Below are 72,089 nucleotides of genomic sequence, written 5' to 3'. Positions count from 1 at the left end.
CTGTATCACAACCGGCCGTGATTGGGAGTCCCGTACCATGGGGCGGTGCACAATTGGCCCAGTGTCGTTAGGGTTTGGCCGGGGTAGGCCGTCATTGTAAATAAGAATTTGTTCTTAACTGACTTGCCTAGTTAAAGGTTAAATAAAAAAATTAAAAAAATATTGAAGGAGTACCTTTGATTTGACAGCCTTCACATGCACAGTTCGATGCAAGATGACCCTTAGCCCTGATGACGTGTTTCTACGTATGAGCTTAGATAGCCAACGTCGCCTACAAATGTGATCGGGATTTCTAATGGAGAAGCAGTTTTAGCCTGTCTTCATATTGTACTGTTTTGATATAATCTTTTGTGCTCACAAATCTACAATAATATGTTACTCAACTATGATTAGCAGCCTTATTTGCTATCTAAATGCAAGGTGGGCCCCATATGTGATTTGTACATCCCCAGGTAGCTAGCTAGTAGCCACATTGCAACATAGAGGACTCCCCACAAGGCACCACTTCTTTAGGTAAGAAAGCTAGCTAATGTTATGTCAACGTTTTTTGATAATCTCATTTATGTAAACATTTGCCAGTGGGTAGCTGTAATGGTAGATTCAGTAATTCCAGTTTAGCTCTAAGCCTTTTTCTGATGTGATGTCATTCCTTTGGATTTCATCTCACTCAATTATCTAATGTCACACCTAGCTACATTCATCCTAGCTACTGTACTATTAACTGGCCTATATTAGGTAGCTGTAAATGCAAGAGGAAAACGTGTGTGTGTGTGTGTATAATCTTTATATTTATATATATATATATATATATATAAATATAAAGATTATAAAAAAGCCATTAGGTAGCTTGCTAGGTAAGTAGCTAGCTAGACTGAAACTGCTGGGGAAGAGCTACATAGTTCATCAATGTAGCTAATGATAGGTTTCTAAAAAATAACTATATATTTGCTAGTTAAATAAAAAAAAAAACATAACACCCGGACAGATATAGAACTCTAGGGACTCCCTGAGCACCAGGAAAATCTCGTTCTTATTCTGCAGTTTATTCAAGAAGGTGCAACATGTTAGATGAAAATACAGGTAACTGTATAATGGAAACAACTTGAGTAAATGAGGGATACAAAGCATTGTGAAAGCAGGTGTTTCCACACAGGTGTGGTTCCTGAGTTAAATAAGCAAATCAAATCCATCATGCTTAGGTTAATGTATAAAAACTACCATGTAGTGATCGGCATTCCGAGTTTTTTTGTTTGTCCCAAACGGCTCTTCGTTCAAAATACGTCAAAATCCACCTAGAACCATGAAACATTTTTGAATCTCCAATGTAGAGGCCAAAAGGGAGAATACCATTACGTCAAATTGTGAAATGTACATTCAAATATAAATTTTTAACTGGCCAAATTATCAGATGACTGCTCTGACATGCTCTCCCCACTATTTATTGTTTCTGCAGTGAGGATTCACCATCTTTAGATAACTTATATGCAGAAAAATGTTGTTTTGAGCTCTAAAAACAGCAGTTGTAGAAATATGCAAATCAGCGAGTCATATTAACAGCTCTTTCACCGATGGGATTAGGTTCCCGAACTTCACTAAAAACAGCCGTTCAAAAATAGCCTTTTGTTCGCAAATGACCCATCACTACTACCATGGCTACACGAGTGCCTGAACGGTTTGATGAGCATGAAAACTATGTAAACCATATGCCACGGCCGTCTCAGTCACCAGATAGCAACTGAATTGAACAGTTATGGGAGATTCTGGAGCGATGCCTGAGCCAGCGTTTTCCAACACCGTCAACAAAACACCAAAGGATGGAATGTATTGTGGAAGAATGGTGTCGTATCCCGCCAATAGCGTTCCAGACACTTGTAGAACAGGCCCGATGGGAGGACGGCTCATAGTAATGGCTGAAATCGAGTCAATATAATGTTATCAACCACATGGAAACTGTTTGATACCATTCCACTGACTCCATTCAAGACGTTATGAGCTGTCCTCTCCTCAGCAGCCTCCACTTTTGTAGAATCTATGCCAAGATGCATTGAAGCTGTTGAAGTGGTTGCCCAACACCCTATTAATTCACTTTATGTTGGTATTTCCTTTATTTCAGCAGTTACCTGTAGATCCATAAACGTTATTCTCTCTATCACGCAGAATTGTCATTTCATTGTAATTTAGGGAGCTCGTTCTATAATACAGATGTGGGTAATTTCTGTCTGGTAACTTTCCCAAAATTACCTGGTCTTCCAGAAAACTCTGTTGGAAGAATCCCAGAATCAGAAGGGAATAATCAGGAAATCTGGAATGTTGTTATGTTAATGGTCTTGCTTAAGGGCCCAACAGTAGGGGAATGTGTATAAGATGTGAACCCAGCAGCCCTCCAGTTTCCAGATCAATTCCCTCCTTTTTTTCCCAAAGTAGCCACCTTTTGGTTATATGTTCAACTCCTTACCGATACCATTTCAAGAACTAATACTCCACTCATATGAAGAGATGCACTAGATGTCTTAATTTAGAAGAGTTTTCCTATCGGTGAATTATCCCACTCTGTCTAAAAGACAATGTTTTGAAAAGCTATTTCTGAGGCCTACTTTACTTGTTCAGGTAGAAAAGTCGCTATAATCCACAATGAGTTGTCAAGTACGATCAAATGGAATTCGCCCCGGTTGGAAGTCTATACTGGTGAGGATGGAATGAGATGGGGAGGCTACTTAACTTTGGGAAGGGTTAACGTGCTTTACCCTTCCAGTATCCAAAAAGCAGAAGAGAATGTTGGCAGGCAGTGCTATTAGCTGAAATGTTGGAAATGAAATATGGAGAGGTACTTAGCTTTGAGAAGGGTGATGCATTTCCCCTCCCAATTTCCCAAAAGGCTTCCTCATCGTTCCTCCCGTTCACCGGCAGCCGTCAATCCGGTCCACAGTGGCTTGTTGATTCATCTTTTGTCCTCCCATCAGGTCACATGGCAGCTATAGGCTCAATCCACAGACACACTGGCATTGGGTGTAGTACGCAACACAGTAGAGAATGTCTCTATGTTATAGTTGGATATAGAAAGGTACTTAGCTTTTGGAAGGGTAACACGTTCACCCTCCCAATTCCCATAAAGGCCTTCTCTCAGTTTCATCACTGGTCCCAGTCTGCTCCAGCAACAGCACGCGTTCCGCTCAGTCGCCTCTGCTCCGGCTCTGCCACGCTGCTCCCAGCTCACATCAATCAAAGAACAGGTGCAAGCAACTGCCAGGTCCCAATCAGTGATGTGTCAATTAATTACTCCTGTGATCAACAAGGGAAGGAGTTTTCAGGGGAAAAAGAGGGGCGCGCCTTATATTTGTCTGGGTGAAACCAGTACCAGGTGATTTAGGTTCTGGGCATATAATGCAATGTATGGGGGCAGCTTCATGTAGATATATAATCACCTCCGTGACATCCCTTTCATCACCAAAGCTGTGTTAGCATGTACTGCTCATGTTGCTGAGCAATCCAACCCTTTTGTTAGTACCAATTATATAAATGAGCAATTGACACACTATTCCAGTTCATAAGCATTGACTGTAATACATCTGCAGTGCAACAATAGCTTTCTTCCTGATCGGTCAGCATACTCCTTTCTAGTAATCTTATGACCTCTCCACCTGAAATGCAATAACAACAAAAAGATAAATAACAATGTGCTTACTAACTAATGAAACACTAATGTATACATGTACATGTACAAGCCTATTCTTTATCAGCCAAATTGTACCAAAAAATTGCCACTGCTACTTTTTCATTGACCAATTCTTCAATAAACAGTCAGGGGAATGAACTCGTTTGACAAAAGGTGTTTAATAGTCAGTAGCAAGGCTTTAAAATATAGCTAGCAAATGTATCATTTTTCTTTTCTAAAATCATTAGCTAGCTACAGTAAATTGATGAACTCAGCTGATGGTGGGAGTTGGCTCTTCCCAAGCAGTTTCAACTTAGCTAGCTAGCTCATCCAACAGCTGCAGTGAAACAGACAATACCAGAGAGCATGACCTTAATAATGATCCTATTGCGTTTAAGCTAGCTAGCTAGCTACCTAATGACCTTTTTATCATCTTTATAGATTGTATAAATATTTGTTTTCCCCTCGCAACTAGAGCTGTGAAATATAGCAAGCTAGTTGATAGTACAATAGCTAGGATGATTGCAATGCGTGACATTGGTTGGTATAAGGGAGACCTTTCAGGGGTTGGCAATTCCAGTCCTCGAGGGCCTGATTGGTTTCACAGTTTTGCCCCAGCTAACACACCTGACTCCAATAATCACCTAGTCATGATCTTCAGTTTAGAGTGCAATTTGATTAATCAACTGTGTTTGCAAGGGATGGAGAAAAAGTGTGACACCAATCAGGCCCTCGAGGACCCGAGTTGCCCACCCCTGCGAAAAGTGAGATGAAATCCGAAGGAATGACATTACATCAGAAAAAGGTTTAACTAAACAGGAATTACTGAGTCTACGATTACATATATCCACTCATAAATCTTTACATAAATGAGATCATCAAAAACACGTTGAAATAGAATTAGGCTGAATTGGCTAAATAGCTTTCTTACCTAAAAGAAGTGCACTGCAGGGAGTCCTCCATGTTGCAATGTAGCTGCTGGTTAGCTACCTGGGGATGTAAGCATCATATTGTATGGGTCCTGCCTTCCATTTACCTAGTAGTGTACGTCGCTTGAGAACCTTTAGATGGAGTTGGCCAGTGCGAGTTCAGAGACAAAAGTGAAGAGGAAGAACCGGTGTTGATAGGTGTGGAGAAGGCTTCCGAGCCTCACCCCAATCAGCAGGAAAATGCCTGAGATGACTCTGGCCCAGTGGGGGAAGTGGAAGTGGAGTCATGTCTTTTGGCTGACCCTTTTCTGGTATCGGACTAGGTGGAGAAGAAGTTGGCTGTTAACATGGTCATAGTATACAGAAGTGGACTTATTTTGATTTTATGTATGTCTTTCGCCCAGAAGGAGCAGGCGTTTTGCCTCACTTGCGTCGGGACAAGAGCTGTGTCTTACTTTGCTATCCAGAGCGGAGCACCGCTGAAAACAGTGATTTTGGGCGTGGCTTTGAGTCTGTGATGCACAACGTTTGGCGAGATGCAGACCTGGTGGCGAGCACAAGAAAGAAGAGACCCTGTCTATTCTTTTGAGTTTTCATATTGAGTGTTTGACTGATAAAGTCATGCTAGGATATGTTATCCCGTGAGACCGTTTATTCCAAAGGTTATGGTCATGTAGCAGCAGTGTGTAGCATGAAGATGCCAAGGTGTGAGAAGTGTGCAGGAGGGCATGAGACCAAGGAGTGTGTAGTTTGCTGTGGATCAGGAATGTCCCATGCGAGTGAGACAGGTGGAAGTTGCTAGGGTTCGAACAGTGCAGAGCTTGTCATATGCTGAGGCAGTGAGGAAAGTAAAGGACGACCTGAAGAGTTTGTGTTTTAGCAAGGTTGGTTTCTTGGAGTTCATTGCTATGGTAATTAACTGTACAGCACAGATGGAAAGGAAGTCACAGAAACTAAAAGTAGTAGTAGCAGCAGCAGAAAAGTAATTGGGAGTGAAAGATTTTACGGCAGAAGAGTTGCAGGAGGTATTGAAGGAAGGAGGTCCCGTCCTCCCACGCCGGTGGCCAGGAATAGGAACGGTTAGGGCAAAGTAGTGGGATACGTAGGAGTTTTGGTTTTATAGTTGCAGGGGTATGGGTGGTGCAATTGAACATTTTTCCTGTTCCCTTTAAATGTTTTGTTTTGTCACAATGTGGAATGCACATTATGACCTGAGAAAGGCAGCAATATGCCAAAAAGTTTCTAGTCTGCCGGAAATTCACACAAAGAACAAGAGTAAATGTCATTCTAGATTTGCGAGCACACAGAGATATCGCGCAAGCACAGCTGCATTTCAAGAAAGCGCAGGCGGAGGGGAAGAGTAAGAGATGCCCAACTCCGCGAAAAGTCTGTGCCCCTACAGCAAGTGGTGCTTTTTCATTGTTTCGTATCCCAGGCAAGGAGTATTTATCAATGAGAGTTTGGTCAACAACCCAACAAATTCTAGGTTATTTGCTACGTTTATATGATGGAATAGAAGTTTCATAAGGCTTCAGTTATGAGTGTACTGATATACGTAAGTAGGACACGTTACATCCTGGCAAAAAAACACAAAACTTTATATCAGAGTTGTTTCGAGATGGCTATGCATATTCAGGGCATGAGGCTAGTAGCATAGCAACTCTCTCCTTGAATACAGGTGGTTCACGTTAACAATTCTCATCTAATAATGAGCTATATCCACCAATCCAAAGAAGGGATAGACGGGATTGTGTCGAGGCACAGATCTGGGGAAGGGTACCAAAAATTGTCAGCAGCATTGAAGGTCCCCAAGAACACAGTGGCCTCCACCATTCTTAAATGGAAGAATTTTGGAACCTCCAAGACTCTATCTAGAGCTGGCAGCCCAGCCAAACTGAGCAATCGGAGGAGAAGTGCCTTGATCAGGGAGGTGACCAAGAACCCGATGGTCACTCTGACAGAGCTCCAGAGTTCCTCTGTGGAGATGGGAGAAACTTTCAGAAGGACAACCATCTCTGCAGCACTCCACCAAGCAAGCCTTTATGGTAGAGTGGTCAGACGAAAGCCACTCCTCAGTAAAAGGCACATGATAGCCCACTTGAAGTTTGCCAAAAAGGCACCAAAAGGACTCTGACAATAAGAAACAAGATTCTCTGGTCTGACGAAACCAAAATTGAACTCTTTGACCTGAATGCCAAGCGTCACGTCTGGAGGAAACCTGGCCCCATCCCTATGGTGAAGCATGGTGCTGGCAGCATCATGCTGTGGGGAAGTTTTTCAGCAGCAGGGACTGGGAGACTAGTCAAGATCAAGGGACAGGTGAACAGAGTAAAGGACAGCGAGATCCTTGATAATGCACTGTATATACAGTTGAAGTTGGAAGTTTAAATAGACTTAGGTTGGAGTCATTAAAACTTGTTTTTTAACCACTCCACAAATTTCATGTTAACAAACTATAGTTTTGGCAGTTAGGACATCTACTAGTCAGTTAGGACATCTACTTTTTGCATGACACAAGTAATTTATCCAACAATTGTTTACAGACTATTATTTCACTTATAATTCACTGCATCACAATTCCAGTGGGTCAGAAGTTTACATACACTAAGTTGACTGTGCTTTAACTCTTACATCTAGACGTTCCGCTAGCGGAACACCTGCTCCAATAGCCAATGATGGGCGTGGCGCGAAATACAAACTCCTCTAAAATCCGAAAACTTCCATTTTTCAAACATATTACTATTTTGCACCATTTTAAAGACAAGACTCTCCTTTATCTAACCACACTGTCCGATTTCAAAAAGGCTTTACAACGAAAGCAAAACATTAGATTATGTCAGCAGAGTACCCAGCCAGAAATAATCAGACACCCATTTTTCAAGCTAGCATATAATGTCACAAAAAACAAAACCACAGCTAAATGCAGCACTAACCTTTGATGATTCTCATCAGATGACAACCCTAGGACATTATGTTATACAATGCATGCATGTTTTGTTCAATCAAGTTCATATTTATATCAAAAAACAGCTTTTTTACATTAGCATGTGACGTTCAGAACTAGCATACGCCCCGCAAACTTCCGGTGAATTTACTAAATTACTCACGATAAACGTTCACAAAAAACACAATTATTTTAAGAATTATAGATACAGAACTCCTCTATGCACTCGATATGTCCGATTTTAAAATAGCTTTTCGGTGAAAGCACATTTTGCAATATTCTCAGTAGAGAGCCCAGCTATCACGGCTAGCCATTTAGACACCGACCAAGTTTAGCCCTGACCAAAGTCAGATTTACTATAAGAAAAATGTTATTACCTTTGGTGTCTTCGTCAGAATGCACTCCCAGGACTTCTACTTCAATAACAAATGTCGGTTTGGTCCCAAATAATCCATAGTTATATCCAAACAGCGGCGTTTTGTTTGTGCGTTCAAGACACTATCCGAATGGTAAAGAAGGGTTGCGAGCACGACGCATTTCGTGACAAAAAATGTCTAAATATTCCATTACCGTACTTCGAAGCATGTCAACCGCTGTTTAAAATCAATTTTTATGCCATTTCTCTCGTAAAAAAGCGATAATATTCCGACCGGGAGTCGTTGTATCCGTTCAAAGACGATAGAATAAAAACATGGTGTCGTCTCGTGCACGAGCATGAGTCCCATTGTCCGCTGATAGACCACTTGCCAAAAGCGCAAATGTGTTTCAGCCTGGGGCTGCCTCGATATCATTCAGCTTTTTCCCGGGCTCTGAGAGCCTATGGGAGCCGTAGGAAGTGTCACGTTACAGCAAAGATCCTCAGTCTTTAATAAACAGAGACAAGAAGAACAAGATCTTGTCAGAGAGGGCACTTCCTGTAAGGAATCTTCTCAGGTTTTTGCCTGCCATATGAGTTCTGTTATACTCACAGACACCATTCAAACTGTTTTAAAAAAAGTGTTTTCTATCCAAAGCTAATAATTATATGCATATTCTAGTTTCTAGGCAGGAGTAATAATCAGATTAAATCGGGTACGTTTTTTATCCGGCCGTGAAAATACTGCCCCCTAGCCATAAGAGGTTAAACAGCTTGGAAAATTCCAGAAAATGATGTCATTGCTTTAGAAGCTTCTAATAGGCTAATTTACATAATTTGAGTCAATTGGAGGTGTACCTGTGGATGTATTTCAAGGCCTACCTTCAAACTCAGTGCCTCTTTGCTTGACATCATGGGAAAAAAAATAAAAAATCAGCCAAGACCTCGGAAAAAAATATTGTAGACCTCCACGTGTCTGGTTCATCCTTGGGGGAAATTTCCAAATGCCTGAAGGTACCACATTAATTTGTACAAACAATAGTATGCAAGTCACAGCCGTCATACCGCTCATGAAGGAGACGCGTTCTGTCTCCTAGAGATGAACGTACTTTGGTGCGAAAAGTGCAAATCAATCCCAGAACAACAGCAAAGGACCTTGTGAAGATGCTGGAGGACACAGGTACAAAAGTATCTATATCCACAGTAAAACGAGTTCGATATTGACATAACCTGAAAGGCCGCTCAGCAAGGAAGAAGCCACTGCTCCAAAACCACCATAAAAAAGCCAAAGTACAGTTTCCAACTGCACATGGGGACAAAGACCATACTTTTTGGAGAAATGTCCTCTGGTCTGATGAAAGAAAATAGAACTGTTTGGCCATAATGACCATTGTTATGTTTAGAGGAAAAAGGGGGAGGCTTGCATGCTGAAGAACACCATCCCAACCGGGAAGCACCATGTTGTGGGGGTGCTTTGCTGCAGGAGAGACTGGTGCCCTTCACAAAATAGATGGCATCATGAGGTAGGACAATTATATGGATATATTGAAGCAACATCTCAAGAAATCAGTCAAGAAGTTAAATCTTGGTTGCAAATGGGTCTTCCAAATGGACAATGACCCCAAGCATACTTACAAACTTGTGGCAAAATGGATTAAGGACAACAAAGTCAAGGTATTGGAGTGGCCATCACAAAGCCCTGACCTCAATCCTACAAAACATTTCTGGGCAGAACTGAAAAAGTGTGTGCAAGCAAGGAGGCCTACAAACATGACTCAGTTACAACAGCTCTGTCAGGAGGAATGGGCCAAAATTCACCCAACTTATTGTGGGAAGCTTGTGGAAGGCTACCTGAAAAGTTTGACCCAAGTTAAACAATTTAAAGGCAACGCTACCAAATACTAATTGAGTGTATGTAAACTTCTGACCCACTGCGAATGTGATGAAAGAAAGCTGGAAAAAAAGCATTCTGACATTTCACATTCTTAAAATAAAGTGGTGATCCTAACTGACCTAAGACAGGGAATTCTTACTAGTGTCATGCCCTGACCATAGAGAGCCCTTGTTTCTCTATGGTGTAGTAGGTCAGGGCGTGACTGGGGGGTATTCTAGTTTATTATTTCTATGTGGGGTTCTAGTTTATTATTTCTATGTTGGTGATTTGTATGATTCCCAATTAGAGGCAGCTGGGAATCATTGTCTCTAATTGGGGATAATATTTAGGTAGCCTTTTTCCCCACCGTGTTTGTGGGATATTGTTTTGAGTTAGTGCACGTAGCACCGCTTAGTTACGGTTCGTTGTTTGTTTCGTTCATTCTTTGTTGTTTTGTGCGTTTCTAATATTAAATATGTGGAAACCATAACGCACTGCACATTGGTCCAATTATTACAACGAACGTGACAACTAGGATTAAATGTCAGGAATTTTGAAAAACTGAGTTAAGATTTATTTGGCTAAGGTATATGTAAACTTCCGACTTCAACTATGTGTATATATACACACACAATTCAATATACACTGCTCAAAAAAATAAAGGGAACACTTAAACAACACAATGTAACTCCAAGTCAATCACACTTCTGTGAAATCAACCTGTCCACTTAGGAAGCAACACTGATTGACATACATTTCGCATGCTGTTGTGCAAATGGAATAGACAACAGGTGGAAATTATAGGCAATTAGCAAGACACCCCCAATAAAGGAGTGGTTCTGCAGGTGGGGACCACAGACCACTTCTCAGTTCCTATGCTTCCTGGCTGATGTTTTGGTCACTTTTGAATGCTGGCGGTGCTTTCACTCTAGTAGTAGCATGAGACAGAGTCTACAACCCACACAAGTGGCTCAGGTAGTGCAGCTCATCCAGGATGGCACATCAATGCGAGCTATGGCAAGAAGGTTTGCTGCGTCTGTCAGCGTAGTGTCCAGTGCATGGAGGCGCTACCAGGAGACAGGCCAGTACATCAGGAGACGTGGAGGAGGCCGTAGGAGGGCAACAACCCAGCAGCAGGACCGCTACCTCTGCCTTTGTGCATAGAGGAGCAGGAGGAGCACTGCCAGAGCCTTGCAAAATGACCTCCAGCAGGCCACAAATGTGCATGTGTCTGCTCAAACGGTCAGAAACAGACTCCATGAGGGTGGTATGAGGGCCCGACGTCCACAGGTGGGGGTTGTGCTTACAGCCCAACACCATGCAGGACGTTTGGCATTTGCCAGAGAACACCAAGATTGGCAAATTCGCCACTGGCGCCCTGTGCTCTTCACAGATGAAAGCAGGTTCACACTGAGCACGTGACAGACGTGACAGAGTCTGGAGATGCCGTGGAGAACGTTCTGCTGCCTGCAACATCCTCCAGCATGACCAGTTTGGCGGTGGGTCAGTCATGGTGTGGGGTGGCATTTCTTTGGGGGGCCGCACAGCCCTCCATGTGCTCGCCAGAGGTAGCCTGACTGCCATTAGGTACCGTGATGAGATCCTCAGACCCCTTGTGAGACCATATGCTGGTGCGGTTGGCCCTGGGTTCCTCCTAATGCAAGACAATGCTAGACCTCATGTGGCTGGAGTGTGTCAGCAGTTCCTGCAAGAGGAAGGCATTGATGCTATGGACTGGCCCGCCCGTTCCCCAGACCTGAATCCAATTGAGCACATCTGGGACATCATGTCTCGCTCCATCCACCAACGCCACGTTGCACCACAGACTGTCCAGGAGTTGGCGGATGCTTTAGTCCAGGTCTGGGAGGAGATCCCTCAGGAGACCATCCGCCACCTCATCAGGAGCATGCCCAGGCATTGTAGGGAGGTCGTACAGGCACGTGGAGGCCACACACACTACTGAGCCTCATTTTTACTTGTTTTAAGGACATTACATCAAAGTTGGATCAGCCTGTAATGTGGTTTTCCACTTTAATTTTGAGTGTGACTCCAAATCCAGACCTCCATGGGTTGATAAATTGGATTTCCATTGATTATTTTTGTGTGATTTTGTTGTCAGCACATTCAACTATGTAAAGAAAAAAGTATTTAATAAGATTATTTCTTTCATTCAGATCTAGGATGTGTTGTTTAAGTGTTCCCTTTATTTTTTTGAGCAGTATATATTATAACAGCCTCCACTCTTGTACAAAGGCTTTCCTCGAGATGTTGGAACATTACTGCAGGGACTTGCTTCCATTCAGCCACGAGCGTTAGTGAAGTCAGGCACTGATTTTGGGCGATTAGGCCAGGCTCGCAGCTGGCGTTCCAATTCATCCCAAAGGTTTTTTATGGGGTTGAGGTTAGGGCTCTGTGCAGGCCAGTCATGTTCTTCCACACCGATCTTGACAAACCATTTCTGTATGGATCTCTCTTTGTGCATGGGGCATTGTCATGCTGAAACAGGAAAGGGCCTTCCCCAAACAAGGTTGGAAGCACAGAATCATCTAGAATGTCATTGTATGCTGTAGCATTAAGATTTCCCTTCACTGGAACTACGGGGCCTTGCCCAAACCATGAAAAATAGCCCCAGAACATAATTCCTCCTCCACCAAACTTTACAGTTGGCACTATGTATTGGGGCAGGTAACGTTCTGCTGGCATCCTCCAAACTCAGATTCGTCCATCGGACTGCCAGATGGTGAAGCGTGATTCATCATTCTAGAGAATGCGTTTCCACTGCTCCAGAGTCCAATGGCGGCGAGCTCTAGACCACTCCAGGTGATGCCAGGCATTGCGCATGATGATCTTAGGCTTGTGTGCTGCTGCTCGGCCATAGAAAACAATTTCGTGAAGCTCCAGATGAACAGATCTTATGCTGATGTTGCTTCCAGAGGCAGTTTGAAACTTGATAGTGAGTGTTGCAACTGAGGACAGACCATTTTTAAACACTATGCTCTTCAGCACTCGGCAGTCCCATTCATTGCACTTGTGTGGCCTACCACTTTGCGGCCTACCACTTTGTTCCTAGACGTTTCCACTTCACAATAACAGAACTTACAGTTGACCGGGGCAGCTCTAACGAGACAGAAATGGAGATTGCATGGCTGTGTGCTCGATTTTATACACCTGTCACCAAAGGGTGTGGCTGAAATAGCTGAATCCACTAATTTGAAGGGGTATCCACATACTTGTAACCATTATTAAGGTGCAGGGTTGAGTTACGGGGTGGTAGCCGACTAGTGACGGTGACTAAGTTCAGGGCAGGGTACTAGGTGCAGGCCGGTTAGTGATGGCTATTTAAGTCTGATGGCCTTGAGATAGAAGCTGTTTTTCAGTATCTCGGTTCCAGCTTTGATGCACCTGTACTGACCTCGCCTTCTGGATGATAATGGGGTGAACAGGCCGTTGCTTGGGTGGCTGAGGTACTTACTTATATTTTTGACCGGGTGCTGTAGATGCCTTGGAGGGCAGGCAGTGTGCAGACCGCACCACATTCTGGAGTGCCCTGAGGTTGAGGGCGGTGCAATTGCCATACCAGGCGGTGATACAGCCCGATAGGATGCTCTCAATGGTGCATCTGTAAAAGTTTGTGAGGATCTTATGGGCCAAGCTGTATTTGTTCAGCCTCCTGAGGCTGAAGAGGCGCTATTGCGCCTTATTCACTGCAGTCTGTGTGGGTGGACCATTTCATATTGCCAGTGACATGTATGCCGATGAACTTGAAGCTATTCACCTTCTCTACTGCGGCCCTGTGAATGGGGCCATGCTCCCTCTGCTGTCTCCTGAAGTCCAAGATCAGCTCCTTAGTTTTGTTGATGTTGAGGGAGAGGCTATTTTCCTGGCACCACTCCGCCAGGACTCTCACCTTCTCCCTGTAGGCTTTCTCGTTGTTGTTGGTAATCAGGCCTACAACAGTTGTCGTCTGCAAACTTGATGATTGAGTTGGAGGCATGCATGGCCATGCGTGAACAGGGAGTATAGGAAGGGGCTGAGCACGCACTCTTGTGGGGCCCCTGTCTTGAGCATCAGCATAGTGGAGTTGTTGTTGCCTACCTTCACCACCTTGTGGCCATCCGGTCAGGAAGTCCAGGACCCAGTTGCACAGGGTGGTGTTCAGACCCAGGGCCCCAAGCTTAATGATGAGCTTGGAGGGTACTATGGTATTGAAGTCTTAGTTGTAGTCAATGAACAGCATTCTTACATAGGTATTTCTCTTGTCCAGATAGGGCAGTGTGCAATGCAAATTGCAGTGGGTCTATGGTGTCAAATCAAATCAAATTTGTCACATGCGCTGAATACAACAGGTGTAGGTAGACCTTACAGTGAAATCCTTACTTACATGTCCTTAACCAACAATACCGTTTTAAGAAAAATAAGTGTTAAAGTATTTACTAAAGTTAACTGAAGTAAAAAAAAATGAAAATATCAGTACAGAGTCAACGTTCGGGGGCACAGGTTAGTTGAGATAAATGTGGTAATATGTACATGCAGGTAGAGGTAAAGTAACTATGCATGGATAATAAACAGAGTAGTAGAAGCGTAAAAATGGGGGTGGGGTCAATGCAAATAGTCTGGGTAGAAATTTGATTAGCTGTTCAGGAGTCTTATGACTTTGGGGTAGAAGCTGTTAATAAGAAGCCTTTGGACCTAGAATTGCCATGCAGTAGCAGAGTGAAACGTTTCTGATTAGTGTGGCTGGAGCCTTTGGCAATTTTTAGGGCCTTCCTCTGACACCGCCTGTTATAGAGGTCCTGGATGGCAGGAAGCTTGGCCCCAGTGATGTACTGTGCAGTACGCACTATCCTCCGTAGTGCCTTGCGGCCGAGCAGTTGCCATACCAGGCGGTGATGCACCCGGTCAGTATGCACTCGATGGTGCAGCTGTATAACTTTTTGAGGATCTGAGGACCAATGCCAAATATTTTGTGAATAAGAGTTGTCATGCCCTCTTCACGACTGTCTTGGTGTGTCCAGACCATGATATTTTGTTGGGGATATGGACACTAAGGAACATGAAGCTCTCAAACTGCTCCATTACAGCCCCATAGATGAGAATGGGGGTGTGCTCGGCCCTCCTTTTCCTATAGTCCATGATCATCTCCTTTGTCTTGATCACGTTGAGGGCAAGGTTGTTATCTTGGTTCCACACTGCCAGGTCTCTGACCTCCTCCCTATAGGCTGTCTCATCATTGTCGTTCATGAAGCCTACCACTGTTGTGTCATCGGCAAACTTAATGATGGTGTTGGAGTCACGCTTGGCCATGCAGTCATGGGTGAATAGGGAGTACAGGAGGGGACTGAGCATGCACCCTGAGGGGCCCCCGTGTTGAGGATCAGCATGGCAGATGTGTTGCTACCTACCCTTACCACCTGGGGGTGGCCTGTCAGGAAGTCCAGGATCCAGTTGCAGAGGGAGGTGTTTACTCCCAGGGTCCTTAGCTTAGTTATGAGCTTTGAGGGCACTATGGTGTTTTACACTGAGCTGTAGTCAATGAATAGCATTCTCATGTAGGTGTTCCTTTTGTCCAGGTGGGAAAGGGCAGTGTGGAGTGCAATAGAGATTGCGTCATCTGTGGATCTGTTGGGGGGGGTATGCAAATTGTGTGGGTCTAGGGTTTCTGGGATAATGGTGTGGATGTCAGCCATGACCAGCCTTTCAAAGCACTTCATGGCTACAGATGTGAGTGCTATGGGTCGGTAGTCATTTAGGCAGGTTACTTTGGTGTTCTTCGGCACAGGGACTATTGTGGTCTGCTTGAAACATGTTGGTATTACAGTCTCGGTTAGGGACAGGTTGAAAATGTCAGTGAAGACACTTGCCAGTTGGTCATGCCCTGCAGAATGTTGAACTGTTTAAAGGTCTTACTCATATCGGCTACGGAGAGCGTGATCAAACAGTCGTCCAGAACAGCTGGTGCTCTCATGCATGTTTCAATATTATTTGCCTCGATGCGAACATAGAAGTAATTTAGCTCGTCTGGTAGGCTCGTGTCACTGGGCAGCTCTCGGCTGTGCTTTCCTTTGTAGTCTGTAATGGTTTGCAAGCCCTGCCACATCCGACGAGTGTCGGAGCTGGTGTAGTATGATTCGATCTTAGTCCTGTATTGATGCTTTTCCTGATTAATGGTTCTTCGGAAGCAATAACAGGATTTTTATTGGTTAGAGTCCGCTCTTTGAAAGCGGCAGCTCTACTCTTTAGCTCAGTGCGGATGTTGCCTGTAATCCATGGCTTCTGGTTGGTGTATGTACGTATGGTCAATGTGGGGACGATGTCATCGATGCACTTATTGATGAAGCCAGTGACTGATGTGGTGTATTCCTCAATGCCATTGGAAGAATCCCGGAACATAGTCCAGTCTGTGCCATTAAAACAGTCCTGTAGCTTAGCATCTGCTTCATCTGAGCACTTCCATATTGAGTGACTCCCTGCTTGTACTCCCTGCTTTAGTTTTTGCTTGTAAGCAGGAATCAGGAGGATAGAGTTATGGTCAGATTTTCCAAATGGAAGGCAAGGAAGAGCTTAGTACACGTCTCTGTGTGTGGAGTAAAGGTGTTTTTTTTCTCCTCTGGTTGTACATGTAACATGCTGGTAGAAATTAGTTGAAACAGATTTAAGTTTCCCTGCCTCTGGGTGCTTATGGCCTTATATACAGTAGCTTGTTGAGTGCTGTTTTAGTGCCAGTTTGGTTTGTGGTAGTAAATAGACAGCTACGAAAAATATAGATGAAAACTCTCTTTGTAAATAGTGTGGTCTACAGCTTATCATGAGATATTCTACCTCAGGCAAGCAAAACCTCGAGACTTCCTTAATATTAGATTTCGTGCACCAGCTGTTATTGACAAATAGACACAGACCGCCACCACTTGTCTTACCGGAGGGAGCTGTTCTAGCTTGCCGATGCACGGAAAACCCAGCCAGCTGTATGTTACCCATGTCGTCGTTCAGCCACGACTCGGTGAAACATAAGATATTACAGTTTTTAATGTCCCGTTGTTAGGACAGACTTGATCGGAGCTCATCCAGTTTAAAAATCCAATGATTGCACGTTGGCTAATAGGACAGATGGTAGAGGCAGATTACCCACCTGCTGTCGGATACTTACAAGGCACCCCGACCTACATCCCCTATATCTCCGTCTCTTCTTCCTGCGAATGTCAGGGATTTGGGCCTTTTCCTGTGTCTGAAGTAAATCCTTTGCGTCCGACTCGTTAAAGAAAAAATCTTTGTCCAGTATGAGGTGAGTCATGGCTGTTCTGATATCCAGAATCTCTTTTCGGTCTCAAGAGACGGTGGCAAAAACATTATGTACAAAATAACACGAAAAACACACACAATAGCACACAATTTGTTAGGAGCCCATAATACGGCAGCCGTCTCCTCCAGAGCCATTCTATCAAAAGAATGTCAGGTAAGGTGGAGGGGATATGATCCTTAACTAGTATACTGTGAGCAGTGCTCAACACTTAATTTATTGCGCTCAATCCCACTTTCTGGCATTTTTGTTTGAGCTTTTATAAGTCTCTCTTATAACTCTCTCTCAGCTCCTCAACATCCTCTGCACCCTCAATGTTTTATCTGAACTTTCAATTCTTTCCACCCGCGCTCAACAATATTTTCCACGTTCTCGTCATGCCCCCCTGCGCCATCGAAATGTGAGATGGAAAGGACGCCATAGTAAGGTAGAAAGTAATATCAGCCCAAAAATCAAGTGAACCGACGATTTGTAATGACGGCCAACGCACTCCTATCTTATGGTGAATCCCAAACCACCGCCTCGAACCTACCAACTCACTTGGAGGGCCCTCTGGTGTCACGTGTTTCGGACAAAACACCGAGGGTGACTTCCAGAGAGTGGCAGAGAGGATCAATAAACCCATCATCTTCGGGACACACTTGTGACATGAATGATGCAATTTATGAAATTTGTTTTACAAAATATAAACCTTGGTAACAGTTAAACATATTTTACAACATCAGACAAACAAATGCTCGTGTCATATAATTAGGCACGCCTTTCCATTCTTTTGTGTGAAATTGAGCAAACTCCAAGAACGCGGTGCCAGATTCCACTTTGCTATGAAGCCAGCAGTGTTGCAGGCTCAGTCGAAGTACTTACCGGAGGGGCTAATTAGCCCATACACTCTGTCATTTTCACTCCCTCAGCTTCGGGGAATTTGTGCAAATCGCAGAGGTGCACGTGAGCGCGGACGTGGAGGTGGAGGGGCGACGAGAAGGGTGTGATTTGGTATTTGAACCGGGGATCGATGCTTATCGGTGAAACGCTACATCCCTAATTATTAGGCTAGTCCTGCTGTTTAATAAATGGTGATGAGCTATTTATTTAGTATGCACCCTCCTCTGCAAAGATTGTAACAACTCAGCACTTTTGTAGTTACACAAACTGAGGCCGTACCTCGGTCCCAGATCTATTCTGTGTTTTTAGACAGCCTCTTCTGACTATCCAAGACTGGGAAATCTTACAGCACACAACAACATCTTCCACCCCCCTTACATGTACAGTATGTGAATACTATCCCCCTAATTGGCTGTGTAGGGAGAGACTGAGTAAATGGGAGGGTGAAGGGAAAGTGTAAAGGAGAGACCTTCACTTGGACTAAAGACTAATTTTAAAGTAACTTATTTAACTGTGGAAGCAAGTAATGTTTGTTTATTTTATTTAATTTCCAACAGCAGGATGTTCCATAGTCTGCGCTGATTGTCAATAGCACACACCCCAAATGCTAATTGTCTTGTCAATCGTTTCTGTGTTCTGATTGGTTGTTTCCTTTCATGCTGGCAAACTGACACAAGTGCACATGATTTTAGCTAATTGGAGGTTCTTCAAGCAAGGTGATGGTTTTTACTGCAAATGGTTTTACTTGCGCTGCAGTTTTAAAATAAATTAAGTAATTTTGAACCTTTTTCATTAGTTATTGTTTTTAAAGGCCCTGTGCAGTCAATGTGATTTTCCTATGTTTTATATACAGTATATTTCCACAATGAGGTTGGAATAATACTGGAAAATTATGATAATGCCCTTTTAGTGTAAGAGCTGTTTGAAAGAAACCACCTTAAATTTCAGCCTGTTTTGGTTGGATGGAGTTTTGACCTAAATTAGTTAATAGATCAATAAAATAGAGTTCCAAACCACTAAGCCAATAACAGCTAGTTTTCAGTTTTCCCCTCCTCACTCAGACAGAGAAATTGGTATTTGCTAAGAAGTAGTGCTTTGGGAAATGAAGGTTCCTGAATCAGAGGTTTTGCAGCCAATTGTGTCAAATAGGTTCATTACATTATTTAGGTTGTTGTTCAACGAAACAATCTTCGGACGTCATTGATGACATACTTCTGACAAGGTGAATACAAGCATCGGTACACTGCTTAGTGATTTCGACGCATGGCTCCGGGCTCCGTTATCAAACGTAACATCACTACTAAGAAGTGATTTTTGCTTATTTTTGACAATTTTAATTGAAAACAATCACAGTAAGGTACTTAAGTGTCACCCAGAAATGATTTGATATCGAGATAAAACGGCTGCATTGGACCTTTTATGCCTTTTTAAGTGTTAGAGTAGACCAGCTCTCTCACATGTTGTCAGCAGTGGGATTAGCCCAAGTCTACCACAGTGACCATGTTATTTTTGAGTTCGAACATGAAGTTTTAGCATCTTACAAATAGTTTTCATACTTCCAGTTTTTCCGAACTCCCTTTACTCGTGTATAAGAGGGAGGCTTGCGCTACCGGTACTGGCACATGTGCAGATCAAATACACACCCGCTGGAACACTGATTCAACTTTTTACGTGTCCTTATAATTCGAAAGATTGCTCAGAAAACCAGGTGTTTTAATCGGTGTATGCTTACTTCGATTTTGACCTTACGCCGATTAAGATAAGCAGAGTAAGGTGTTTACTACTGCCATAATCAGTTTAATATTGAATTATTAGTGTGCATGTAAACATACTCAATATTTGCAACCATAGGTGATAATGGGCTCGTTTCTCTGCCCAGGCGTTGCTGACGCCTGCCAGAATTTACGACTCGTTAGGTATTTTACGTGTCAGCTAACCATATGTTAAAGCAATCTATCAGTCGATGACACAGTTCATGACGGGCATGTATCCATTGGTTGATGCATGCAACGTTTGAGCAGGGGAACGCGACCAATATCTTTCTAGGAGCTGATCCGTTGTCAGTATTGGCAAATAATTCTAATGTTAGTGAACATTTTAACGGATGAAGCTAATCCTTGAGCAGTGCTGCCTTTCGATCCTATCAGTATCAACACATGCCTCAACGACGCACTTAGGTAAACGTTGTCTCTGCGTGGTGTTTTAGGAAACGCATGTTACATCTTTGGCCATTGTAGGAAAGACGCATCGTTAAAACACTTGTACGCATAAATTCCATCGCTGTCGCAAAACCGGGCCCAGAACAGGATCTAAACTTTAATATAACCAGGAAAGTTCCATTGAGGTCAGAAGACATTATTCCCAAGGGATCTAATAGGAATAGGCCTATGTTAAATGTGTGAAAGAATGAAGTTTCAACTGTGTGGACAATATCCAGTAGTGAGCAGCAGCGGTATGGAACAGAGTATGGAGCCGCTAGGCACACTGGGCTAGCTGAGATTAGATAAGAGGAAGTGCTGAATATGTGCTATACTGTTCCTCTGCCAGGGTCTGGTACACTGGGCAGTAAAGGATCCAGCATCGTGCCCTCCTCTCAGTACTGCTGATAGACATAATTGAACAACCACGCTGATTATTGATATCTGACAAACACCCCAGCTGACTGTTTTTCGTTACATATTGGACTGCATGAGAGGGAGACATAAGATTCTATTTTTATACTTCGTGCGTTTGAAGTTGGAACATGGTTTCAAATGTATTAATTGTTTAAAATGATAGTGAGAACACACTCCATGTGTCTCTTTTTCACAAGACACAGTAAGTTCCCAAGAAGCCACTTTGATTATGTAGTCACAGTCTCTGACACACTTCTAGCTTCTTCTGTATCTACAACACATCAATTTACAGCCAAGAGCTGGTGATGTGCAAGCACTGCCAACTACGCCAACTAGGTTTGAATAATTCCGGTAACTTGAACCTCCAAACCAGAATTTCTGGAATTGCCTTAAATTGTACAACCCTAACAACTATTCATAATCCTGTTGGGTTTTATTTAGTAATCGTATGAATGTACAAGCTTTAGTAATCGTATGAATGTACATAACAACATGTCATGCTACCATTGTTGTCTTAATTTATTGAGATTTGTGGAAGAGCTATGTGCTGTTGGGCAATTGCTAATCTAGCATGCCAATACATCCTCCGTTTCCAAACGTTTTGTTCCCAAGGCACCAAGTGAACACGACCTAGTTGTCCTTGTATCATGGACCCATGAATAACCTCTCTCTGTCCCTGTGTCCTCTCTCTCCCCTCTTCCAGCTGCTGTGCCAACCGTGCCCCGGTGGCTCTCTGCAGCGTGGGGGCAAGGAGGGGTCAGCATTACATACCAGTAATGTGGAACACAAGGCCCGTGGACAGGGCAGGACAGTCTGGCCCAGGAGGACCCTGAGATGTGGGGCCTGCTGCGGAAAGAGGACAGACAGTGCAGAGGACTGGAGCTCATCACGTCAGAGGTAAACTGAGCTGTCAGGCTGGCACTGTCAGTTTAGTAATTACAAGACACACTTAGGCCTAATCCCATTCACTCTCAATCGGTGGCTGTATGCATCAAGAGTCTCGGTGTAGGAGTGCTGATTTAGGATCAGTTTAGCCTTTTAGATCACAATTAATACAATTACATGGACAAGGGGGACCTGATCCTAGATCAGCACTCCTACTCTGATACACTTGATAGCCTACATATGACCCCAGATCCTGATCATTAACTGACGTTCACACAGGCAGCCCAATTCTGATCTTTTTTCCACTAATTGGTCTTTTGACAAAATCACATCTGCCCTTTTTACATCAGATCTTTCTCAGATATCAGAACTGGGCTGCCTGTCTAAACGCTAGTCTCGGAAACCTTCCCTAGGCAACACAGTGACTAAGGTCTGGTTTCAATGATATGGGCTCTTTTAGAGGAACTACGTCACTGCCTGGGTCACTAGTTTATCCGCTTGAATAAAATACTAAATAGTAGCTAATGAGTGCATTTCACAAGTGGCTAATTTTCATCAACTACCTTAACCAAAAGAGTCCATAATTGAAACCAGACACTAGTCCTTGTGTTGCTTAGGTTCAGGTTTTAAAGACTATCTAAATGCAGCCTAACTAATTTCCAATATATTTTGAAATAATATAATCTTTGAGAAGTAGAAACCACCTAAAGAAAAGCTAGACAGTCAGGGAGAATCAAAAATTCTAAAAACGAATTAATTTGTTTTTGGCATGGCTACCATAACGGAGCACGCAGGGTACATGCCCAATGTCCCCGATTGGGGTCCCCATTGGTTTTGTTATAATGTTTGAGCAGAAGGACACAGAATTAGCCATGGCAAAATGCTTAGAATTGTAAGAAATTAGCTTTCACACTGCAATATTCTCTTAGCTCCATGGAAAAATTCATAGAATTGCAGGAAATTACCTGAATAACAGCACATTTTCCTCTGCCTCCAATTTCTGGCCGATATAAGCCAGGCACCCAATCCCATCCCCCCTCCCCTCCATTGCCTTAGCTAAAAATAAAAAATTGGGGGAAACACTGTACAGGTCATTAGATAAATCAGTGCATATTTTTGTTTCCATTTCATAAACATTTGACGGAACCAGGAGATTTTTTAGTATTCAAACAAAGACACATGGTGAAAGGACGTGACCCAACTCTGTGTTTGCTGGTCTGTGACCAACTGACACTGCCCCCGGTTAGAGGGTAATAAGGGAGCCCAAGAGTTAATACACACAGGAAACTTTATTCAAACACACACACATAGAGAGAGCAAGAGATGTACATGGGGATGGATCAGTAATACTGAAATGAAAGGAATACACATGGATTGTGATGAATAGAGCAGGATGAATGTATGCATATCAAATGGAACACAACAGTGAATAGAAATGGAACAGAACAGCAATAGCACAATAGGTAAGGACTGTATCTAAGGTAATATGCATGTATTACACAGCAGTAATGTTAGCAATGGCTGCTAACAGTAATAAATGGCAGCAGTGCAAGAAAGGACTATTTACATGACAGTAAGTAACCTAAAGCAGAGCTACAAGCCAATGAGATGGCATACATACTTAACAGTAATTGCTAAATAATGATTACAGAGGTAAAGTATAGCCAAGCTAAACAACAATAACAACATGCACATAAGTCCACCCACACTCTGAGACTGGAATATCACCGTCCAGGCCCTGGCTGTATTTATACCCTTACTAGAGTGTGCCACGGACCTGTCCGGCCATTGCAGTGTTAGCGAGCATGCATGACCAGTGCATGAACAGTGTGTGGATGCATGGGGAGAGTCCGATTGGCTGAAGCAACGAGCTGGAGGGGATCGATATCTCTCAAGTGAGGGGGAGAGCTAAACTACGCGGCGCCAGCCAGACATAAACAAACACACGCTGGTAAATAGTCCTACAGCGCCCTCGGCAGGGAAATTTGTAACGCACGGGTCCTTTATATCCTGTGAGGTTCCTCATCCTCTCTCCTCCTCCTGCCATTCCTCCCTCCTTCCTTCCAGCCCTGCAATTCCTGCTCAGTGGAGTATATCAGCTTCCTCTCAACACAAAACTGGCCCACTTTAGTCTGAGATAAAGCTGATATCTTCATACCGCCCCCTTTCTCTCCTCTGAAACACAGACACACACACCCTCGCCTCCTCTCGGCAGGCAGGCCACAGCCGAGGCTTCCTGGTTGAGGTGCCACTAGCTCAGCTTGCTGCTACTCCGCTTGCTTGCTTGTTTTAAAAGGACAACACGCAGGCAGCGATTGCATTTCCAAGTCTAATGTGAGGAGTGGGGTTGTTTCTCAGCATGGCACACGCACACAGCAGACAGCCGTTACGTGTGTGTGTGTGTGTGTGTGTGTAAGCTATTACCTGAGCCTTTATGTTATCTCTCATATCCTTCTCTAGTGGAGGTCTGAGAGGCATTAGCATACAACCCTATAGGGAGGCCGCTGTGCCAGACGTGTGTGTATCAGTGAGTGTGTGTGGCAGAGCGTGGCCTGACACCCAACAGGCGCTGTGATAATCTGGGCTGGGAGTGTCAGAATGCCACACTGAGGTGCCTGTCTGTCCCCTGTCATCTCCATGACACTGTGAATAGTACTTATAGTCCCCTCGCTCTTCATGGGAGGGAACTGACACTGTAGTTATGGTGGTTATAGCAGGCCTAGGATTCCCCACTAGCACCACTGGCAAAAAAACTGTGAGGGTGTTTCCAGAATTCTGATTAAACGTTACACGGTGCATTGCCACCGCTTAGTCTTCCCCCTACTTTATTTTCCATGCGGGGCCCAAAGGCGAACAAAGTATTATCCAGGACCTCTACCACCAAAACTGTCAATAGAATCTAAGTTCTCTTAGGCGGGGGGCAACCGAGCCAGGTGACTAGGAGGAGAAACTTTGCCACCGCTTATAGAAGTGGTTGTGCTTTTTCGCCCTTTTCTTTTTTGTTGTTGTAGATAAGTGTATGAAGACTGGGTTCGATAGTGTAATGATTGTTACTGGCTCCAGGGGAGACTTCTGCTAATCACTTAGCAGTTTTTAATTTAACAAGGTCTTGTCCTTCTGTCTCCTGCATTGATCTGATCCTGACGTACGTTTCTTCTGGTTTTTCTCTCCTGCCTACAGAACTTCTGCAGACTGGCTGCTCTCGAGGCCCAGGGATCCTGCCTCAACAACAAGTACTCAGAGGGGTACCCTGGCAGGAGGCAAGACTGTGGATACTGTAGGACTAGGCACTAGTTAAGGTAACAGAACAGTGGTGTAAAGCAGTTTTTTGTTGTTAATTATTTGTGTATTTCACATTTTTGGCAGGCATTATGTTTCTCCCTCTCCATTATTTCCGTCCCCAGACGGTCCACTGCATTTACTACGTAATGAAATGAAATTACTGGGATTGTTAGATTGAATGACTAACAGATGGACAGAATATACTCTGTCCCCTGGTCCCCTCCCACCTCCTACAGACGCACACCCAAACACACACACCTTTTCACCCAATTCCCATGAACATGTCAGGGCAAAAACCAAGCCATAAGGTCGAAGGAATTGACCATAGAGCTCCGAGACAGGATTGTGTGAAAGCACAGATCTGGGGAAGGGTACCAAAACATTTCTGTAGCATTGAAGGTCCCCAAGAACACAGTGGCCTCCATCATTCTTAAATGGAAGAAGTTTGGAACCACCGAGTCTCTCCCTAGAGCTGGCCAACCGGCCAAAGTGAGCAATCAGGGGAGAAGGGCCTTGGTCAGGGAGGTGACCAAGAACCCGATGGTCTCTGACAGAGCTCCAGAGTTCTGTTGAAATAGGAGAAACTTCCAGGAAGACAACCATCTCTGCAGCACTCCACCAATCAGGCCTTTATGGTAGAGTGGCCAGACGGAAGCCACTCAGTAAAAGGCACATGACAGCACGCTTGGAGTTTGCCAAAAAGGCACCTAAAGGATTCTCAGAATATGAGAAACAAGATTCTCTGGTCTGATGAAACCAAGATTGAACTCTTTGGCCTGAATGCTAAGCGTCACGTCTGGAGGAAATCTGTCCCCATAACTACTGTGAAGCATGGTGGTGGCAGCATCCTGCTGTGGAAATGTTTTTCATCAGCAGGGACTGGGAGACTGGTCAGGATCGAGGGGAAAGATGAATGGAGCAAAGTACAAAGAGATCCTTGATGAAAACCTGCTCCAGAGCACTCAGGACCTCAGACTGGGGAGAAAGTTCACCTTCCAACAAGACAATGACCCTAAGCACACAGCCAAGACAACACAGGAGCGGCTTCGGGACAAGTCTCTGAATGTCTTTCAGTGGCCCAGCCAGAGCCCCGACTTGAACCCGATTGAACATCTCTGGAGAGACCTGAAAATAGCTGTGCAGCGACACTCCCCATCCCACCTGACAGCGCTTGAGAGGATCTGCAGAGAAAAATTTGAGAAACTTCCCAAATACAGGTGTGCCAAGCTTGTAGCGTCATACCCAAGGTGCTTCAACAAAATACTGAATACTAACATAAATGTGATATTTAATTTTTTAAATTTTTTTTATAAATTTGCAAACATACATTTTTTTTTTTTTAAATAATACATGTTTTGTAATTTTGGGTATTGTGTGTGTATATAAATGAGGGGGAAAAAAGCATTTTAATCCTTTTTGTTATTTTTATTTTATTTTATTTTTATTTAACCAGGTAGGCCAGTTGAGAACAAGTTCTCAATTACAACTGCGACCTGGCCAAGATAAAGCAAAGCAGTGCGACACAAACAACACAGAGTTACACATGGGATAAACAAACGTACAGTCAATAACACAATAGAAAAGTCTATATACAGTGTGTGCAAATGTAGTAAGATTCGGGAGGTAAGAAAATAAATAGGCCATAGTGGCGTAATAATTACAATTTAGCAATTAAACACTGGAGTGATAGATATGCAGAAGATGAATATGCAAGTAGAGATACTGCGGTGCAAAGGAACAAAAAATAAATTACAATATGGGGATGAGGTAGTTGGGTGGGCTATTTACAGATGGGCTGTGTACAGGTGCAATGATCGGTAAGCTGCTCTGACAGCTGATGCTTAAAGTTAGTGAGGGAGATATAAGACTCCAACCAAGTCATTGGCAGCAGAGAACTGGAAGGAAAGGCGGCCAAAGAAGGAGTTGGCTTTGGGAATAAATAAGGCTGTAACGTAACAAAATGTTTTGTGCAATTAAAATAAGTAATGATTTAATTTAATGTTTACAAATTCGATATGCTCAAATTAAAGCAATTTCCTAAAAGGAACACTCGGATTATAGTGATATTAATATCTTATCTTGAAAACAATGTAAAGCATGTATTGATGGGTGTAATTTAGAGCAAAGAGTTTTGATTTGAAATTGTGTGGGTAACCTCTTGTTGAATTATGAGAGAGAATGTGACAACAGTAATGAATTATTAATGAGGCAGTCTAGACAGCGCAGTTTATGATTAGAGGTAGGCCTAGACAGAGGATGTTTTTGGTGGTTTCAGCCCTGTTCCAGCCCTTTATGTGAATTTAGTCATGTATGCAAATACAACTAGTGTATTAGGCACATACTGTTCTTCATTTTTTTCAAAGTATAACAAAATACCAGATATACAAAAAAAAAGTATACAGGACCAGTCAAAAGTTTGGACACCTAGTCATTCAAGGGTGTTTCCTTATTTTTACATTTTTGTCATTTAGCAGACGCTCTTATCCAGAGCGACTTATAGTAGTGAATGCATACATTTCATACATTTTTTCTCCGTACTGGTCCCCTGTGGGAATTGAACCCACAACCTTGGCGTTGCAAACACCATGCTCTACCAACTGAGCCACGCAGGACCACATTGTAAAATAATAGTGAAGACATCAAAACTATGGAATCATGTAGTAATCAAAAATATATCTATTTATGATTCTTCAAAGTACCAACCCTTTGCCTTGATAACAGCTTTGCACACTCTTGGCATTCTTCTCTTGGCTGCTTTTCCTTCACTCTGTGGTCCAACTCACCCCAAACTATCTAAATTGGGTTGAGATCGGGTCATTGTGGAGGTGAGGTCATCTGATGCAACACTCCATTACTCTCCTTCTTGGTCAAATAGCCCTTACACAGCCTGTAGGTGTGTTGGGTCATTGTCCTGTTGTTAAACAAATGATAGTCCCACAAAATGCAAACCAGATGGGATGGCGTATCACTGCAGAATGCTGTGGTAGCTATGCTGGTTAAGTGTGCCTTGCATTCTAAATAAATCACAGTGTCACCAGCAAAGCACCCGCACACTTTCACACCACCTCCTCCATGCTTCACGGTGGGAACCACACATGCGGAGATCATCCGCTCACCTATTCTGCGTCTCACAAAGACATGGCAGTTGTAACAAAAAATAGCAAATTTGAATGCATCAGACCACAAGACAGATTTCCGCCGGTCTAATGTCCATTGCTTGTGTTTCTTGGCCCAAGCAAGTCTCTTCTTATTATTGGTGTCCTTTGGTAGTGGTTTCTTTGCAGCAATTCGACCACGAAGGCCTGATTCACGCAGTCTCCAGTTGATGTTGAGATGTGTCTGTTACTTAAACTCTGTGAAGCATTTATTTGGGCCGCAATCTGAGGTGCAGTTAACTCTAATGAACTTATCCTCTGCAGCAGAGGTAACTCTGGGTCTTCCTTTCCTGTGGCAGTCCTCATGAGAGCCAGTTTCATCATAGCGCTTGATGGTTTTTGTGACTGCACTTGAAGAAACTTTGAAATTTTCCGGACTGACTGACCATGTCTTAAAGTAATGATGGACTGTCGTTTCTCTTTGTTTATTTGAGCTATTCTTGCCATAATATAGACTTGGTATTTTAACACCCCTACCTTGTCACAACACAACTGATTGGCTCAAATGCATTAATTAAGAAGGACAGAAATTCCACTGTCACGACTTCCTCCGAAGTCGGTCCCTCTCCTTGTTCGGGCGGTGTTCGGCGGTCGACGTCACCAACCTTCTAGCCATCACGGATCCATTTTTCATTTTCCATTGGTTTTGTCTTGTCTTCTTTCACACCTGTTACCAATCCCATCAATTACATGTTGTGTATTTAACCCTCTGTTTCCACTCATGTCCTTGTCGGAGATTGTTTGATTGTATGTTTGTGCAAGTTATGTGTTGGTGCGCGGCGGGTTTTATACCCACTTTGATTAGTTTATATATTTTGTCTTGACTCTGAGCCCGCCTGCCTGACCACTCTGCCTGCCTGCCATCCTGTGCCTTTGCCCCTACTCTGGGTTACCGACCTCTGCCTGACTTGAGCCTGCCTGCCGTCCCGTGCCTTTGCCACTACTCTGGATTACCGACCCCTGCCTGACTTGACCTGTCGTTTGCCTGCCCATTGCTGTATTAAACATTGTTACTTCAACACAGTCTGCGTTTGGGTCTTGCCTGAAACGTGATACTGAGTTAGTGGTAGTCAGTGTATCTTTTACTATCATAGTGTGTTCCATATTTTTTCAAAGGTATTGTCTTGTTAATTTAGATGACATGGACAACGTAAATTAAGAAAATAATATTGTGTATACATTACACTTATTGTAAGTTACATGTTATGTAAATATATACCAAATAACCTAATGTCATGTTGCCTAACACGTTGTTGTTGTTGTCCATCTGCAGTCTGACCCATGGTTATATGTCTGACATGAACAGGATCTCTGCTACCTCTATCTATTTTGAGTCCCTGCCCTACAACCTCAATGCAAGTAGAGACCCTCTCTACCCCCTCCCCAGGTTACTAGGTTTTTTTCTCAATTTGCCTTTCCTCGATTGCTTGTGTCCTCTCTCCTCACCTCCGTCCCTTTGGGGGAGAAGGTCTGAGGGACGGGACCTTGGATCCTTTCCTCCAATATGATTTGAGAAAGATGAATTGAGAGCCCTAATGTAACCCTGTCCAGTGTCCACACTCTCTGATCTATACACCCTCGCACCCTTACTGCTCACATTTCACGTCTGCTATGCTAGTGGGGAACATTCATGGCCTTACTTCTCCTCATCCGTAGTCGCAGTATTACTACTATAAATGCTACTCGTCACTGATATAATATACATTAACAGTAGATATCCTACTCTGCCCTGTTAGATCTATTTTACTGGTTCATATTGGTCAGTGCTGTACTTAGTTCTGTCTCATTGAGCACTTACTGGTTTGAATCTATTCCTGATATTTTCCTGATAACTGTTCTTGTCACGTCCTGACCAGTAAAGGGGCTATTTGTTATTGTAAGTTTGGTCAGGATGTGGCAGGGGGTGTTTGTTTTATGTGTTTCGTTTTTTTTTTGTTAATGTTCTATATTAGTCTATTTCTATGTCTGTGTCTAGTTATTCTATTTCTATGTTTAGTTTATTGGGTTGACCTTCAATTGGAGGCAGCTGTTCCTCGTTGCCTCTAATTGAAGGTCCTATTTAGTAGGGGTGTTTTTTTCATGGGTTTTTGTGGGTAGTTGTTCTATGTGTAGCTGTGTGCCTCACAGGACTGTTTCTTCGTTTTTGTTCAAGTGTTTTGTTTCATTTCTTTAATAAAGAAGAAGATAAGTATACACATTCCCGCTGCGCCTTGGTCCTTTCTTTACGACGACTGTGACAGTTCTTCTGGCCTGTGTAGTGTTCAGGTTAGTGTTTCCCCTATATTTTTATTTACTGCCGGCGGGTCACCGTTGCACATTTTTTGTATATTAATATTTCTGCAGAGATGTGTGAGATTTTGGCAATTAAGCCCTTTCTTTACTTACTCGGAGTCAGATGAACTTATGGATACAATTTTTATGCTTTTGCATGCAGTTGGAAGGAAGTTGCTAACTAGTGTTACTGCAATGACAGGCTGTTCCTGTAGACTTCCAGTCATTGGTAACACTAGCAGTTAGCAATGGCTCGCGAAACTACTTTCAACTTCCTTCAAATTGCACACAGAGACATAAAAATGGTATCCATGAATTAATCTGAGTCTAGATAAGTAGAAAAAAGGCTTAATATCCAAAATCCCACAATATCCCTTTGATATCAGTGACAAGTTACTACTTACATTTGTAGTAAACAGAGCGAGCAGGGGTGCGAATGAGACCCACAGCCACTGCTTGTTCCTCATCTCCCTACAGTGCAGTGGTGCTACCTTTGCCATCTCTGCTGAAAAAAATCTTAGGGGAATCACTGCAGGTGATTAATGTAGTGTGTTGTGCTGATCAAGGCTTTGGTGTGTGTGTCTGCGCTCCAGTGTGTGTGCAAAGTTTGTGTGTGTGTCTATCCGCGTGTGTTGTGATGGGGATGTGATCAATGGTGTGTGTGTCTCCTCTACTCTGCGTGTGTGTCTGTGTGATGGATGAATGGGCAGGCCCCCACTGTAGGAGAGATAATAGGAAATCAACATGCCGGCCGGCAGGGACCACTCTATCCTACTCTCTCACTCACACCACTTTGTCCTATTCTCTCTGTCCTCCATCCTCAAAATGATCTTTACCTTGATGTAGTGAGGGGCGGTGTGTGTGTGTGTGTGTGTGTGTGTGTGTGTGTGTGTGTGTGTGAGAGACACCACCTTAATGGAGTGAGGAGGGATCTAGAGATGGGAGATTATTCCTCTGTCTAAATAAAGCAGGTTTCCCTGTCCCTCTATGGGCTAGGTGGCACCAAATCGTCCCACCTACGTAACAGCCAGTTGAATCCTGTGGCGCGATTTTCAAAACGTTTGAAATGCTATTACTTCAATTTCTCAAACATATGACTATTTTACAGCTATTTAAAGACAAGACTCTCGTTAATCTAACCACACTGTCCGATTTCAAAAAGGCTTTACAACGAAAGCAAAACATTAGATTATGTCAGCAGAGTACCCAGACAGAAATAATCAGACACCCATTTTTCAAGCTAGCATATAATGTCACAAAAACCCAAACCACAGCTAAATGCAGCACTAACCTTTGATGATCTTCATCAGATGACACACCTAGGACATTATGTTATACAATACATGCATGTCTGTTCAATCAAGTTCATATTTATATCAAAAAACAGCTTTTTACATTAGCATGTGACGTTCAGAAAAAGCATACCCCCCGCAAACTTCCGGGGAATTTACTAACAATTTACTAAATTACTCACGATAAACGTTCACAAAAAGCATAACAATTATTTTAAGAATTATAGATACAGAACTCCTCTATGCACTCTATGTCCAATTTTAAAATAGCTTTTCGGATGAAGCACATTTTGCAATATTCTAAGTATTCACGGGCTAGCTATTTAGACACCCGGCAAGTTTAGCCTTCATCAAAATCATATTTCCTATAAGAAAAATGGTCTTACCTTTCCTGTTCTTCGTCAGAATGCACTCCCAGGACTTCTACTTCAATAACAAATGTAGGTTTGGTCCCAAATAATCCATCGTTATATCCAAACAGCGGCGTTTTGTTCGTGCGTTCTAGACACTATCAGAATGGTAAATCACGGTCGCGCGCATGGCGCATAACGTGACAAAAAAATTCTAAATATTCCATTACCGTACTTCGAAGCATGTCAACCGCTGTTTAAAATCAATTTTTATGCAATTTATCTCGTAGAAAAGCGATAATATTCAGACCGGGAATCTGCCTGTCTGTAAACAGAGGGAAAAACCGAAAGGCGGGGGCGGGGCAGGTCACGCGCCTAAGCCTTTGTCCTCTGATAGACCACTTAGCAAAAGCTCTCGTGTGTTTCAGCCAGGGCTTTGAATTACATCATTCAGGTTTTTCCCGGGTTCTGAGACCCTATTGGAGACGTGGGAAGTGTTACGTAACAGAGATCCTGAGTTTTTGGAAGAGATGTCAAAGAAAGCAAATAAATGGTCAAACAGGCCACTTCCTGTAAAGGAATCTCTCAGGTTTTTGGCTGCCAAATGAGTTCTGTTATACTCACATACACCATTCAAACAGTTTTAGAAACTTTAGGGTGTTTTCTATCCATATATAATAAGTATATGCATATTCTAGTTACTGGGTAGGATTAGTAACCAGATTAAATCGGGTACGTTTTTTATCCGGCCATTTAAATACTGCCCCCTAGCCCCAACAGGTTAAGGAATCTCTCAGGTTTTTGGCTGCCAAATGAGTTCTGTTATACTCACATACACCATTCAAACAGTTTTAGAAACTTTAGGGTGTTTTCTATCCATATATAATAAGTATATGCATATTCTAGTTACTGGGTAGGATTAGTAACCAGATTAAATCGGGTACGTTTTTTATCCGGCCATTTAAATACTGCCCCCTAGCCCCAACAGGTTTTAAGGAATCTCTCAGGTTTTTGCCTGCCAAATGAGTTCTGTTATACTCACAGACACCATTCAAACAGTTTTAGAAACTTTAGGGTGTTTTCTATCCATATATAATAAGTATATGCATATTCTAGTTACTGGGTAGGATTAGTAACCAGATTAAATCGGGTACATTTTTTATCCGGCCGTGTAAATACTGCCCCCTAGCCCCAACAGGTTAATCAACTTCTTGATATGCCACACCTGTCAGGTGGATGAATTATCTTTTGAGAGAAATAAGCTTTTTGTGCGTATGGAACATTTCTGGGATATTTTATTTCACCTCATGAAACATATTACGAACACTTTACATGTTGCATTTATATTTTTGTTCAGTATAAGTTTTCCCCTTTCTCTAATCAACATTATTTAATTATTTACTGTTATTGCTGATGTCATCTCACTTCGCTTTAGCATCCGTGGCCTTGTCATTCATGCTATAATATCTTATCTGAATCTGAAAGAGAGAGAGAGAAGACCAAGAAAGAAAGAGCGATGAGATATAGAAGACCGACAGAGAAGACAGAAAGCGCGAGAGAGACAGAGAGGTAGTAAAAGAAAGTGTCTGTACCTTCATAAAGCGAGCATAGTCAATGACGCATGCATAGGCGCTGGTACCTAAAATGATCACCTTGGGCCGGAAGAGACGGGCAGTCACTTCCAGCTGGTTGTAGTCAGTGAGTCATATGGCAGGCTGGTGAGAGGGAGGAAAGGAGAGGGCAAGAGAGATGGAGGGCAAGTGTGAGAGATGGAGGGAAAAAGGGATGAACAAGTACACAAACACCTGTTAGAGACTGAAGCTTTACAGCTAAATGAGGGAGTGAGAAACCTATGCATACAGGCAGAATGCACTGAAAAGGTATACGTTTCTCCATATCGGTCCCATTCAATTCATCAACCCCAAAGCTTTGCACCTACAGCTTCTTAAACAGAATGATCATTACACAAGTGCACCTTGTGCTGGGGACAATAAAAGGCCACTAAAATGTGCAGTTTTGTGACACAACACAATGCCACATGTGTCTCACGTTTTGAGGGAGCGTGCAAATGGCATCCTGACTGCGGGAATGTCCACCAGAGCTGTTGTCAGAGAGTTGAACCCTTTCACACATACTATCACACGGGTTTGATCGTTCTACAGTGGTCCCTGAAGCATACGATCACACCCGTGTGATTAGAACGCTTATTTAGAATGCTTATTTAGAACGACCAGTTTCGAATGACGCAACAATCAGCATTTGAGCTGGCCACACTTTTTTCAGAAACTATTTACATAAACACAGTCCTTACAAAGTTATTTCCAGATTGTGAGCAGTTTATTTTTGGATGCAGTGTTCAGATATTCACAGAAGTATTTATAGCTTAACACAATCATCCAAATCGGAAAAATGTAGACTACAGTTGTCCTAGCGCTAACTGAGGAAAGATTGACGCAACACAAGCGGTCATATTTTCTAACTCTTGGCTGACAAACTACAATATGAATTAGCTAATAGCAATTACTATGTTTAATTAATCACATCACGGGTGAGCTCACCATTTGATCTAAATAATTGAGTAAAACACTTTCTAGAAATCGAAAGTAATCCGACGATGATTAGTTTCAGCGCACAGACATGCTTTTTTTCCTCACAGAAACCAAAGATAATAGAAGACAAGATGAGTTTGGTCTGTTAATAGTATGCATGTTGAAGGGGTGTGTCGTCTACCATCGTTCACATCCCACCATTCACTTCCTGAAGTTCTCAAAAAATTTGTGAACCCTTACCTCATTTTGTTATAACATCTTTGGTCCGACAGAAGATTACGTGAAACCCAGAATGCATTGTATGTCAACAAACATGTCTTCACACATAGCTGGAATTAGCTTAGCTCATCATAATCAGTACAACCTTCAAAAAAGTATTTTACACACAAGATGCCCATTACAATCTATGCAAGAATCGGAATGCATGATTTATCACCGGTAATTGAAAAACATGTGAATAAAACAGTAAATATATTGATAATTACCACACAATACATTTTCTGATAGTGATTTATTGATACAAATGGCACGTGCAGGCAGTCAATCACGTAACCTCTTACTCCCACTCTCAGCCATTCAGTGTTGTTGTTTATGTATGTAGCTAGTGAGCTAAGCTGTAGCATTAGCAATGTCTTTCAAAAGGAGACAACTTCTGGAGATTTTTTTAAAATTCTGACAATGAGTCTGAAAGTCAGGAATCAGATTCTGACCGTGACAGTGAGGAGCTGCCCCCCAACAATTGAGAACCCTGAATCTGGACAGAGGAGCTGGTGGGAGACATAGCAGAGACCAATCGCTATGCCTTGGAGCTACAGGAGAGAGCAGCCAGGAGTGGGGAGGACAACCACAACTAGAGAAATGTATACCTTCCTGGTGACAGTCATTCTCATCGGGATAGTAAAGAAGAACTCCCTAAGAGAATACTGGAGCACAGGTCCTATGTTTGCAGCTCCCTTCTTTGCCACCCTCTTTTCCCAAGACTGCTTCCTAGTTCTGCTGCGATGGCTGCATTTCAACAATGCTACTGCCATCCTAAATGACCCGTCATACAAAATAAGAAATGTCAACAGCTGGCAGTAAAGTGGCATGACAAACAAGACATCCATGTCCTTTCCTTTCTACTATCCATATAGCAACCATGTCGGCCACAGGGAAGGTGGACCACCTGACGGGAGAGAGAAAAATCAAACCAGACTGCGTGCTTGACTATAACCTCAAAATGGGGGCAGTGGAGAAGGCGGACATGATAAACAGCTTTGTGGAATGCACTCAGAAAACAACCAAGTGGTATAAAAATATATTTTTCCAGGGTCGCTTCAAAATACAACAAGCCAATATGTCTCTGACGCAATTAGCATTGTTTTACAGAGCTAATAGTAGAATGTAGCTAGCAACATAAGCACGATTGAATATAACACCATAAAGGTTATGAAAAGAGTAACGCTACCTCACGTGTCCGCGGTTATAAAGAATATACACAACTATATTATGCTCCATACATACAGTGAGCTACAGTGGAACACGACATACAGAAACTATTATAACGTAATGAGGTACTTACTTTGATAGAAACACAGTCTGGATATGAACATGGGTGTCTGTAGTGACGCCTCTAGCACTGAGACACTGTGCCTTAGACAGCTGCGCCACTTGGGAGTCATAAGGCCAGGGTAGCTTCAAAATACAACACATGCTAATACTTCTCTGACGCAATTAGCATTGTTTTCCAGAGCTAATAGAATGTAGCTAGCTACCTAAGCATTGAGTATAACACCATAAAGGTTATGAAATGAGTAACGTTACCTCGCGTGTCTGCGGTTATAAGGAATATACACAAAAATATTATGCTACAGTAGAAACGACAACACGACATGCAGAAACTATTATAACGTAATAAGGCACTTACTTTGATAGAAACGCACACATTTCCAAAGTTATTATTGGTAACGAAAACAACTATGACTTTGATGCAGGCAAGAGACGGAAAATGTGAACACGTGTGTGCAGGACGGGAGATGAGCAAATGTCTGCAGAACTGCACAAACAATTGGGAAGTGTTTGGGGAATGTTTCCGGGTCAGAAAGGTCAAAAAAATTAATTGGTCCGCAAAAGTAAAATGACTACTTTTATGTGAATGAATGAGGCAGAACACACCACAATTCAAACTTTTCTTAGAAAATAAACTTGCTAGAAAATAATTTGAAATTGACAAGTTGAAACAGCCTATAAATAAAAACAGGTTGCATGCTTTGGTTTGAGGGCAGCGCGGATTAAATGTACTGTTGCGTAATGATCACATTCTGGAATAGAGAGAACGTTCTAACATCACGTGCATAAAAAACTCACGCGGGGGCGACCGTTAGAGATATTTGGAACTCATGCACGAAAGGGTTAATGTTAATTCCTCTACCATAAGCCACCTCCAACGTTGTTTTAGAGAATTTGGCAGTATAAATCGTGTTAACTGCTAATGCTAATCGCTAGTTAGCTGGCTAACGTTAGCTAGTTTGCTAAATGTACTAATAGTCAGAACAAACGCAGCCAACTAATACAGCCTGGTACCAGTGCTGGTGTATGCCTAGATAAGCACGTTTTTTTCAGTGGATTGAATGGTATAACACAATCAGAAAGAAGAAAGCCACATTTGAAATCCCTTATTTGTGTTGCCTCCCTAGAGTCATGAACTACTATAATTTAGAAATGTTATTTAATCAAAAACATAAAATACCATCAATTACCATCATACCATTAAACATTTTTAATGATCTGTTTTGTTTTGATCTGTTTTGGCCATATCGCCCAGCCCTATACTTTGCAACCATACAGTAGTATTGGGGTCAGAATTGCATAGAAATTGTAACCAAATATTTATTGGGATATTTCTATTGCTGAATTTGGATTTGATAGCATAAAATGCTCTCCGTTTGGGGAAAAAGCCAATTTGACATTTGTTCAGGGTATTTTGTCTATTAAGGTAAGAATTATGTTATTGTTCATTAAGCTGCAAAATCTTCCCCATATTACTGCACACACAGATGCCTAGCGGTTAAGAGTGTTGGGCCAGCCTCCCGGGTGGCGCATTGGTCTAAGGCACTTCATCGCAGTGCTAGCTTTGCCACCAGAGATTCTGGGTTCGAGCCCAGGCTCTGTCGCAGCTGGCCACGACCGGGAGGCCCATGGGGCGGCGGCACAATTGGCCCAGCGTCGTCTGGGTTAGGGGGGGTTTGGCCGGCAGGGATATCCTTGTCTCATCACGCACTAGTGACTCCTGTGTCAGGCCGGGCGCAGTGCACGCTGACCAGGTCGCCAGGTGTACGGTGTTTCCTCCGACACATTGGTGCGGCTGGCTTCCGGGTTGGATGTGCATTGTCAAGAAGCAGTGTGGCTTGGTTGGGTTGTGTTTCGGAGGACGCATGGCTCTTGACCTTCACCTCTCCCAAGTCCATACGGGAGTTGTAGCAATGAGACAAGACTGTAAATACTCCCAATTGGATACCTTGAAAAAAAGGGGTAAAAGAAGAAAATAAAAAGTGTTGGGCCAGTAACTGAAAGGTTGTTGGTTCAAATCCCTGAGCCTCCAAGATGGAAAAATCTGTTGTTCTGTCCCCTAAAGGCAGAAAACCCCTAACAACAACAGCTGCTCCCTGGGTGCTGATGACGTGGACGTCAATTAAGGCAGTCCCTCGCACCTCTCTGATTCAAAGGGACTGGGTTAAATGCAAAGAATAATTTCAGTTGAATGCATTCAGTTGTGCAACTGACATTCCCTCTGTAGTTATTAGTGTCAAATTTGGCTCCTTTTTTGTAGATGGGTGTTATTAGACCTTTGTTCCAGAGTCCAGGGAAGCATCAAGTTTCCATTATTAAGTTAAATCATTTAAGCAGTCCACCAGCTTAGGGATGCTCAGTCTCAGTCTTCTTTAATTTTTACGTTTTCATTTTATCTTTTATTTCATTCGTTCTCATGGAGAAGTCTAGAGGATTCTGCTTAAGCTTATTTGTTATTTCTAAATCCTCTAGTTTCTGTTTATCTCAGAGGGGTTTAGATTCTTTATTTCAAATTGATTGTAAAGGTTTTCAAAGTACTTTCTCCAGATTGTTCCATGTTGAATAGCTAATTGTTTTATTGTTATTAATGTTTTTGTATAATTCCCAGAATGAGTTTTGATCAATAGTTTGTCTTTCAAATGCTATTCTTTGTCTGTGTTTCTGCGGTTCCGGATTTTTTTTCTCCGTAGATAATGATAGAGATTTCAGAGCATGTTAAGGATCCGCTACAGCTTCTCCATCCGAGACCGCATCCTTTCAGCTGCTGCTCACTCACTCAGTGATTCTGCTGCCACTTGCATGAAAGACAGTTTGAAGAAACATATTTGTCTATTGTAACCGTAATCTATAGCAAACATAAGCACGCACAACACAACAGGCAGTCTAGCAATTTCATGTTGTGTTTTCAGGAGGTGAGTTAACCTACATGCAGAATTTTGGCAAGCTACATGTACGTAGCATATCAAACAAGCAAGACACAGACAGGGTGTCAATAGCGATTTAATGTGCAAACATTGGCTATTGGGAGGTAAAGATATTTTTTTAGCAACTCTGGCTATATGACAGTATAGAGGTTACATCCCACAAAACACTTATATTTTTGCCCTCCTGCTTGTGTTTCGGCAAAATCCATTACAACAGACAGAGAAGGTTGTAGCCTTCATAATATACACTGAATAAAAATATAAACGCAACATGTAAAGTGTTGGTCCTGTGTTTCATGAGGTGAATGTTTTGTTGTTGCACACAACACAATGCCCCACAGATGTCTCAAGTTTTAAAAAGAGTGAGCAGAGTTCCTCTGTGGAGATGGGAGAAACTTCAGAAGGACAATCTCTGCAGTACTCCACTAGTCAGGCCTTTATGGTAGTGGCCAGACAGAAGCAACTCCTCAGTAAAAGGCAAATGACAGCCCGTCACCTAAAGACTCTTTGGCCTGAATGCCAAGCGTCACGTTTGGTACCCCCTCCCCGGCGCGTTCAGCTCCAGCCGCAGGATACCAACCAAAGGGATGATCCGGGGATCAGGAGAGGACCGGTCACCCCTGCTGATGTGCAGGAACCTGTCGCCGGCTGGGTGTGCAGGAACCTGACAGACCGGCTGAGGCAGGGGAACCTGTAGCAGCTCCCGGACCCGACGTCATTCCCACCAAAAACAAAAAACACTCCCTGATGCTTCCCTTAGGTGAGGCGTTATTCTGTAACGTGTGAGCTGAGAGTCGGGAAGCAAGTTCAGGGAGTGAGTGTTTTAATAAATAAACTCAATTGTAATGAACATGATGGGAGACAGAGAGCTGGTTTCAAGCACAGAGCGCAGCAGGTGTTTATTGTAAAGGACCACAGGAGGAGGCAGGTGGCTAGGTCCAGGGGCAGAAAGAAGGTCACTGAACTAAATAGTGTGTGATAATGACATACAGGTGTGTGAACAGGTGATCAGAATTCAGGTGATTGGGATCTGGAAAGTGAGCTGCGTTCAGGGGATCTATGTGTTTGAGGGTGTGAGTTGGAAGCAGACGTTACAGTATGCCCCCCCCCCCCCCCCACGCGCGGCTCTTGACAGCCTAGGAAGCTGAGCAGGGTGCCTCGGTCAGGATGGTTTCGGTGGAAAGCCAGGATCATGGCTGGGTTGAGGATGCGACCACCCAGGTGCTTGGAGTCAAGGAGGGCTTGGACGGAATAAGCCAGTGCACCGCCAAAGTCAAACAGAGAGGGTGCGCCACTGGAGGATGGAGAGGGCTGTACCCCACAGGCTTGAGAAGGGACACATGGAAGGATGAGGAGATCCAGTAATGGCGGGGAAACTGGAGACGGTAGGTGACAGGATTGATGCGGTGTGTTATTTTGAAGGGACCAATGAACCGGGGACTGAACTTTTTGCAGGGGTCACGAAGCCGGATGTCCCGGGTAGAGAGCAACACATGTTGCCCAGGGTGGAAGAGTGGAGTAGGTCGGCGATGCTGTTCAGCGAACCGTTTCTGCGAGAGGGAAGCTTGATGTAGGTGCCGATGTGCGGTCTCCCAAAACTGATTACTCCGTCGAAACCACTCATCGACGGCAGGCACAGTTCTGGGCTCTGTCTCCCACCAAAGCACCAGGGAGTTCTGTGTGTATTCGGGTCAGGCTAGATAGCAACTTCACATGTGTGGTAGGTGGGTGCAGTGTTGGCAAAGGTACTTCCCTATTTCCTGATTCAGGTGTCCCGTCTGCCCATTGGTTTGGGGATGGTATCCAGAGGATAGGCTGATGGAGACCCCCAGTCGGTCGCAGAACGCTCGCCACACCCTGTAGAATAACTGGCTTCCCTGATCTGACCTTGTGTCATCCAGGATCCCATACAGACTAAACACCTGTTGGAACATTCAATCGGCCAATTCCATGGCATTAGGTAGATGCGGAAGGGGGATGAGTTGGCACATCTTGGAGAACCGGTCCACTACCACTAAAATAGTAGTGAAGCCCGAAGAGTCTGGCAGATCAGTGAGAAAATCCATGGCGATGTGGGACCATGGTCTTTGTGGTGTAGGTAAAAGCTTGAGCTTATCGGTAGTTGGCGAGGGCTCTTTGCCCATGCACAGACGGGACAGGAAAGAACGTAATCTCGGATGTCTGCTGTTAGGGATGACCACCAGAACTTTCGTGTCAGTAGCTCCGTGGTCCGGGTGATCCCGGGATGGCCAGAACTCAGCGAGTTATGGCACCACTGCATTAGTTGGGGTCTGACGGACGCCGGAACGTAGGTCTTGCCTGCAGGGGTGTTCGGGAGGTGCTGGGTCGTGGTGTAGGGCCTCTTGGACGGCTGATTGGATTTCCCACTGTATGGGTCCCACGACACAAGATGGAGGCAGGACTGGCTCGGGAGCTGGGTTAGAGGAAGGGGAGTCAAAAAGACGGAATAAGGAATCAGCCTTCACATTTTCCTTGCCAGGCAGATAGGTAACAGTAAAATTGAATCTGGTGAAAAAGCGAGCCTGTCTGTGGTTGAGCCTCTTAGCACTTCTTAACTACTCCAAATTGCGGTGGTCGGTAAGGATAAGGAATGGGTGATGAGCTCCCTCCAACCAGTGGCGCCACTCTTCGATAGCCAGCTTAATGGCGAGGAGCTCTCGGTTCCCAACATCATAGTTCCTCCCAGCGGGTGACAGTTTCTTGGAAAAGAAGCCACATGGGTGTAATTTGGCAGGTGTCCCTAACTGCTGAGAGAGAACCGCTCCTATGCCGACCTTGGATGCATCAACCCCCATAACAAAAGGAAGGATAGGATCTGGCTGCCTAAGGATGGGCGCAGAGGTTTTTGCCTTCGTCCATGTTAACCCCTGCTGGTGTCAACACGAAACATAGGAAGGTTACCGTAGTAACGTGAAAGGCTCTCTTCTCAGCCTTGACATAAATATGGTGGTCCTGTAGCCGTTGGAGGACCTGTTGCATGTGCTGTGCGTGTTCTGCAATGGAGTGAGAGTAGATCAAGATTTCGTCAATGTACACGATGAGGAACTGGTTGATCATGTCCTGGAAAACTTTATGAAGGACTGGAAGACTGCGGGAGCATTGGTGAGACCGTAGGACATAACCAGGTATTCGTAGTGACCCCTAGCGGTGATGAACGCTGTCTTCCACTCATCCCCACTTCGGATACAGACCAGGTTGTAAGCACTACGCAGGTCCAGTTTGGAGTAGATGGTAGCCTGTCCAACTTGTTCTAGTGCAGCCGGAATCAGAAGAAGAGGGAAGCGATTCTTGATGGTAAGGTCATTGAGGGGTCGGTAATCTATGCAGGGAAGGAAACTACCATCGTTTTTTTTCACAAAAAAGAAACTGGATGCAGCCGAAGACATGGATGGACGGATGAATCCCATGTCGAGGGCCTCTTCTATATAAGTGTCCATAGCCTCATTCTCTGGAATGGACAAGAGGTAGATCCGATCCTTAGAGGGCGATGCCCCAGGAAGGAGGTCAATCGTGCAGTCCTCCAGACTTGAGGGGGCAGAATGGACGCCTTTTTCTTGCTGAAGATACTCTGGAACTGGGCATATACAGGTGGGATGTAGGTTGGAATGGCAGACTCAGATCCTTCTATAGACGTGGCTCGACAGGGTAGATTGAAGCAGTTCTTAACCTCTCTGGCGCAGGTGGGACGAATTCGTCCTACATAACACCTACATAACAGCCACTTGAATCCAGTGGCGCGATTTTTGAAACGTTTGAAATACTATTACTTCAATTTCTCAAACATATGACTATTTTACAGCTATTTAAAGACAAGACTCTCGTTAATCTAACCACACTGTCCGATTTCAAAAAGGCTTTACAACGAAAGCAAAACATTAGATTATGTCAGGAGAGTGCCCAGCCAGAAATAATCAGACACCCATTTTTCAAGCTAGCATATAATGTCACAAAAACCCAAACCACAGCTAAATGCAGCACTAACCTTTTATGATCTTCATCAGATGACACACCTAGGACATTATGTTATACAATACATGCATGTCGGTTCAATCAAGTTCATATTTATATCAAAAACCAGCTTTTTACATTAGCATGTGACGTTCAGAAAAAGCATACCCCCCGCAAACTTCCGGGGAATTTACTAACAGTTTGCTAAATTACTCACGATAAACGTTCACAAAAAGCATAACAATTATTTTAAGAATTATAGATACATTACTCCTCTATGCACTCGATATGTCCGATTTTAAAATAGCTTTTCAGATGAAGCACATTTTGCAATATTCTAAGTACATAGCCCAGCCATCACGGGCTAGCTATTTAGACACCCGGCAAGATTAGCCTTCACCAAAATCATATTTCCTATAAGAAAAATGGTCTTACCTTTCCTGTTCTTTGTCAGAATGCACTCCCAGGACTTCTACTTCAATAACAAATGTATGTTTGGTCCCAAATAATCCATCGTTATGTTCCATCAGCGACGTTTTGTTCTTGCGTTCTAGACACTATCAGAATTGTAAATCACGGTCGTGCGCATGGCGCAGAACGTGACAAAAAATTTTATGCAATTTATCTTGTAGAAAAGCGATAATATTCCGACCGGGAATCTGCAATAAGCTAAACAGCCGAATGAAAATACTCCACGGGGGCGAATCGCGCACGCGCCTAGTTCTATTGTCACCTAATGGGACACTTGGAAAAGGCGATAATGTGTTTCAGCCTGAGGCTGCCTCGTCATCGTTCAGGTTTTTCCCGGGTTCTGAGAGCCTATTGGAGCCCTAGGAATTGTCACGTTACAGCTAAGATCCTTACTCTTCAAGAAACAGAGGCAAGAAGAACGACTCCTTGTCAGACAGGCCACTTCCTGCATGAAACCTTCTCAGATTTTTGCCTGCCATAGGAGTTCTGTTATACTCACAGACACCATTCAAACAGTTTTAGAAACTTTAGGGTGTTTTCTATCCAAACCTGAACAAGAATATGCATATTCTAGCTTCTGAGTTGGTGTAGGAGGCAGTTAAAAATGGGCACATATTTTTTCAAATTCTCAATACTGCCCCCTAGCCCCAACAGGTTAAAACAGGCGGGAGCCCATGACAGCAGTTCCCCTTGTCACCAGAAGATGGCAGGGTCATGAAGGCTTAACCAGGGGTGACTGGGGATGAGGGGTTCTTTAGGCGAAGACAACACCATTAACTGAATGACCTCAGAGTGAAGGAGGCCAATCTGAAAGGTGACACTTTCGGTCATGTGAGTCACAAGACCAGTTCTGAGAGGTTGTCTAGTTCAGCGCATTAATCCTAAAGGGGAATTAACAGGGATTTGTTTGACTCTTAACTGTTGTGCCAGTTGTTCGTCAATGAAATTACCTGTGGCCCCCGAGTCCACTAAACTGAGTGACCCCATTAGCAGAAGAAGAGCCGGGATACCAAACTGCCTTTTGGTAATATTCAAAAACGTAGAGGTGCTAACCCCGGCGGTGATGGAGTCCAGGTGAGTCTGATGACATGCAGGTGTGCTTAACGATGGTGACAGGTGTGCGCCATAATGAGCAGCCTGGTGACCTAGAGGCCGGAGAGGGAGCACACGTGACAGCTGCCCTATACATAGACTTGAAATCACTGGCCAATTTATAATTGGAACACTAGTTGCAAAATATGAAAACATTATTAAAGTATTACTCATCTTATGTATATACTGTATTCTGTCCTATTCTACGGTATCTTAGTCTATGCCGCTCTGACATTGCTCATCCAAGTATTTATATATTCTTAATTCCATTCCTTTACTTTAGATTTGTGTGTATTGTTAGATATTACAAACCAGATGGGATGGTGTATCATTGCAGAATGCTGTGGTAGCCATGCTGGTTAAGTGTGCCTAGAATTCTAAATAAATCACTGACAGTGTCACCAGCAAATCACCCACACATTTTCACACCTCCTCCTCCATACATCTACTCTGCGTTCATCTACTCTGCGTCTCACAAAGACACAGCGGTTAGAACCAAAAATCACAAATTTGAACTCATCAGACCAAGGACATGTTTCACCGGTCTAACGTCCATTGCTTGTGTTTCTTGGCCCAAGCAAGTCTCTTCTAGTTATTGGTGTCCTTTGGCAGTGGTTTCTTTGCAGCAATTTGACCATGAAGGCCTGATTCACGCAGTGTCCTCTGAACAGTTGATGTTGAGCTATAAAGTTGTGCAGTTGATGTTGAGCTATAAAGTCGTGCTATAAATTCTCAGACAACCCAAAGATTCCTTGTTGCCCTTCCAGACTCCCTCTGCCTACCCAAGGACGTCAGAAGACAAAAATCAGTTAACCACCTAACTGAGGAACTCAATTTAAGTTTGCTTAATATCCTAGATGCAGTTGCACCCCTAAAAACTAAAAACTTTTGTCATAAGAAACTAGCTCCCTGGTATACTGAAAATACACGAGGTCTGAATCAAGCTCCCAGAAAATTGGAACGGAAATGGCGCCACACCAAACTGGAAGTCTTCAGACTACCTTGGAAAGACAGTACCGTGCAGTATCGAAGAGCCCTCACTGCTGCTCGATCATCCAATTTTTCCAACTTAATTGAGGAAAATAAGAACAATCCGAAATATCTTTTTGATTCTGTCGCAATGCTAACTAAAAAGCAGCATTCCCCAAGAGAGGATGGCTTTCACTTCAGTAATAAATTCCTGAACTTCTTTGAGGAAAAGATCATGATCATTAGAAAGCAAATTACGGACTCCTCTTTAAATCTGCGTATTCCTCCAAAGCTCCATTGTCCTGAGTCTGCACAACTTTGCCAGGACCTAGGATCAAGGGAGACACTCAAGTGTTTTAGTACTATATCTCTTGACACAATGATGAAAATGATCATGGCCTCTAAACCTTCTAGCTGCATACTGGACCCTATTCCAACTAAACTACTGAAAGAGCTGCTTCCTGTGCTTGGCCCTCCTATGTTGAACATAATAAACGGCTCTCTATCCACCGGATGTGTACCAAACTCACTAAAAGTGGCAGTAATAAAGCCTCTCTTGAAAATGCCAAACCTTGACTCAGAAAAAACTATCGGCCTAAATCAAATCTTCCATTTGTCTCAAAAATGCTAGAAAAAGCTGTTGTGCAGCAACTCACTGCCTTCCTGAAGACAAACAATGTTTATGAAATGTTTCAGTCTGGTTTTAGACCCCATCATAGCACTGAGACTGCACTTGTGAAGGTGGTAAATGACCTTTTAATGGCGTCAGACCGAGGCTCTGCATCTGTCCTCGTACTCCTAGACCTTAGTGCTGCTTTTGATACCATCAATCACCACATTCTTTTGGAGAGATTGGAAACCCAAATTGGTCTACACGGACAAGTTCTGGCCTGGTTTAGGTCATATGATTGAGTGTAGTCTGGCCCAGGAGTGTGAAGGTGAACGGAAAGGCTCTGGAGCAACGAACCGCCCTTGCTGTCTCTGCCTGGCCGGTTCCCCAGTCTCCACTGGGATTCTCTGCCTCTAACCCTATTACAGGGGCTGAGTCACTGGCTTACTGGTGCTCTTCCATCCTGTCCCTAGGAGGGGTGCGTCACTTGAGTGGGTTGAGTCACTGACGTGGTCTTCCTGTCTGGGTTGGCGCCCCTTTGGGTTGTGCTGTGGCGAAGATCTTTGTGGGCTATACTCGGCCTTGTCTCAGGATGGTAAGTTGGTGGTTGAAGTTTTCCCTCTAGTGGTGTGGGGGCTGTGCTTTGGCAAAGTGGGTGGGGTTATATCCTGCCTGTTTGGCCCTGTCCGGGGGTATCATCGGATGGCGCCACAGTGTCGCCTGACCCCTCCTGTCTCAGCCTCCAGTGTTTATGCTGCAATAGTTTATGTGTCGGGGGGCTAGGGTCAGTCTGTTATATCTGGAGTATTTCTCCTGTCTTATCCGGTATCCTGTGTGAATTTAAGTATTCTCTCTCGCTCTCTCTCTCTCTCTCTCGCTCTCTCTCGCTCTCTCTGAGGACCTGAGCCCTAGGACCATGCCTCAGGACTACCTGGCATGATGACGCCTTGCTGTCCACCTGGCCATGCTGCTGCTCCAGTTTCAACTGTTCTGCCTGCGGCTATGGAACCCTGACCTGTTCACCGGACGTGCTACCTGTCCCAGACCTGCTGTTTTCAACTCTCTAGAGACAGCAGGAGCGGTAGAGATACTCTCAATGATCGGCTATGAAAAGCCAACTGACATTTACTCTTGAGGTGCTGACTTGTTGCACCCTTGACAACTACGATGATTATTATTATTTGACCATGCTGGTCATTTATGAACATTTGAACATCTTGGCCATGTTCTGTTATAATCTCCACCCAGCACAGCCAGAAGAGGACTGGCCACCCCTCATAGCCTGGTTCCTCTCTAGGTTTCTTCCTAGGTTTTGGCCTTTCTACAGAGTTTTTCCTAGTCACCGTGCTTCTACACCTGCATTGCTTGCTGTTTTGGGTTTTAGGCTGGGTTTCTGTACAGCACTTTGAGATATCAGCTGATGTAAGAAGGGCTATATAAATACATTTGATTTGATTTGAGATGTCTGTTTAACTCCGTGAAGCAATTATTTGGGCTGCAATCTGAGGTGCAGTTAACTCTAATGTACTTATTCTCTGCAGCAGGTCTTCCTTTCCTGTGGTGGTCAGCCAGTTTCATCATAGCGCTTGATTGTTTTTGCGACTGCACTTGAAGAAACTTTAAAAGTCCTTGACATTTTCCAGATTGACTGATGTGTTCAAGTGATGGACTGCCGTTTCTCTTTGCTTATTTCAGCTGTTCTTTCCATAATATGGACTTGGTCTTTTACCAAATAGGGCTATCTTCTGTATACCACCCCAACCTTGTGACATTTTCCGCATGATTTCATATGTTATTTCATAGTTGTGATGTCTTCACTATTATTCTGCAACGTAGAAAGTAGTAAAAATAAAGAAAAACCCTGGAATGAGTAGGTGTGTTCAAACTTTTGACTGGTACTGTATATTTTTGGAATGTTCGTTCAAATCGCTGTCAAGTTTTCATTTCAGCTTCATTGAAATATGAAGCAGAGATATGGGCTACATAATGTCGATCAAATTGGTTGAGGGTTAGTAAAGTATAGCTAGAGTAAAGAGAGAAATGTGAATGTGTGTAAAATAACACACGAGCACGAACATGATTAATCTCCATAGTTTTGAGAAAGAAGTTTCCAGCAGGGTTTGTATGCTTTCAGTGCATGTGAATAGTAAAGGTGCAATTCCTTGTTTGGCTCTCTGTGTTCTTTGTTGGAGAGCGTTTGTATAACTTTTCTGGAGGATATATATTCTTGGTCAGACCACACAGATTTCTTTGTTTATTTATGTTATTGTGTATCATAAGTTTTGAAATTGAGGCCAATATTTCAAACACATTATTGATGAATTTGGTTGCTGATTTAGGTTAGGTTGTAAATGAGTGATTTAACATGGCAACTACAGTAAAACTTCAATTAATAGCCTGGGCGTTTATTTGCTTAAATCACTGAACACAACAGGCCCTTATTAGAGATAGGCATCTATTTCCTTAGAGTGACTGCCCTTATTTTTTTTATTTAACCTTTATTTAACTAGGCAAGCCAGTTAAAAACAAATTCTTATTTACAATGACGGCCTACCAGGGAACTGCCTTGTTCAGGGGCAGCAACTATTCCTTTTGAAAACCGATCTGAGTCAAACATTTATTCTATTGTCAACATTTACTACAAAGTGTAAATAGGAATATTTTTGTCAGTCAGTCTTGTCTAAAATGGAGTTTGGAACCTCAGTGCGTCACAATGAGTAAATGAAGGTTGGGTTTGTTTACAATTATCAACAAATTATGCCCCTCCGCCCACCTTGCTTCCCTTTATTTAATGGGGCTCCGTTGTTTCATTGCCCTGAACCAAAGCATTCAAAAGGATCAAGGCCGTTTAAGACTGAAAAGCCATATACGGATCAGTGTTGCCAACTTAGCAACTTCGTCACTATATTTAGCGAGTATTCAGACACCTCTAGCGACACATTTTCAAAAAATCGACTATTTACAAATCTAATGATTTTTTCTGGTGTTATTGGAGACTTTTGGAGACTCTGACGTGAAAGCACGTATCGTTCTTACTCTTCTCAACGAGCAGCGGGTGCTGCCGTGGGCCCCACCCCAGTCCCAAAGCACTCACAGGCAGCCCAGTCCTCACGCAGCAGTCCCTCCCAGCTGCAGTCAGAGCAGGAGATGTTCACCCCTCCGCGTCCAGACTGCAAATGAATCACACATGCGGGATGCCGCCGCTGGCTGATCCCGCCCTGGCTTACATTCATGGCGGGTTGTAAATGTAGAAAAACTAAACAAAAAAATAAAAAATAAAATAAAAAACTAAGTAACTCCGCCAGAGTGTCTCTTTAGGGTCACTTTTGCCGGTCCCAAGCCCGGATAAAGGAGGAGGGTTGGAATTGTGACATAAAAAAAACAAGAATCGACAGAAGAAAGTTAATTTGTAGTTCTAAACATATTTAAGGTGTTTTTTACTCACTTTTTGTCTCTCCCACGATGTTATTCCTCTCCTACAGCGTCCATCACAATTACATGCACATGGCCAATTATGCACATTATGTCATCACACGTCATTTAGAGACTTCTAGCAACTTTTAGGACAGCCAATAGCTACTTTCCTTACTGAGGAGTTGGCAACACTGATACGGATTGACCAAGCAATGCATGCTTCCAGCTAGGTTGAAGATGGGTATATTTTGAACCTAGGCTTCAAGCAGGATGCTGTAAATTATGGCTTGCATGCCCTGCCGAAGGAATAGGTTGATCCCCAGTGGTGGTAAGTATAGATCATACTGTAGACTGCTGGTTATGTATATTGTCATAATCATTATCACTAGCTAGTTGGCTAACGTTAGCCTACCTCAATACAACTTGAATTTGCCTTGGAAACACAATAACACTTCAAAAGAAGGCAAATGATTGTGACTTTAGCCAGCTAACAAAGATTGAGGGGACCACCATATTTTAGCTAGTTAACATTAGCATTGCTAGCTATTTTTGACGAACTTTGCTAGTAACAGTAACATCTCTAAAGTAATTTTGATAACATCATAATGTGGCAAAGTTGTTTCCTACTAATTATTTGCCTACTTTAGCAATGCCATCGTATTTCCATGCCACTCTAAGTTAATGTAATTTAGACAACAGTCACATTAGCCTCCAAGGTGCAAGCCATGTCTATGGCACAATTAAATATTGGTTGCCACTATGGTGGTACTAGCTAACTCATGTCTGACTAGAACAATGTACTAACTAGTAGCAACAAACTCAAACCAATCAAGGGCCATATCAAAACATGTTAGTTGTTTGCATAGTGTAGCGGCGTCACCGGCCTGACTAATCCAATATGGAGCTAGTCAGTCTACATCTGTAAAGCATATAATTAGCTTCCAAATGAGATTACATTATTTCTCAAGCTATGTTTATACTTGGAGGGATGATGACAATCGTTTACCTGTTTTTTTTCTGTTAGACAAAATGAATAGTTGGGTGCCAGACTGATCCCCTGGTCATGGACAGATTCCAGGACCTACCCGAAGGAGCAAAGGCTATTTTCACAATTTGGCAAGCAAGGCCTCAGAATAAAAGTGTGTCATGTGACACAAGTACCCTTGTGACACCACCTCCATTGTTACCGGAGTCTCCCCCGACTCCTATAAAAAGGACACGCCACCATGAGGCCTCTGATAGTGACCCGAGACACTGTCCTGATGACACAGACGGCTTCAGCGACGGGTAATATGTGGTATGTGAAAGTTGTATAAAACAACCCCTGGCTTGATACAATAGTAGGCTAATTCCCCAGCCAAGCAGATACTGTACAAGTAGTAGTCATTTTGGTTGTGAAGTGCATTAGCAAAAAGCTTTGTCCGTTCTTTATAACAAAATGTAATGGACCAATTAGGCTGTCTATTATAGCACCCTAGGTCTGTGTGGAAAGCGGCATGGAGAGAGAGCGAGAGCAGAGAGGGAGGACTCAAGTAGCAGTGTAAAGTATAAAAATGGGCGTTACACACAGCATATCACATTTAACAAGCCAAACATTCAAATAAAGAAGGTAAAGTAAAAACCCAAACCGTTCTGTGCAGCAATACTGGTATATAGTAAAATACGGTATACTGCCCAGCCCTAGGATCAGGGAACTCCTGCTGTATAGGGGACAACACACTGGAGTGTTTGACCACTGACATGTTTGCCAAGGTAGCCCTGTTAACACCAGACAAAATGCCGATAGGCACAGTATCTGTATCGGCTGGGAATGAAAGATGAAAGGAGCACATTGTTAATATTAGCAGAGCACTGCTTCTATGGTATTATGTAAAGGTTGTTTATTTTACATGGACCTTTTACTTCATTTGAATGTTATCAAAGCACTTACTTGAGAATATCTTGTTACTTGTTAATGTTACTCATTGTGTATTTATTCCTCATGTTGTAATTTTTATATTTTTCTCTCCATTGTTGGGTAAGTAAGCATTTCACAGTTAATCTACACTTGTTGTTTATGATGCATGTGTCATAACATTTTATTTGATTTTTGAAAATGTAACTACATAAATTCAGCAATTGCATTCTTGTCATATTACTCAGTAGGCTAATGACCTATTAAAAGCTTCCTCCGGCATTTCACCATACATCTGCCGATAGTTACTAATCTCAACCTGCAGGAGGTTTGTTTGTTGTGATTGACAGTTGTCGGCAAGGTTCTGACGGATGGGTGTGTCTTGGTGGCAAGGATACACCCAAGAAACACCCATATCAAACCACACTTTCAACCCATCTTGCTTTTGGCTTCTTTCATGGCCGCCAGCATTTCTTGAAGAGCAAGCCAAAAAACAAGGTCAAATCAGCGGGTGCAGTCCCCCTTAAATGCACACAGCTTTTGCTCATTTGCATAGTTTTAATTGTTTAATTCCAGAGTTCACTTCCAGCATTTTAAGAAATTGCTATTTACATACTGTCACCTTTCTTTTGTCTTAGTATGCCCCCCAACAATAAAAAAACGACTTTTCCTTGACAATTATTCTTCACTTTGACTGTGCATTTGGCAGTTATTACTTTAGCCAATTTTTAGGGTTCTATACTCCCGAAGTTGACAATTTTTGTTGTTACCAGTTAGCTAGCAGTTCTTAGCTGTTATCCGTCAAAGCAGATTCTTACTGGCGATTAAAAACGGATGATTGACAATTTGAGTCATTACTGAATTATTTAATGTAATGAATCAAACAAACCTCAAACAATTCATGGTAATTCATGATAACTTCGTAAACAATTCATTTACACCCAGCATTTATTTGAAACTGCTGATTATTTGCTGAAATGTGTGCCGTTGCTATTTGAGACTGCATTTAATTGAAGTTTTACAGTTATTTTAGGATTATCCATGTTCAATTTGAATTCCTTCATTTTGGTTTGTCCATTTAATGTTTGGTTTTAGTGAATATAGTTTTATACAGGTAGGATGCTTGCTGATTGTTTGTCAGACCCTTGACGGTATAGCACCCTTTGGGAGTGGTCAGACAAAGGAATTGATTGATTTAGGAGGTATGTCTGTGATGGCGAAGTCCACCACACTACATCCTAAAGCTGAGCAGTATGTAAATCTCCTGAGAGAATCTAGTGCCATTCACTATGTAGAAACCCAAGACTTTACAGAGGTGCACCACTGGCTTCCGACTTGTTGACTACACTGTTACTATTGTTTCTGTTAGTTGTATTTTAGGTGGGATATAGTTTGGTGTTTCGCTCCCTTTCTCCTCTTACTCTTTCTGTCTCTTACACATTTTCTACTCTTTCCCCCCCTGCAGTCTCTCCACTATCGATAAGGCCGTTCTATTCTTCCGTAGGGCTACAGTAAAGTTGTACTACGTCCTGTATTTTAACTCTCCTAGTAAATCTACCACTGGCTTGATTCTTTAGCTGATATATTGTGCGATTGGGGGAGAGATATTCATGATAATGCATATTTAATCAATTCTCTATATAGCTTGCCAAGGAACCAGTTACATTTTATCTATTGACTGTTTGGTGCTCTATCAGTAAGAATTAACAGGGAGAGGCATTGCACTATTAAAGATACCATGCTGTTGCTTTTCTGGTTTAGAAAGCCCATACAGGATATTCTCACTCTTTTGTAATGAAAAGTGTGAACCCTTATCAAAAGTCAAGTTCATTGTATCCTTTTTTCGATATGATATTATCAGCAATATAAACTGTGTGTTTTCTTTCTTTGTGGTGCTGGGAATAAAAATACCCAATCCTTAGTGATCAATGATAAATTGTCTTCTGATCTGTTCACCTACAGTATTTACCACTGTCTGCATGTTTGTCTCTTCTCCTACCCATCCAGTTGTGTAGAGAGGTGAAGGCCTACCTGCTTGCTGACATGGCCCACATCAATGGCCGGGTGGCTCGGAAGGCTGCCCCGTCTCCCTTCGAGTGCGCTGACATGGTCACCTCCATCACACACAAGTCCCTCCGAGGAGCTAGGTATGCGTTTGCAGATGGGAATAGTATCAATGAATCAAAAAGAAATGGGCTCCATTCCGATTCTTCACAGTTCTCCAAGTGTGCACACTTTCTTAGCCAGGGTCTCTTTGTCAATTAAGTTGATGCTGACCTGAATGTGTCTTAACCTAAACTCCAGATTGAGCTGTCCGTATCTCTTGCTCTTCTCCAGGGCTGGCCTGAACTTCTACCATAAGGGTGTGCGTTCTGTGGACAAGGGGAAGGAGATCCAGTATGACTTGGAGGACAGGATCAACTTCTCTGTGTTCCCTTCTCCGTACGGGGGCTACCCACAACCATGCCATCGTGGGGTGGCTGTCACAAACAGGTACGCCATGCAGTCTCTCTCGCTCCATACATCCACAACCCCACACAAAAAAATTTATCAGACCAAAATTATAATTTACACAAAGGTATATTTATTCAGCCACCCCCAAAAAAAAGAGAACTATGCACCTTCACCTGACGAAATTGAGAAAGAAGTAGAGCTTGTTATCTATTATTCTATACTTCCTAATTGGTTCCCTGTTTACCATTTCTGTTCTCCTCAAGTGGGACAGAGAACCACCTGGTGCTGGTGGACTGAGGCCATTGATGGGGCCAGTGCAGAAAAGCTCCTGGAGCTAGAGTCCATCCCAGCCAACAAAAACACCTGCCCCTGGGACAAGAGTGCTCTGACACCTGGAGGCCTTAGGCTAGGTGGGTCACACACCAGCACAACATACAAAACGCATCATACCAGCTGTATTTCTGCTTGCTTGAACGCTGAATTGCTCAGATACACATGAAAACATGAAATTTTCCCGGGAATCGATGGAAAGTAGCAGAGAGAAGCACAAATACGATATTTAACATTGGTGAATCTTTACTTTAACACTTTACCATTCAATAAAAAACAGCTTAGTATGCAACAACAAAAAACTATTATTGGTAGGTTATTCATAAAAATAAAAAAAAGTTCCAACAATCGATCCTTGTGGAACGCCACATTTAATCTCAAGAGGGTAGGAGTTTACCATTCGATTATAATCTAATCTAACATGAGCATACCCTGTAACCCTGTTCTACTATATATATATAAATAAAACACCTGATCTCACTAACTCTTGTTATCACTGTCTGACATCCCTGTTCCTGTAACCCTGTTCTACTATATATATATATATATATATACACACAGCTGATTCAAATAATCAACTCATCAAGCTTTAATTATTTGAATCAGCTGTATAGTGCTAGGGTAAAAACAAAAACGTGCACCCGGGGGTGCCATGGGACCGAGTTTGGGAAACCCTGTTCTAGGGCAACATATAATGACTGAAGAGAAGCTGCATGTATTTAATTATAGACAAATAGCCTACCAAAATGTCTGAAATTATAAGCAGAAATATCAAAATCAGACAAAGAATCTCGTACCCCCTGTCAAAAAATCATTCTGCCATCTTAAATGTGGCCTACAGTGAATTCTCTTCATTGGCGGGTCAATTGGGGTCGGGTGCGGCCGGGTGCAGGCCTCAGATTTTCACTTTATGACATATAGTCGGGCGGTTGCAGATGGGTTATTAGCAATTGCGGGTAAACAAACAGCTGACCCGCGCACAACTACTGTGGGGCTAGTTGGGAACCATCAATAAATTACACAAAGTAAATGGGACAATATTTTCACACCTTGTATTTCTCATTAAATTCTTTCCGTATTTGTATACGAATTTCTACAATTTATAGTTCGTTTTGAGGTTGAGTCATTTAAATGTTTTATTATTTCCCCATGTACATTGTGTAATTTACTGATTTGTCCCTAACTAGCCCCATAGTGATATCCCATGTCAAACCAAATTTACCACGGCATTACAATCGGGTCGCGTGCAGCCGATCTCTGAATTGATTATTACATTTGAGTGCTGCCGGCAGAATATAAATAAACCCAACCCAAGGAAAACTGTGGCGTACCCTTAATTCCATGACATAAAATGTTTTCCTAACCATCTCCCAATTCTCAGTTATGGACGAGACTGACTTTTATGACCAATTATCCTATTTACACTTCATAGTCAATTTTGACACTAAAATAAATGTTTCTCACTCATATCGATGCCACATAGAACCTTTTTTTTAACAAGAGAAGTCGTTGTTTTCGATTCAGTCACTCATTAATATTTTTTATTTAAAGTCAGTTTCTTTCTAATCACTGTTTCTCCATCTTCTGTAGTGATCTGGAAGAAGTTCAAGTTATGTTCATTTGCTAGGCCAAAGAGATGCCAAGTATAGCAAGTTACACAGAAGTTGTAAACATCTTCTCACGTCTCCAGGGAAGCTCGCAAACTTCAAGAACTTTCTGCCAGAGGACCCAGAGACAGTGGCCGGCATGGCAGAGCTGAGGAAACGAGTGGAGGCCTTCACATGGCCCTTCCCCATGCATGGCTTCAAGGATCACTAGAACCTCCACAAACAGAGAGAGGGAGAGTGTGCCCTTGAAATGAAACCCTATTCTGTATAGAGTGCACTACTTTGGGACCTGTTTAAAAGTAGTGCACTATGTAGGGAGTAGGGTGCCATTTTGAGTGGTGATTGGTTGGTGAGATGGTGCTGAGTGATTGGAGGAAGACTCAGCGGAACCTCAGACTTCCCTGTTAGGAAATGAGACAGGAGACATTGCTTAATCCTTTAATGTAATTCGCTGACCTCTGACCTAATGTGAGGGTGACAGTTGATTCGCCAGTATTCTGTAGAGCTTTGACCCCCCTTTGTACATTTCTACTCTGTATGTCCCTGAATCCCTTGTGATGTTGCTGTCTCCGCACCGGTAGTGCCTTTGATTACATTTTTAGAAGCACAGAGAGAGTCTTAAATTAAATTGTAACACAGAAAAAATGCAACATTTACTTGGAGTGAACTCTGAAAATAGCACTGCTGGGTGATTTGATTAGTCATAGTCAATCGATCAATAATATAATAATACTCTTAGCAAAGGTTCTTCTTTCATTTACAATCTGTAGAAACTATGAGAATAGAAAGGTTCAGAACTTTTGTGAAACATCACACAGCACAGTAGAAAAAACTGGATGGTCATCAGAGATAGATGGGAGGGCTTGAAGGTAGCTGAAGGCTGGGATTGAAAAGAAACAAAAGGTAACTGGAAAATATACTGTCTGTGAAATGTATGTATGAGCTTGAAGTGGAAGCATATGTTATGCTGTCCATTAGTTTACTCCAGTTAGGGGAGGGGTGGTAGAGTTAGGGTAAAATAATAAAGAAGGAAAATATATACACTACCATTCAAAAGTTTGGGGTCACTTAGAAATGTTCTTGTTTTTTAAAGAAAATCACATTTTTTTTGTCCATTAAAATAACATCAATTTGATCAGAAATACAGTGTGGACATTGTTAATGTTGTAAATGACTATTTTACCTGGATTTTTAATGTAATATCTATGTACCCCTATGTACGGAGGCCCATTATCAGCAACCATCCCTCCCGTGTTCCAAGGGCAAGTTGTGTTAGCTAATCCAAGTTTATCATTTTAAAAGTCTAATTGATCATTAGAAAACCATTTTGCAATTATGTTAGCACAGCTGAAAACTGTTGTACTGATTAAAGCAGCAATAAAACTAGCCTTCTTTAGACTAGTTGAGTATCTGGAGCATCAGCATTTGTGGTTTCGATTACAGGCTAGAAACAAAGACCTTTCTTCTGAAACTCGTCAGTCTATTCTTGTTCTGAGAAATGAAGGCTATTCCATGTGTGAAATTGCCAAGAAACTGAAGATCTCGTACAACGTGGTGTACTACTCCTTTCACAGAACAGAGCAAACTGGCTCTAACCAAAATAGAAAGAGGAGTGGGAGGCCCCAAGTACATTAGTGTCTAGTTTGAGAAACAGATGCCTCAGAAGTCCTCAACTGGCAGCTTCATTAAATACTACCCGCAAAACACCAGTCTCAACGTTAACAGTGGAGGCGACTCCGGGATGCTGGCCTTCTATGACTACATACACTACTGACACTACAGACACTGAGAGACTATAGAGATGCGAGACTAGATATTGTGAGAGTATAGATACTGTAGACCAAGTATTCCCAAACTGGGGTTGCGTGCTGACGGGGGTACCCAAAATAAAAATGTGATTAACATTAAAAAAATATATATACATATATATTTCTTCACATTTTCAAACAGTACATTTCTATTTTCCAACGGGGCTATACATTTGGGTGAGGTTTTTTTCTCGCCTGAGTAGCCTCGTTTCACTGCCAAAAATAAAATTAAACCATCTAGTGTTCAGCAAAATAACAACACAATGTCAAATACAGGTAGCCTTGTCAAATAATTAACATCCAATCACATTACTAACCATTACTCTCTTGCAGGAAACCTTCACTCTTGCACAGACATTTAGAAAGGAAACATGACAATTTGAAAAATAAGCCACAAGAGTTTTTTGAGCGAGAAAAAAGATGACTTTTGAGTAGTAAGACCTGTATAAAAGCAACAGATACCATTAATAAGGGGCTAGAAGCGTCTTTATAGGGTGAGCTACTGAGTGGCTAGGACAGGCAAGCCCCATACTATTGTGGAGGACTTAATTCTTCCTGCTGCCACGGATATGGCTGGGGGAAAAGGCCAAAAAAACTATACAGACAATTTCTCCATCAACAACACTGTTTCACGACGCATCAGTGACATGGCCGGAGATGTTTTACTGCTTTACATACAAGCCAGTGAATTATATGTGTTACAGCTGGATGAGTCAACAAACGAGGTTGGCCTGGCTCAGCTCCTGGTATATGTCCGTTACCTTTATGGGGGGTAAATTAAGGAAGACATCCTCTTCTGGAAACCAGGACAACATGAGAGGATATTTTTTAAGTACTGGACAGCTTTGTGACATAAAATGGACTTTAGTGGTCAAGATGTGTTTGTATCTGTACTGATGGCACAAAGCCATGACAGGGAGACATAGTGGAGTGTTAATGCGCGTGCAAGCAGTTGCTCCCGACGCCACTTGGGTACACTGCAGCATCCACCAAGAGGCTCTTGCTGCCAAGAGAATGCTTGACAGCTTGAAAGATGTTTTGGACACTACAGTGCAAATGGTTAACTTTGTTAAAGCAAGGCCCCTGAACTCTCGTGTATTTTCTGCATTATGCAATGATATGGGCAGCGACCATGTAACGCTTTTACAACATACAGAAGTGCACAGGTTATCAAGGGGGAAAGTATTGACCATTTTTTTTAAATTGAGAGATGAACTTAAAGTTTTCTTTACTGACCATAATATTCACTTGTCTGACCGCTTGCATGATGATGAGTTTCTCACACGACTAGCCTATCGGGGTGATTTTTTTCTAGCCTGAATTATCTGAATCTAGGATTACAGGGACTCTCTGCAACTATATTCAATATGTGGGACAAAATTGAGGCTATGAATAAGAATTTGAAGCTATTCTCTGTCTGCATTAACAAGGACATCACACAGGTCTTTCCATCATTGTATTATTATTTTGTGTGCAAATGAACTCAAGCTTACGGACAATGTCAAATGTGATATAGCGAAGCACCCGAGTGAGCTGGGTGCGCAATTACGCAGGTACTTTCCCAAAACGGACGACACAAACAACTGGATTCGTTATCCCTGTCATGCCCTGCCTCCAGTACACTTACCGATATCTGAAAGAGAGAGCCCCATCGAAATTGCAACAAGCAGTTCTGTGAAAATGTAATTTAATCAGAAGCCACTGCCAGATTTCTGGATAGGGCTGCACTCAGAGTTTCTTGCCTTGGCAAATCACGCTGTTAAGACACTGATGCCCTTTGCAACCACGTACCTATGTGAGAGTGGATTCTCGGCCCTCACTAGTATGAAAACTAAATACAGGCACAGACTGTGGAAAATGATTTAAGACTGAGACTCTCTCCAATACAACCCAACATTGCAGAGTTATGTGCATCCTTTCAAGCACACCGTTCTCATTATCCTGTGGTGAGATATTCACCATTTTCGATGAATCAAATCATGTTTTATATGTAAGATAGCTAAATAAAGAGCAAAATTATTGATTATTATTATATTATTATTTGTGCCCTGGTCCTATAAGAGCACTTTGTCATTTCCCACGAACCGGGTTGTGACAAAAACTCCCACTCAAAAAAAACTACATTTGAGAGTGCGCTGACCCAGGTGCTAGAGGGGGTACGCAGCTGGAGGTTGAATGTTTGAAGGGGTACAGGACTATAAAACGTTTTGGAACCACTGCTGTAGACTATGGACTACATAGACTACTGAGACTATTGACACCTGAGAGACTATAGAGACGCGAGACAATAGATACTGTAGAGACTCGGGTGACTATTGTGACTATACGGAATCCGCAGAAGATACATATGTATGCATAGGAGGTAATGTCGAGTAATAAGGGAGATTACTGTGTGTGTTTGGGAATAGTACTAAGTGAATGTGGATGAGAGTACTGTGTGCTTGACTAACTAACTGAACAGGGGTTTAGTCCCTGGGTGAGAGTTGTGTGAGTGTGGAAAGGATGTGTTAATCTTATTGGAATTTGGATAATAAACTGATTGATTGGAATTTGGCTGTTAAACACATTGGAATTTGGATAACAAAATTATTTATTGAAATTTGGATGTTAAGAGGGTTGAAATGTAGCTATAAAGTACTAAGTGAATGAGAGCTGTCAGGAGACAAGCTTACATGTGAAAGAGGTGAATGAATGACCCAACCAGTTCTGTGAGCTGAGTTTTTCCATCTGTAGCGTTATCTAGGGGTCTGTCCAACACCGTCGTTGGATCTACAGGTGGAGTTTGATGTATAACGTTATTATGTATGGAGATATGAAAGTTACTAGAGTTAAGGTAACATAATATTTCTCTAATGAGTTATGTTGATCTGATGAAGTATAATATACAACTAGCACACCCACACGTAGACGTACGTAAGTGGAGTAAAAACTATTCTGAATAGAGTGGTCCCTTGATGGATCATTTGTATGATAAGGTTAAAGCATTGTACGGGACTTGACTTACCCCGAACCAATAGAACTATAAACACTTATAAGATTTCCTCCACCCTGTTAATGCATTTTGAAATAAGTCTGTACGGCCCAGTACATCACTGGGGCTAAGCTGCCTGCCATCCAGGACCTCTACACCAGGCGGTGTCAGAGGAAGGCCCTAAAAATTGTCAAAGACCCCAGCCACCCCAGTCATAGACTGTTCTCTCTACTACCGCATGGCAAGCGGTACCGGAGTGCCAAGTCTAGGACAAAAGGGCTTCTCAACAGTTTTTACCCCCAAGCCATAAGACTCCTGAACAGGTAATCAAATGGCTACCTGGACTATTTGCATTGGGTGCCCCCCCAACCCCTCTTTTACATTGCTGCTACTCTCTGTTTATCATATATGCATAGACACTTTAACTATACATTCATGTACATACTATTTGGCCCGACCAACCAGTGCTGCCACACATTTGCTAACCGGGCTGTCTGCATTGTGTCTTGCCACCCACCACCCGCCAACCCCTCTTTTACGCTACTGCTACTCTCTGTTCATAATATATGCATAGTCACTTTAACCATATCTACATGTACATACTACCTCAATCAGCCTGACTAACCGGTGTCTATGTGGGCCTCGTTACTTTTATAGCCTATCTACTGTATATAGCCTCGCTACTGTTATTTTTCACTGTCTTTTTACTGTTGTTTTTATTTCTTTACTTACCTATTGTTCACTTAATACCTTTTTTGCACTATTGGTTAGAGCCTGTAAGTAAGCATTTCACTGTAAGGTCTACACCTGTTGTATTCGGCACACGTGACAAAAACAACTTTGATTTGAAGTCCATACCCTGTCAAATAGAACCAATGAATGTTGAACATGATTTTCTGTTAATGTAACCACATTGTCCAATTTCAAAAAGGCTTTACGGCGAAAGCATAAAGTTAGATTATGTTAGGCCAGTTCCAAAACAAGAAAAACCACACAGCCATTTTCCTAGCAAGGACAGGCGTCACAAAAACCAGAAAACCAGCTAAAATTATGCACTAACCTTTGACGATCTTCATCAGATGACACTCCTAGGACATCATGTTACACAATACATGCATTTTTTGTTCGATCAAGTTGCCTCCAATTAGAGATCAACCCAAACAATCCCAACATAGAAATGTAAAAACTAGAACTTAAACATAGAAATAGAAAACATAGAAAAACACCCCCTTTCACGCCCTGACCTACTCTACCTTAGAAAATGACATCTTACTAGGGTCAGGGCGTGGCACGCTGACAAAAAACGAAACATAAGTTAGCAACCTAACAGCTAGACTAGTTTATGTACAATGTACCACATCTCTGGTGAGCCCAAGAGTCTCCAACTCGGGAACTCGGACCTCTTTCTAGAGCTCCAACATTCCGACCTGAAGATCATTGACGTCATGATATTCCCTAGTGTTTTTCCGAGTTCACAGTTGTCTTGAAAGCACCATAAGTCAGTCGAGTGAACTACACCTTGTTATAACATCTTGGGTCTGACAAACGCTTACGTGACAACCAGAATGCATTGTATGAAGACAAACAAACAAGGTGCCACACATAACCTGCAAATAGCTTAGCATTAGCTCATCATAATCAGTACAACATTCAAAAAAGTATTTTACACACATCATACGAGTCCATTATAATCTATGCAAGAATCGGAATGCATGATTTGTAACCAGTACTTGAAAACATGAATAAAACAGTAAATACATTATGATCCATACATACATACATACACACGGTGTGCTACATTAGAAACGACAACACAACAACATAAATTGTCCGCATCAGTGAAATGGGCTACTTCTTATGTGAATTAACGAGGAGGCAGAACACACCTCAATTCAAACTGTTGATAGAAAGTAATTTGAAATTGACAAACTGAAACATAGCCTATAATTAATTAGCAGGCAGCTTGCCTTGGTTTGAGGGCAGCGCGGGTAACTGTCTTGTTGCGTACCAATCACATTTTGGAACAGTGAGAGCATTATGCCATCACGCTCATGAAAAAACTCATGCAGGGGCAACGGTTAGAGATATTTGTAACTCACGCGTAAAAAGGTTAATGTCTGGACCGTAACCTGTCATTTGTGTCTTCTATAAAAACACATGTTTAAACCTTTTCCAGAATGTACATATCGTCTATAATTATGTCTGGATGGCTGCAGCAGCAGTCTTATTTAACAGTAGGTAATGAATGCACTCAAGCCTTACTAAGTGGAGCTGTCTGGCTGCGTTTACACAACCCCACGCTAATGCACAATAATTATATCATAATAAAACATAGGTGGTGTGTTCGTTGGTGGCGTAATAGCGGTCTGTCCCTGCCAGTCTAGTGTGTGTCCGACTGTGAGTGAGTGTAAGCTCTGCTTTCTCTGTTTGTGTTTAATTCTATTTGGTATACATGGCAGCTAAAAGCTGAAGTACAAACAAAAAATAACTGATGAATCAATAAATTGTGACAGGAACTTGAAGGAATGATGGATGATGATGATCTGGGAGAAGCAGATAGGATGGCATTGTTTACTGTCAAATGTCATGTTCGAGTGATGCGTGCGCATTCCAACATCAAAAAGCTCTTGAGCAGGATAGCTAACCCTGATTTTGGGACTTTGACAAACTTACAATGAGTGCTGAAGACCAATGATTATATGAATGGACAAAGCCATTGATCACGTGACGTCATTCATTCCTATGTGAAGACTCAGTAGCTCATTTGAAGCCAAAGAAGTCTGGTTAAGATGGCGGTTCATGGAGACATAGGCCACGTTAGACGTTAGACTCTTAGACGTTCCTGATGCCTGACAGATGTTACAACACCTGGATAGGTGTTTTAAGTATCAAACCACATATGTTATAGTTGATTACATAGTCAATGATGTGGCACACAACCATTGGTTATTCCTCCGGCTCCTGGGAAGTTTTATTAATGCTCTGAGAATGGAAATTATAGGTTATTTGGAGGTTTTTCAGTATTTTCCTTAAAATGTTCACTGAATGTTTCAATAAGACTTTTAATATCACTGCTAGCTTATTTTGGGTTAACTTTTTTGAACTCGAAGCACAGGAACATGGAAATACATTTCCTTAGGCATTACTCATGCAAACATATATATTTTTCGTGACACGACATAACGGCACCTCCAGGATGGAGCTAGCGTTGTCATGTCTACTCCCACTCCCCCTCTCCAGTGCTCGACGTCGCCAGTTTACTAATCACTGGCTCTGACAACCATGCACACCTGGCACCATCATTACACGCACCTGCGCTCCATCACACCACGAGACACACCTGGACTCCATCACTTCACTGATTACCTCCCCTATATCTGTTACTCCCTTAGTTTCAATCCCCAGGCAGTATTGGTTATGTGTTCCTTGTCCAGACGCTACTCTTGGTTTGTATCGGTCCTTGTTCATTGTATTATTAAGCTCACCAGCTGCACCTGCATCTCGACTCCCAGCGTCTCCGTTACAGAATACTGCCTCAACAAATGGAAGCAGCAGGAAATTTGGACATGTCCAACTACGGCAGGATGACCAGACAGCTGCCGAGTACGCACTCACCTTCCGGACAGTAGCAGCATCCAGCGGATGGAATGAGCCGATGCTCCATAAACTATTCAGAAGAGGACTGCGCAAGGAGGTCCAGACAGAACAGGCATGTCGAGATGACAAGCTCTCCTTGGACAAACTCATCGCGATGGCCATCCGGCTGGATAACCTACTTCGGGAGCATTGGTACCCTCATCGCTTATCTCCCTCCCTCAGTGAACACTCTGTATCAGAGCCTGAACCTATGGCAGTAGGGGTCACATGGCTCCCCGTGGCGGACTGACGCAGATGGAAACAGCTGGGGCTCTGTCCCTATTGTGGTCAAGGTGGGCACCAGCTTCAGCAGTGTCCGGTACGTCCCAACTTGGATGGTCACATGATCTTCCACCTCCTGGGGAAGGTGTGAGTATCCTATCTTTATCACTTGCTTCCAAACCCTTTTTAGTGTCGCTCACGCTAGCTGACTGTCCCTCATGTACTGTTTCTACAGCGCTAGTGGATTCGGTTGCCGCGGGGAACTTTATTGACCAGACCCTTGCCTCCTTTCTTAACCTGTTATGGCTAGAGGGCAGCATTTTCACGGCCGGAATTTGTTTTTTAATCTGATTATTACTCCTGCCCAGAAACTAGAATATGCATATAATTATTAGTTTTGGATAGAAAACACTCCAAAGTTTCTAAAACTGTTTGAATGGTGTCTGTGAGTATAACAGAACTCATATGGCAGGCAAAAACCTGAGAAGATTCCAAACAGGAAGTACCCTCTCTGACCATTCCTTGGGCTTCTTGGCTCTGTTTAAAGAAAATTTAGGATCTTTGCTGTAACGTGACACTTCCTACGGCTCCCATAGGCTCTCAGAACCCGGGAAAAAGCTGAATGATGTAATTCCAGCCTCTGGCTGAAAAACATTAGCGCGTTTGGATAGTGGCCGGTCAGAGTACCATCAGACTGAGGCTCGTGCACGAGGGGATCCCATGCTTTTATTTTCTCTCTCTTTGAACGTAAACACGCCTTCCCGGTCGGAATATTATCGCTTTTTTACGAGAAAAATTGCAAATAAATTGATTTTAAACAGCGGTTGACATGCTTCGAAGTACGGTAATGGAATATTTAGAATTTTTTTTGTCACGAAATGCGTCGTGCGCGTCACCCTTCTTTACCATTCGGATAGTGTCTTGAACGCACAAACAAAACGCCGCTATTTGGATATAACTATGGATTATTTGGGACCAAACCAACATTTGTTATTGAAGTAGAAGTCCTGGGAGTGCATTCTGACGAAGAACACCAAAGGTAATAACATTTTTGTTATAGTAAATCTGACTTTGGTGAGTGCTAAACTTGCTGGGTGTCTAAATAGCTAGCCCTGTGATGCCGGGCTATCTACTTAGAATATTGCAAAATGTGCTTTCACCGAAAAGCTATTTTAAAATCGGACATATCGAGTGCATAGAGGAGTTCTGTATCTATAATTCTTAAAATAATTGTTCTGTTATTTGTGAACGTTTATCGTGAGTAATTTAGTCAATTTTTAGTAAATTCACCGGAAGTTTGCGGGGGGTATGCTAGTTCTGAACATCACATGCTAATGTAAAAAGCTGTTTTTTGATATAAATATGAACTTGATTGAACAAAACATGCATGCATTGTATAACATAATGTCCTAGGTGTGTCATCTGATGAAGATCATCAAAGGTTAGTGCTGCATTTAGCTGTGGTTTGTGTTTATGTGACATTATATGCTAGCTTGAAAAATGGGTGTCTGATTATTTCTGTCTGGGTACTCTGCTGACATAATCTAATGTTTTGCTTTCGTTGTAAAGCCTTTTTGAAATCGGACAGTGTGGTTAGATTAACGAGAGTCTTGTCTTTAAAATGGTTTAAAATAGTCATATGTTTGAGAAATTGAAGTAATAGCATTTCTAAGGTATTTGAATAACGCGCCACAGCATTCCACTGGCTGTTACGTAGGTGGGATGATTTCGTCCCGCCGACCCTAGAGAGGTTAAATAGATTTGACTTCATGCTGACCTATTGCCCAGGTTCAAAGAACACCAAAGCCGATGCCCTGTCCTAAATGCACCCATAATTCCTCCCTCTTGAATTGTAGCCCCGATTGTCTGGGATGTAGATGTGGACATTCGCCAAGCTCTGGAAAGGGAACCTGCATCCACTACCTGTCCTCCTGAGCACATCTATGTTCCCACGGGGAAAAGGGATCGGCTGCTGATCTGGGCGCACACAGCTGTCGTCGCTGGACATCCAGGTATTACTCATACTACTCAATCTATCTCTGAGAAGTATTGATGTCCCACCTTGGCGCAGGACATTATTTTCTACATCAACTCCTGTTCTGTATGTTCCTAAACTAAATCCCCCCGGCACGCTCCAGCAGGGAAACTCCTTCCTCTTCCCGTGCCTCAGCATCCCTAGTCTCATCTATCCATTGATTTTTGTCACTGATCTCCCCTTCTCTGACGGTTTCACCACCATTTTGGTGGTTGTGGATAGATTCACCAAATCCTGTAATTTTATCCCTCTCTGGTCTCCCTACTGTTCTCCAGGTTAACTAGGCAATATTGCAGCAGGTCTTCCGGCATTATGGACATCGTCTTCGACCGTGGCCCCGAATTCACATCACGGGTATGGAGAGCCTTCATGGAGAAGCGCGGGGTCACGGCCAGCCTCACTTCCAGGTATAGGCCTCAGTTTAATGGGCATGTGGAGAGGATGATCCAGGAGTTGGGGAGGTTCCTGAGGAGCCACTGCCAGGACCGGCAGGGGGAATGGGCCCGATTCCTTTCCTGGGCAGAGTACGCCCAGAATTCGTTACGTCACTCCTCCATCGGGCTGACTCCCTTCCAGTGTGTTCTGGGTTATCAGCCGGCCCTGGCTCTGTGGACCCTGGGCCAGACCGATGCTCCTGCAGTGGAAGAGTGGTTCAGGTGCGCAGAAGAAGTGTGGAGCGATGCCCACATGAGACTCCAGCACGCCGTCCACAGTCAGAAGGAGCAGGCGGATCGCCACCGCAGGGAGGCTCTGGTTTCCATCCTGGTGATCGCGTCTGGCTCTCCACCAAGAACCTCCCACTCCGCCTACCCTGCAAGAAGCTAAGCCCCCGGTTTGGCAGGCCGTTCAAGGTTCTCCGGAGGGTCAACGAGGTGATGTATAGATTACAGCTCCCCAGTGACTACTGTATCTCACCTTCCTTTCACATCTCCCTTCTCAGGCTGGTGGTTCCTGGTCCTCTGGCTGAGGCTGGCCCCCACGACACCCCTCCGCCTCCCGTGGACGTCTAGGGAGGTCCCGCCTATGCCGTCAAATGCCTACTGGACTCGCGACATCGTGGGGGTCAGCTCCATTACCTGGTGGACTGGGAGGGGTATGGTCCAGAGGAGCGAACGTTGTTTCTTAACATTCTCAGAACATTACTGAAAAAAAAGATAAATGCAACAATTTCCAACATTTTACTGAGTTACGGTTCATATAAGGATATCAGTCAATTTAAATATATTAATTAGGCCCTAATCTATGGATTTCACATTACTAGGAGTACAGATATGCATCTGTTGGTCACAGGTATCTTAAAAAAGAAGTAAGGGGAGTGGATCAGAAAACCAGTCAGTATCTGGTGTGACCGCCTCATGCAGTGCGACAACTCCTTTGCATAGAGTTGATCAGTCTGTAGATGTGGCCTGTGGAATGTTGTTCCACTCGTCAATGGCTGTGCAAAGTTGCTGGATATTGATGGAAACTGGAATACGCTGTCGTACACATCTATCCAGAGCATCCTCCAAAAATGGGCGAACTGGGACATTTTCAGCTTCCAGGATCTTTATTTTATTTATTTTATTTTTTAGGATAATTGTTTTGTATTTCGTGATGTGCAATTGGTAGTTAGTCTTGTCCCTTCGCTGCAACTCGCCTACGGACTCGCTAGAGGCTAAGATCGAGAGCCATGCGTCCTCCGAAAGACAACCCTGCCAAGCCGCACTGCTTCTTGACACACTGCTTGCTTAACCCGGAAGCCAGCTGCACCAATGTGTCAGAGGAAATCCCATCCATTCTGGTGACCAAAGTCAGCTGGTAAGGGCCCGGCCCACCACAACGCATTGCTAGAGCGCAATGGGACAAGGAAATCCCAGCCGGCCAAACCCTCCCGTAACCAGGACGATGCTGGGACAAATGTACGCCGCCTCATGGGATCAAACCCAGAGCTGTATTGAAGCCTCAAGCACTGAGATGCAGTGCCTTAGACCACTGCGCCACTTGGGAGGCAGCTTCCAGGTATTGTGAACAGATCCTTGTGACATGGGATAGTGCATTATCATGCTGAAACATGAGGTGATGGCAGTGGATGAATAGGCCTCAGGATCTTGTCACGGTATCACTGTGCATTCAAATTGCCATCGATAAAATGCAATTGTGTTCGTTGTCTGTAGCTTATGCCTGCTCAAACCATAACCCCACCATGGGGCACTCTGTTCACGTTGACATCAGCAAACCACTCCCCCACACGACACTATACACATGGTCTGTGGTTGTGAGGCTGGTTGAACGTACTGCCAAATTCTCTAAAAGATGTTGGAAGAGGCTGATGGTAGAGCAATGAACATTAAATTCTCTGGAAACAGTTCTGGTGGGCATTCCTGCAGTCAGCATTACAATTGCACGCTCCCTCAACTTGAGACATCTGTGGCATTGTGTTGTGGGACAAAACTGCACATTCTATTGTCCCCAGCACAAGGTGCACCTGTGTAATGATCATGCTGTTTAATCAGCTTCTTGATATGCCACACCTGTCATGTGGAAAGATTATCTTGGCAAAGGAGAAATACTCACTAGCAGGAATGTAAACAAATTTGTGAACTAAATCTGAGAGAAATATGTTTTTTTGTGGATACAGTATAGACATTTTCTAGGCTCTTTTATTTAATCTCATGAAATATGGGACCAACACTTGACGTGTTGCGTTTTATATTTTTTGTTCAGTGTATTTGAGAACCTTCCCAATGTCAAATCAGTTAGAGAACGTTCCTGGAATATTACCAAAATTGAAATTAAATGTGTTTGACTGTGTTTGACTGTGTTTGAACTTTGAGGAAAGTTCTGTTAACTTCTGACCCGCTGGAATTGTGATACAGTGAATTATAAGTGAAATAATCTATGTATAAACAATTGTTGAAAAATTACTTGTGTCATGCACAAAGTAGATGTCCTAACCAACTTGCCAAAACTATAGTTTGTTAACAAGAAATTTGTGGAGTGGTTGGAAAACGAGTTTTAATGACTCCAACCTAAGTGTATGTAAACTTCCGACTTCAACTGTAACACACTTGATTGAACATGAAATGTATTTCAATATTATTGAAATAGGCCTATAGCCCTACTGCTTATATTTTAATGCATTCTTCTTGATTTTCATTTGAATCATATTTTTATACATTGCTTGTTTGTATCAATTGCAAAGAAAATGGTAACTTTCTATTTATTTGTAGTCAACTTTGTTATGAGATTATCGGAGGTCACAAAGATGGATTAACCATGTGCTTCTATGTTTAGTGGACATTTTCTCTTCTCTGGGAGGGCAAAAAAAGCATTTAACGATGCACTTTCAAGTGCAACGTTAATAACCATGGTTTTGGGAAATAGTTTGGAGATTTAACGCTGCTCCTACGAAGGTTCTAACAATGAATTTAACTTTAAGATGCTTTTGGCAAACCGGTTTTCATTAGAAGCATCTTTTTATACGTTGCTTGTTTGTATCAATTGCAAAGACATTGGCAACTTTGTATTTGTCGTGTTGGATACTAGCTTGAAATTAACTTATTCATGTTACCATACCAGAACATATTGATTTCTTTACATGTATAATGAAGGGTGGATAAGAACTAGGTGTATGGAAAGTTACTGAGTGAGACAATGGGGTGAGGCAGGAAGTTTACGTTCTGTCGAACATGTTATTGTTAAATCTCATGGATTATATGGGGGGAGGCAAAGGGCAACAGTCTGGTTTCAGTCACTGATAAGGTAGGACAGCCGTGGATTAGGGAAGAGTGAGGAAATTCGTCCCGAGGTCAGGTCAGATGACGTGAGAAGGAACAGTCCTGTTACACACACATATACGTACATGCCCACAAAGGTTCTAGTAGGGGGCGGGGCCATGACTACACCGGTGAGAGGAACCAATTAAGTTCCTGACTAGGAACAGCGATGTGTTGGCTATCTAGATGTGCAAGGAGGTGACTCCTCCTAGTAGGAGGGTATAAATATATGTGCTTGTGTAGACATGTTTGATGCACTTAGTTGTTCTATGAGTGGTCTGAGGCAGGCATTAGATTACGAGTGTTTTCAAGTTCAACGTCAATAACGATGGTTTGGGGAAACAGTTAGGAGATTTAACAATGCTCCTACAAAGGTTCTAACAATGAACTTAGCCTTAAGATGCTTTCGGGAAACCGGGCCCAGGTAGCCTCAGCAATGCACCTTGCTGTTCCCTCACGTCGTCCTTGGCTTCAGTCTTTAAAATGGTTAGCTGGCTAGCCAGTCGCCACTACTCTCCACTGTCACTGTATAGCACCCACTTGAGTGATGCTATTTATGCTGCCACAAAAGCGCTGGTAGTATCTCACCACACAATGCTAGTGGTTAGAGTAGTCTAGCAATCTTCACTAGCCATCTAGCCATCCTCTTTCACTAGCCATCCTCTTTCAGTCCTCTCACTTCTGCTGCTTCATCCGATGTTGTGGCATTATTCGAATCCAAACAGTCACCCCAGCTAGCTAGATAAAACGGGCAACATCTGTCATAAAACTCACTCAAGATTGTGTGTGTGTGTGTGTGAGTGTGTGTAAGTGGAGCCTCCTTAGAGGAGGAAGGGGAGGACCATCCTCCTCAGTGAATTTAATACAAATAGTGAAAGACTAAACATTTCCTTTTTAGATGAAACAATACTAAATATATTCACGTCACCAAATAATTGATTAAAACACAATGTTTTGCAATTAAGGTCTACAGTAGCCTCAACAGCACTTTGTAGGGTAGCACCATGGTGTAGCCAGAGAACAGCTAGTTTCCATCCTCCTCTGGGTACATTGACTTACACAGTAATTATGGCAACTTCCAGAGGACGTACTCCAACCTATCAGAGCTCTTGCAGAATGACATGTTGTCCACCCAATCAAAGGATCAATAAATTAATCAAGTACTGAAAGCATAAGCTACAGCTAGCTAGAACTACAGAGCATAACCAAAATACTACTCATGTGAATAGTTGACTAAGAGAGAGAAAGACAATAGTTGAACAGTTTTTAAGAAATTATTTCTTCAAAAATGTCCAATGGCTATACAAAAGTATGTGGACAGCCCTTCAAATGAGTGGATTCAGCTATTTCAGCCACACCAGTTGCTGACAGGTGTATAAAATCAAGAAAACAGCCAGGCAATCTCCACAGACAAACATTGGCTTTCAAAGTGGCTCTGTCATAGGATGCCACCAATACAACAAGTCAGTTTGTAAAATTTCAGCCCTGTTACATCTGCCCCGGTGAACTGTAAATAATGTTATTGTGAAGTGGAAATGTCTAGGAGCAACAACAACTCATCCGCGAATTTGTAGGCCACACAAGCTCACAGAACGGGACCGCCGAGTGCTGAAGCGCGCACCGCATAACAATCGTCTGTCCTCAGTTGCAACACTCACTACCGAGTTCCAAACTGCCTCTGGAAGCAACTTCAGCATAAGAACTGTTCGTCGGGAGCTTCATGAAATGGGTTTCCATGGCTAGCAGCCACACACAAGCCTAAGATCATCATGCGCAATGCCAAGCGTCGACTGGAGTGGTGTAAAGCTCGCCATTGGACTCTGGAGCAGTGGAAATGCATTCTCTTCAGTGATGAACCACACTTCTCAATCTGGCAATCTGGGTTTGGCGGATGCCAGGAGAACGCTACCTGCCCCAATGCATAATGCCAACTGTAAAGTTTGGTGGAGGAGGAATAATGGTCTGGGGCTGTTTTTCATGGTTCGGCCTATGTCCCTTAGTTCCAGAAAAGGGAAATCTTAACGCTACATCATAGAATGACATTTTACCCGA

The 72,089-nt window shown here is 42.9% G+C and overlaps 1 pseudogene; it reads left to right on the top strand.

Annotated features, from left to right (window-relative positions):
* Nucleotides 1-17,027: 17,027 nt before the first annotated feature.
* Nucleotides 17,028-55,821, top strand: LOC115149833 (serine hydroxymethyltransferase, mitochondrial-like; annotated as a pseudogene).
* Nucleotides 55,822-72,089: the final 16,268 nt, after the last annotated feature.

This window comes from Salmo trutta, chromosome 16 (genome assembly GCF_901001165.1).
Source record: "Salmo trutta chromosome 16, fSalTru1.1, whole genome shotgun sequence".
NCBI lineage: Eukaryota > Metazoa > Chordata > Actinopteri > Salmoniformes > Salmonidae > Salmo > Salmo trutta.
This window is presented reverse-complemented; position numbering and strand designations above follow the sequence as displayed.